The sequence below is a fragment of the Puntigrus tetrazona genome, chromosome 11 (genome assembly GCF_018831695.1).
Source record: "Puntigrus tetrazona isolate hp1 chromosome 11, ASM1883169v1, whole genome shotgun sequence".
In the NCBI taxonomy this organism is placed as follows: Eukaryota; Metazoa; Chordata; class Actinopteri; order Cypriniformes; family Cyprinidae; genus Puntigrus; species Puntigrus tetrazona.
This window is the reverse complement of record NC_056709.1, coordinates 8,991,387-9,063,475: the sequence shown is the minus strand read 5'-3', so window position 1 is coordinate 9,063,475 and position 72,089 is coordinate 8,991,387. Positions and strand designations below refer to the sequence as shown.

General features: G+C 37.8%; 2 protein-coding genes and 1 long non-coding RNA gene across 3 annotated transcripts; all 3 read right to left on the bottom strand.

Annotated features, from left to right (window-relative positions):
• Positions 1-12,619: 12,619 nt before the first annotated feature.
• LOC122354434 lies at positions 12,620-50,715 on the bottom strand. Its single transcript, XR_006252107.1, has 3 exons — positions 50,649-50,715; positions 50,493-50,566; positions 12,620-13,119 (listed from the first exon to the last, which is right to left on the bottom strand). It is a non-coding gene; the product is annotated as an uncharacterized LOC122354434 (long non-coding RNA).
• Positions 50,716-54,238: 3,523 nt separating this feature from the next.
• Positions 54,239-59,396, bottom strand: arl8bb (ADP-ribosylation factor-like 8Bb). Its single transcript, XM_043251547.1, has 7 exons — positions 59,192-59,396; positions 57,559-57,639; positions 57,383-57,456; positions 56,393-56,486; positions 55,887-55,954; positions 55,695-55,765; positions 54,239-54,641 (listed from the first exon to the last, which is right to left on the bottom strand). The coding sequence occupies exons 1-7, from the start codon at positions 59,312-59,314 to the stop codon at positions 54,592-54,594; spliced, it is 561 nt and encodes a 186-aa protein (XP_043107482.1). The 5' UTR covers positions 59,315-59,396; the 3' UTR covers positions 54,239-54,591.
• Positions 59,397-62,845: 3,449 nt separating this feature from the next.
• bhlhe40 (basic helix-loop-helix family, member e40) lies at positions 62,846-65,619 on the bottom strand. Its single transcript, XM_043252368.1, has 5 exons — positions 65,461-65,619; positions 65,304-65,367; positions 65,005-65,112; positions 64,481-64,604; positions 62,846-64,255 (listed from the first exon to the last, which is right to left on the bottom strand). The coding sequence occupies exons 1-5, from the start codon at positions 65,535-65,537 to the stop codon at positions 63,417-63,419; spliced, it is 1,212 nt and encodes a 403-aa protein (XP_043108303.1). The 5' UTR covers positions 65,538-65,619; the 3' UTR covers positions 62,846-63,416.
• Between the last annotated feature and the right edge of the window lie 6,470 nt (positions 65,620-72,089).

The following is a 72,089-nucleotide window of genomic DNA, read 5'->3' as shown; positions in this document are numbered from 1 at the left end:
TCTGTCACACATGACTTTACATTGAGAGCATTAGCTCCACAGCTAACAACTGGAAACAAACCATCAGGCCCGTGGAAACAGATTTACACTTTCACCTGTTTAACAATCATATTCACCTGTTAATCAGTCAATCAAGACTACCGGCTGAGATGATTCAGTTCGCATTTTTAAGTAAATCAAAACGCACGACGCCATATTGAGACCAACGATGCCAAACACTTTTTGGATCTCAGAATGCCATGTGAAAATGTAGCCAGAATCTAGCAACAGAAAGATAGATAATTCAGGTTAAGCTTATTAATTTTGCTGACATTTGTATTTGTTGTTGCTTTTATTGCATGTTAGTTTTATTGCAATGTTCCACAGAAGAAAAACAAATGTTGGATTTTTTTTTGTTAGTTGCCAAGGCCTGCAACGCTTTTCATTTAATAATGCGATTTTATTGCATGGAATTTTATTTTTCGTTTCATGAGAGATTTTTCCTCTCTTCTCAGTGTTTTCTCAGCATCTCATGCCGTTAGCATAATAAAACCACGCGTTGCGTTAAGTGTTCTATTGCGCTATTTTGAAATAAGCCTCTGCACAAAATCAGCACACTTAAATGGACAGCAAACAAAATATGAGTTCAATTCGAATTTTTTACGTTATCAAAATGCTTCCATTTGCAGCTGAGTTTGTTCAACCCCTCCTCTCTAACATCTTACATAATCTTTCTGAGCTACCTTAATCTAAAGCCCTAAATTGGGTCTTATTCCACTACTCAGGCTCAACTTGTTTTGGTGAAAAGCGTACCGCTGGGATGGTGTTTATGTGTTTAGTCTTTGAAGCTCCATCAAACCCTGATCTCCAAACCCCCTCAGACCAAACAAGTCAAGCAGACCTTATTAGCCGAGCGTCAGACTGGCTATGGCCGTGGCGTCAAACCACCAGAGAGGATATGACCTCTGACCCCAGCTTGTGCTTTTAATTAATGAATGGCACTTAACAATGGCCTTGAGCTGTCTACACAACCAGTGGCTGTATTTTACTCTCACAAGTCCAATCCATCACCCTCCCACCAGGTAGTAAATTATTAAGGGCTTGTGTCCAATGTATAGATCGATTACGATAATGTAAGCTTTTTAGTAACAGATAGCCTCTAATACACTATTCTCAAGTCTTAAGTCATTTAGTTAAGTAACTTACACATTCACTGACCCCCAAAAAGAGAAGAGGGTGTTGACAGCCTGCGAGTAATGACTGTGAGGGGTCACGTGTGTAAAAGCAATCATTTTCGACATAATGCCCTCTATGGGTCAGACTGAACCGATTTATAACGGAGAGGGCAAATATTTTTGAGACACATACACTCTTCCCTCTGGCTTCTTTCAGACCAGCTCCCTGTAATTACACAACTTCCACTCAATGACAATCCGGCCCCTCACACTTCAAAGTCCCGGACCCTTCACACATCAACACGGCTTCCAGTCAAAGCCGAGGTCCAGCTGGTGACAGCACAAACATGTAAATCCTGCAAAAAAAAGAGGCTTAACTTAACTTTTAACTTTTGAACATGCAATGTAAACTTTTACCTAAAGCGCCTGTAAATGATATTAAACACTAACTGGGCACAGTATTTGCATTCTGGAAGTAAAATTCCCATCAGTTTTCTCCAAAGAGAAACATTTTTTAATATAAACCAGACCTACTATTTGTTCCAAGGTTAAATTACATTGCAAGTAAAAAGCTATAATACCAATGAATCCTGATGAGAAAGATCCACTTATGGCACTTAGTCCAAACAACCTGTTCAAAAGTCTTTTAAGGCATCATTACTCCAGTTTTCTGTGATCCTTCAGAAATCATTTTAATATGATGATCTTAGTGCAAGAAACATTTCTTATTGATGTTTACATATTTTGTTTAAAAATAGAGATGCATTTTTTTCATGATTCTTTGAACAGAATCTATGAGTCTTCAGTATCTTTGTAATGGGTTCAAAAAAAATTGAAAAAATGAGTGGGCACTGCTGGGCATCATTCTGTGATGAGCCAATCAGAGGACATTCTCCTATCTTTTAGTATCTGTACTGTCTGCAATGACAAAGTGTTCAGAACAAAACAAATGGACAATCAATTAAATAAATTATTAAAAATGTGTGCTTTAGAAAACGTTTTCTACATTCTGTGGAAAAGTAATAAAAGTTTTGTGAAATATTGCATATTCTCATAGTCTGTGCGAGCTGGGATCTTTAAGTGGTGCATTCGAGTGCAGGCTCTGGTGAAGGGGCTTTAACAGGTAACAGATGTGTTCTGGCTCGGTTTCCTCCAGTACCGTGTGTTTATTTGACTGTGTGCGTGGTGTGTCAGGACCCCTGGGTCTCCGGCAAACTCCCAGTCCTAATAAATTTTCATTTATTAAAGTTTCAATGACATTACCCCAAATAGTCAGACTAGCTTGTACATCCGTTAGTATATTTAGAAATGTGCAGCGTGCACATTTACACACACACACACACACACACACACACACATCCCACAATACTGTGCAGTACTTCATATTGGCCGCTATAAAGCCTGATTTGCAATAACAAGGTAGAAAGAAATTAGGAGAGGTCACACCTAAAAACCACTGCCAAAAATTACCCTTTATACCATAAAAAATGATCATAACAATACCTTACTCTCTGAAAATCACAAGCTAGAGAATAAAACACATAATTGCAGGTCATTTTCATACACCATATTCCATATGTTCCATATTATTGTCCACATAGAAATAACAGATATTATCTATATAAACAGCCAAATCTGGTTTTTAGTCAAAAGTTAAGTATTAGAACTTTGATTTAATGCACCTGATCTACTGTACAATCTCTAAAATGTTTTTTTTTTACAGTAAAGCCATATAAGAACATTTAGGGTTTCTTTAAGAGCCTTATATTGAAAAGCTGTTTTAAAAAAAACATTCTTCGTTCTTCTATAAATAACCTTTTGTGCAATAGATTAAGTGGATGGCAAATTCTCTTCATGGAATCATAGACAAAGGTTTAGCATGTTTACATGAACCAAACATTTTAAATAACTTTTTAATCCCTGTTCTGAGAGCACGTTAAATGTGCAGGTTTAAGTTGGAGTTGACTGCTTTGTGCCTGAAAAACAATGAGAAAGAGAGAAGACAGCTTTAACGGTGATCACAGAAGTTGCTATTCAGACACTGACCATCTTATAATGGTTATAGAGTGGATTTGGGTATGAAACTGATCTGAGTACAAGGAAAGCTTTATCAGATCATGCTTTCCTTAGCAAAACCTAGTAGCAATAAAAATACCAAAAACCACAAAAAACCTTATGTTACAATCCCAATTGAGCTTCTTAAGATGTGTAGTTCAGTTCATAAAACAAGGGTAAAATAAGTGTGAAGGGAGAACTGTTATTGCCAAAGCTCTAAGTGGATATTAGAGAAGATGAATCAAAGAGAGAGAATGAGTTTTTGACCATACAAGTATCCAAGAAATTCCTCTGAGCTTTTAAAGAACTTAAATCCTGCAAAGAGAACCTAAATCCTGTTTTCTTTAGAGTATTGCAACAGTATATTGCTTTATATCACCATTCTGAGAATTGAAAAATATTAGAGTTTGCCCTAGAAAACTGTTTATCACAGCAATAAATTTAAGAGAGAGAGAGAGAAACGGGGAAAGGCACTATTTAGAGAACCTTTCCTTGTAGAAACAATACTAAAGCTAAAATGTTTCCTATATCAGTAGGGTAGAGACCATGATACTTTTAAAGGATTTATTTAACCCAAAATCTAAAAGCTTTTAATCTATAACCGAATATGAACATATGAGGGAACCAATGGGGTTAATTGGTGCTTTGGACATCAAATCTGGCACAAAAAGTCTGAATGTGCATGGGTACAAATGGGATTTGAGAGCTAGGTTTGAAAGCTAAGCAGATGATTTCAAGTCAATTGTGGCTTAAAGGGATAGTTCACCCAAAAATAAATGTATTACCTTCATGTTGCTCCAAACTCATGAGACTTTTATTTATTTTTCGGAACAGAAATTCAAGAGCTTGACTGACACGGAAGAAAGGAAATTGTTGAATAAGCATGGTTATTTTTGCTTTCTTTGTGCCTTAAAATTATTCTTATTCTTGTAGCTACGTAACATTACGGTTTGTAATGCAAATTGTATTATTTTAACAATGTCTTTACTACTTTTCTGGGTTGTGTTGGTGTCTATGCAAGGTCAGAAAGTTCTCAGATTCAAAAATATTATTTTCTGAAGATGAAAGAAACTATCCCTTTACATTTCTCAAACGAAGCACTAAAAATACCATGCATGTGTCATATGGGCTAATTCTGTGATATATTTATGCTGATTTTTATCCCTTTTGGACCCTGAAAGCCGCTGACGACTATGTGCTTGTATGCTAAGAACATAATTCAAAACATCTCCTTTGGCGTTCTACAGTAGAAATAAAGTCATAAATTTGAGTAAATGATGACAGGATTTTCATTGTGTTTAATTCCATGTGGAGTGTGACATATTACCCAAATGTTCCTAAACAACACAGTTAAAGAGTTAGTTTCAGTTTGTTGAAAGTTTCATCGTCTCTGGGCGTGTGTGTTATTCAGAAGACAGGAACACCATCCCAGTGTCTCGGTTCATTGCTGCTGCTATGAATATATTTTGATTCCGCCAAAAATATCTCCCTCCTCTTGCTATTTAAAAACAGAGAGGCTTCCAAAACTCTCGGAAACATTTAAGAGGGGGTTTTGAACGCGTCTTCCCTCCACCTGTGCTTGGCCTCCACTAAAACAAAGAATCATATAAAGACGTATTTATTATGCATTAGACCAAACATTTGTAAACACAAAAACTCCCATATCAGAATTAATCGCTCAACGGTGCGTTGGCAGGAAAGGTGGAACAACAATTTACAAGGAGAGATAAGAGAGAAAGAGGGCCTGGCAAAATGAAATAATGGCACAGGAATGAGTGAGAAGAAGAAACAATGGATTGTAGCGAATAGATCAGTATTTGTTTCTTCCATTACTGCAAAGGCCAATCCTGGTATGTCTTCCTATTTCAAGTTTAACTAATTGTTTTACTGGCGTAATTTGATATGGCTGGTAAAATAGTGCATTGCAATTAACCTTACCCTTTAAATCTGTCCAATAGAGGAACATTAGTGCTTCTACGGCCCAAGTGAATGAAAACCAGCTGGAAGGAAACAGGCTCACAGTCCAACAACAAAGCTTGAATCTGATTAGGATACAAGGACGAATGACAGAATTAAGCCTGAGGCATATAAATGAACGCTCAGCTCTTTTGGAAAGCATAACGCTTCATCTGAGGAGAGAGGAGGAAGGCACATTGTTTGATTTAGCGGAGCTCCTGTCCGAAACAGCGGCCAACAAAGACTCGGCTAAACTCCTCGTAGAGTCGTTTTGAACGGGAGCCAGGTCAGGATGAGGGTTTTGTGGAGTAGAAAAATTAAACGAGGGTGGCATGAAAGGTTTGGATGTGAATGCAGGGAACAGGAGAACTGAGTTTTATTATGAGACTAAACCACGAAGACAGGATGATCCTCTATTCAGTGCGGTGAGGACATGCTGATCCATAGAGATGAGCCAACACAGTCCCACGACCATTTCGTGTGCATTTTTACGAGGTGGCTAATTCGTACGTATTTGAATGAACTCATTTGTACAATTGTGCACGCTTTATCTAAACCCCAGTGATGCGCAGGGTTAGGGGCTGGGTTAGGTGTAAGGCCATTCATACAAAATTTGTATGGTGGTAAATTCGTATGAATATGCCATCATAGGATATATGAATAATAAGAATATATGATAAAATTAACCAAATTTCATAAAAGCACAATTGTACAATTTGATTTTGGTGTGCATATGACTTGTTAAAGAAAGGAAAAGCAAACAGATTTGACTGAATTAAATAAAGCATAAAACTAAATACAAAAGGAATGCACTCTATAATAAAATGCTAAATAACCATACAGGATAAACTATCAGACTAAAAAATCTTCAGCATTGAGTATTTTTCATATGCATTAGATTAGAATAGTTCTAATGAAAGCCCCAGTTTCATAATAAAGGGCATGACAAAAATACAGAGATGGCTATCAATCAGGAGGTGACATACCTGTGCAGCTGCAGCTACTAAAGATGAAGGCATGTGATATGAATGTTGTATATTCTGCAGAGAGAAAGTCTTTTACCTCACAACCTTGTTCACGCTAAACAGGAACACTGAACTAAATTCCACCACTTTGTGCAATGTAAAAACAAAGATATTTTAATGAAGAACACTGAAATATTGTCATTCTTCTACTTTAAAATTCCATGTTTAAAAATGAACGTGTTACTTGCAATTTCCTTGTAATAATTTATTACCAATTTCTGAGTTCAAATTTCAGTGTTTTCCAGTGTCAAACCTCACCCATCTCCGCTCACGTTTTTGTGTCTAGGCATTACGAAAACCAACGGCATCCAATATGGTACCACTTGGTTTAACAGCAGCTAGTTAATAGTTAGCTGTCATTCACTCCTCACAGATCTCCCACGAGGCTAAAACGCCCCCCTCGGAGTTCCCGTGATCATAGGGGGGATGTTCATTCTCTGTGCTTTTCCCTCCACGCTCCTGATCACCAACCAAAACAACAGGCCTTTGCGGTGGACCTATGCACGAATATTTTGGAACGCTCTGCATATGATGTGCGGAGTCCCAGATGGCTTGTGGTTGTGCAACTGCTTTTGGTTTGCATGTATTTACGTGTTTTTATACGCATGTATGTGTATTATGGGATTATTGGTGTAGAACGAGGGGCCCTGGGGTGGGTTTAAGAACCCAAATGCTATAGGAAAATAAATCTGAGCCATTTAAGGAAACTGCTTCGTTTCAAGAGCATGACTCCATCCAAAATGACAAATACGATAAGCTTTAATTAATGACCAGTAAGTGACCCCTCTGATTACGTGGTCATTTACTATAGGCTTATCTTGTTTTAGTTGTAATGTAGATAGGTGGGATTATTCGGTCGCTGATAAAAATGACAGTCGCTAAATTGCGTCTCAACTTGGAGTCATGTGAAGGGTCTCTGATGTAGTGCCATTGCATGTCAGTCACTGCTCAATTCAAATTCATTTGTAGTGGGTTAGAATTTAAGATCAAGCCGTCTGTTGCATCATCTTGTGTGGCCGAAACCAAAGCCAAGACATCCAACCATCAAGCCAAGACATCTGGCAAGAGTTCGTTTCCACTTTTAATATTAAACTCATAACAATGGGAACAGCTGTACATTAGAAGTCGCTGCGGACGGTTCCTTTGTCCTTTTTTCACATGCATGGAGATCCTTTAATTGGAGATGCTTTTTAGTGCTTGATAGCTTTTAAATAAAATGGAAATGTTTGTTTGGAAGAAACCCATTCGAACATTATTTTATATTTATTTCTTTTATCTTGGCTAGGAGTTAAAAATTAACCTAATAAATTTATTAAATATTAATTAAACAAATAGCATTGTTGAGTCTAAGAGACTAAAAGTTACCCTAGTCCAAGAATAACCCGCACGCATAGCTCATAAATAAATCAGGATAACCTTAAGCACTATATCTGCAGTGATTCAATTAAAGTCATCTCAATTTAAATTGAGATTGCATGGAGATCTGAGATTATTTCCAGGTTACGTCAACTCAGTCTTTCTTCCTTTAATCTGAATGCATTTATCTTATTTTGCTTTCTATGAAAACCATCTGCATCTGGCTCATAATATTACAGCACTGTCTGGTAGTCATAGACAATGATAGCCTGGAACTAGTTGTACAGCACTGTTATCAAAACATGCCACAACAGTTCCCATCATCACCTGTACAGATCATATAAAACCATTATCTAAAAAGTAAAGAAATAATCTCGGTACGCATTTTATCTTTCTGACCCAGTACAGATTTAGCTTGATTAACCAGAAATGATTTCTATTCCTCTTAAACTGAATCATTTGCCAGAACAGTTCATAGTTAAAAAGTATTTCTTCTTAGAATGGAATCATCAAAGTTCCACAGAAATCCTCAGAAGTGGTACACCTGCGATTCAAGTTCATATCAACCAGAACTTGATTACAAATATATTTCACAGTTTGATAACATGTGTTCAACTTTCAGCTCTTTCTAAAACCATTAGCATGGAATATGCCAAAAAACAACAACAACAAGGAATCTGGGCCTGCTTGTGAATGTTCTCGGCAGTGGTGTTAAATTAATATTTTAGGCTTACTATTACCTAGTTGCTTATAAGCATAACTATTATTAAAATATTGTCTCTGTAATAGTACTAATAGAGCCACGTATATCTGCATGAACGTATTCTACATCCCTGGTCCTACCAAATACCTAAACTTAACAACGAATTATTAACAAGCAGCAAATAAGGAGTTTAGAAGAAGTCACTTTTGCAGTGGATTCAGGCTTTTAAACTGTTCTAACATCTGAAGGTATATTGGATGCACTGCAGGCAATTAGACGATTAAACTCACGCAAGCAATCAGCAAAGCTATGTGTTTGTGTGTGTTTCTCAGCAGGTCTATAGGGGCCCGTGAGAGCACTTAACCTTACGTTATGTTTTGGTCTCTGCCTCGCGTGTGTGCGAGCTTCTCTCTGGGGTCATGCGTGTTTACGGATTGGCCGTTCTCCTAATTACCAGCATGTCTGAGGTAGACTCTGATTGTCTCCTCCCTCCCTCGAGATGAATCGCATTAGTCAGTGATATCCCTCAACCCTAATTTATCTTAATCTCACCCTTAATTTCTCCCTTTGGGTGCTACCCGCTTTTTCCTTTGTGCACCTTATCTTGCCGTCTTCCGAACCAAAGAAAATCCGCAAAGAAACAATGTGTCGGGAAAGGAGTGCAGGTTACCATTCGCTTTCTCTCAGGCACGGCACTCCGCTGTCTCTTGTTTTTCGCACGAGAAAGCAAAAGCCTTCTGGGAAGAGCCTTTGTAGTGGTTAAGAGGAGTATAGGGGTATTTGAGTAAGATGGGACGATTGTTTGTCGGCTGTGTCTACGGATGTCATGCAACTCTGCTTCACCCGGCTTTGGTGCTTAAGACAAGAAGGTATGAACAACAAATGATCAAGAATCACCATTACTACTGTTCATACACACACAAAAAAAACGTTGTTTCAACTTGAAATAACTTGTTACCCTGCTTCCTAAAAATCTTTAGTTCAGTCAACTAAAATATTTTAGCTGTCACCTAATTTAAAATTAAGAAACAAAAAAATTAAAGTATGTCAAATGAGTCTATTTTACTTGGCAGATAATAATTAAAAAAATCTATTGACATTAGTGCTGTCAAATGGTTCATCTCAATTAATCGCATACTAAATAATAGTTTTTATTTAATATTTTATTATATCTGTGTGCACTGTGTATATTTATTATGCATATAAAAATACAGTATATATGGGCAAAAATGCATGGGCGTGTATTTATATATATATGCACAGCACACACACATAGAATACAAAAACTTTTATTTTAGGTGTTTTAGTTGTTTGACAGCACTCATTTACATATCTAGTTACATATATTGAACAATATGTCCCATTTTAATGATTCAAATAATGATTCTTGTGGATCAGTTCATGGAGAGCATCTAGTGTATTCTGATTCACAAACAAATGATTCTTATGTTTTTTTTTTTTTTTTTTTTGTGAATCAAAAACATACAGAGCATCTATATTCTCATTTACATACAAATGATTTTTATGAACCGGTACATTTAAAAACAAAAAACAAAAAAAAAAACAGAGAACATCTAGTATATTATGATTCACAAACAAATGACATCAGATGCGAGCCAGAGTCGTTCTGAAAGTGAGTTTAGTGATTTGAGTCTAAGGCACTTCCCAGAGCTAATAATGGCATTTGCCAATTACTTAAATACAGTAAATAAATAAAATAACCCCAAAATTCTGATATAACGTAACTGCAATAGAGGCAAATTGAGTGCTTTTATCAAATCAAATCAAATCACTTCTGAAAGTCTGCACAAATACCTGGCTCTCTGCACAGCAACATGCTAAAAATCATTCAGAACATCTTAGGAACCACAGAACAATGCCATAGAAACATCCCACAACACAATATCAAAGTTTCTGCAGAACATGATTCATAGGTGATAAATGTGATGTCTGTGTTTGACACTGTAAAGCTAATCGATGTGAGTTATGCTTATTGGTCCATGGGAATTAGCTCCAGAGGGTCTGGCATGCGTCAGACCCTGATTTGTGTGTATTCCAGCCCACCTGATCCAGGTACAGGACTACTAGATTAACGGTCATCGAGCTAAAAACCTTCACCTTATCAGCAGCGTGGGAAAGTGAGGAGAAACAGACAGGATCCTCCTACAGATTTCAACAAGTTTTGTGTATAACAGTCTAGACTTTTATCTGAATGAAAGCAGATGCGCTTACCTTACACTTAACACAAACTATTAAAGTGCTGGAAATATATCTAGTTAACTCAAATCTAGCAGTCTGTCATAATTTATTCACACTCATGTCATTTAATGTCGTTGTGTGTCAATTTTTTTTCTGTGAAACTGATGATACACTACCAGACAGGCATTTCACAAATTGTGATTTATTTTTTTATATATATTTTAAAATGTAATTTTTTTTATGTGAGCTGAATTTTCAGCCACCATTATTCCAGCCTTCAGTGTTCAGTGTTTTAGTTTTAATTGCTTTTTTACTGTACTTTTAATTCGCTGGCTATTTTTACTATTAATATTCGCTTATATTTCTCAATATTACTGTTTTTAATGTACAATTTTTCAAATCAATGTAGCATTGACAGAACTCTTGTAAAAACATTAAATAAATCCTAATTACACATATCCTAATTATACATAATTATACATGTCCACAAAATAAAAGTCAACAGGATTCAATGCTATTTCTGACTCTGTCACTGACTTTCGCTTCATGATGAAAAACAATTGCATGCAGACCTGGCACAGCATGAATTAAACAAATGACTTGTAATTTTGACCTGAATTACCCCATTATGTCACACATACAATGTCTGAGTGTCGATACATTCCCAAAAATAAATTACAAACTAAATTAAAATGATGTGCATTCGAAGCCTTTCCACAAGAAAGCCGCATGACGTGGGGCGCCACGCACACCAAGACAAATCCTAGAAATGCTACACATGTCTGACTAACTCAAAGGCTTAAATGGCCCATTTTTGAACATAAACAGGATTGCCCTCCGCTCTCGGCCCATCATTACTGCACATATGAGGTCATCTGTGTTTAGATTCGCTGCATGTATGAGCCTATCCCATTGAAGCAACACAAAGAAATCATATCACACCACAGAGCACTGTCAAACCTCACCCTATCTAATCACTTGGCCCTCTGCTTGAAGCAACAACACTTATAGGACGCTGGTCTATTTAGGGGAAAGCACTCGGGGTCCCACCATTGCTCTTTTGTCCAATGGCAGGCAGAGAAGATAACCCTGACCTGATAAATCCGTGCAGTGATTGAATCCAGAAAGAAGCCCATGTCCGGATAGACGTTGTTTCTAGAGGGAGGGATGTATGTGGCCAGTTTCCCATTATTATTGAAGCTGTCCAGAAAACAACCCATTTATGCATTCGTCTGTAGTTAATTTATGCTTTAGACGGCAATAATCTTTTATCAGCGTCCGCTCAATCTTTCACCATTTCTTAACTCGAACCGGAATGGAAACATCAATGGAAATATCTGGCACTTTTATGAGGTAATGCTCTCGCAATAGTAAAATCCCTTTCATACCAATCTGAACTGTCATGCTGGTAAATGCAGTCGTGTTCTCGCCTCCTACTCAGTGTCAGACCCGCCGAAGCAGAGAGTCACGATGAATGAAGCCGGAGAAGACCCGAGTTTGGCTGCCAGTTTAAATGATGTTATAAAGAAACATGCCAGAAAAAGATCAGTGATCAGCTTTGGGAAAATGGGATACTTAGATCAGATTCTGATTTTAATCGTCCAGTGCTGCAATACCATCTGGCTGTGGGACCAGGATGTAACAGAGATTTAGAAAGATCAGAGGTCACCCTGCAGCCTTTCAATCTCTATGACCGTGCAGTTAAGAAGAAAGAAAACAGCGTACTCAGTCTCATCTTCATAATCAAATCAATCTGTTTTGGTGCAACATGTGTATTGGTTTGTTTAGCTATATTTTTGGGGGCAAATTTGGTCCCAGAAGCAAAATCTGTCTTTGTGGACATCTTTAAAAGGTAAAAAATTCATATCCATGAATGAAGTTTTTATTTTTTTTAATTATAAAAAGGGACTCTTTTTTTCCTTTTCTGTAGTATTACTGTTCACAATGCATCAATGGATAAACAAGTAATAGTTTTCTGTTTTAAGAAAATGTTATTTGCCACGTACAATCCATTTTTAACTGTTACATTTATTACATTAACAGGTTAAAATTAATATCCAACAAGTAAAATGTAGGGTTAAGATTGTACGCAAATTAAATCGTCCAATTGCCTGATTGTACTCAATGACAGTAGATTGGATGGCACTAAGTGGTTGTTACACACCAAAAAGAACTGAATCAGAGCTGAAGCTACTGTTATTGTCTCAAAAAAACTTAAAACGATTTAATAAGCACCTGTCAAATTTTCATATGGCTGTGAAATAATAAAAAAATTATATTTATTTACTTATTTATATTTAAACGTATTAGATTTCCAAAATTAACACATCTAGTTAATCCAAATATTTTTATTTAAAGATAAGAGTGGATTTTCAGACTTTTTTTTAAATTATATCATGCAAACATTTGCTGGTACATACTAATTTAGATATAGCCACAGTAGGTAAATGTTGGGCGAGTGGTGATTCCGAATGGGTGTCTGGCATAAGCGTCCTGCAGTGGTGGGATGCCCACGAGGACATGGATAAGGGTGGATCCTCGTCGGCTTGCTTATATTCAAGTCATTCCCAGAATGCCACGCTGGGAACGTGGTATAGGATCTCCTTTCTGGTTCACGCATCTGACCCCGGCCCGTCATCGCCCCAGAATCACGAGCTGCAGCATTTTGACACTGTAATAGAGGAATCAGAGAACACCCAGAATGCAAAAGAAAGAGAGAGAATGACAGAAATAGAGTGAGAGGTCAACAGAAAATAACCGCGCTCATGTCACTAGGCTGGACTGGATAGAGTTTGTGAGCGTCTGTATCTGTGTCTGTGTGTTGGATAAGCGGCGTTCTGTCTGTAACAGGATAGAGTTGCACTACAACTTGTTGCGTGATGCTAAATAAATGCTGGCATGTGTGCCCAGAAACATGACGCTTTGGCTGAAAAGGGTCAGTCACCTCATGTCCACAGTGCCTGCTGATGCACAAGTCTCTGCATTAATGACTACCCGTGGATCGCATACAACCTTCATATTCTTCGACTGTCAACCATCAACAGCATTATGTTAACAAGGACATCGGTGAGATAATAAAGGTGTTTAAACTCTCTCGCTTCTCTATGGCTCTGCTCCAAATTCTGTTGAGCTGCCATGCCATCTACAGTCTACATGATCAGCACTTAAAGCAGCATCCATGCTGAAATTATACCTTGCATGTGACTGCGCTGAAACATGGGAAACGACTCCCTGAAAAGCTATGTGCTTTTGAATTGTAATTACCCTTAAAAAATAATGTTTAAAATAAATGTATTTCATACCAAGTATAGTTATCCATTAACAAATTTATTAACACATTTACTAATATATATCGCTCGAGACTTACTGATATAAAATGTATAATTAAACTTCATTTGGAGCACTTGTGCACAATGGTCACTTTATTATAAAACCTGAAATTTGTTTTTAATGCCAGTACTAATGAAGATTTTTTTTAATAATATTGGTCTTTAAATGCAATATATTTAAAGTGAACCTGACGTATAATTGCACTAATCCTTTCAATATGCAGATTTGCTGATCTATATATATATATATAACTGTATAAAAATGCCTTTTCAATTTCAATTCAATTTATCCCAAAGGTGTTCAGTTGTAGCTTTGTGTAGACTTATCAAGGTCTTGACTGGATTTAAGGGGTCTAGCTGAACCACATAATTAAAAGAGGTTTCCAAATATGTTTGGCCATTCGTTGTACATTGCTCTGCCATTATTCTGCTAGATACATATTATCCAAATCCATTTCTCCATTCAGGCAGCTCTGTAATTCCAAATGGATATATTGACCCACCATCAGCCTATTAGCCCAGTAACACAAGGTCACAGAGATGCGCAATCATCCGTGTGTTTTCTGCTCTATAGCTTTGCTGGATCTCCCTCGTGTCATTAGACCAAGTTCATTAGCTCCTGTGTTGTCTGTGATCAATAGCTCCTCTGTACTGAATCTGTAGGCGCTGTTACTGACTAGAACAAAGTGAATATATTATACAAACACAACTATGATCAATGAGCCGCAGGAGGATACAAGCACTCTCAAAGCGGATCAAACCCTCCGTTGGACTTAATTAGTGAGAAATTTCAGAATGACATCCAGCACTGATAAGAAACATTGCTGAAGGTCTGTGATAATGATGGACAAATTCATTATCATTCAATACACAAGATCTCATATCAAAGTCAGTATCAAAGACGGATCAAACACTGGATTGACTGTGGCCAATTAAATATACATGATGAATAAGTGGTGGAAACATAAATGTTACATTAAAGTATAGTATTATAAGGCCGTGTCATATCAAAAAAGAAGATGAAGGTGATGACGAAGATGAAGACAAATGACAACAATGAAGGCAACGTCTCAGAAGATGAAGACGATGAAAAAGAAGTCAGCGAACATAACTAAGAGTGTGATGATGAAGAAGCTGATGTTGAAGAAGAAGTGATAATAGTAATGCTGCTGAAGACCCAGCTTCATCATGGCACGTCCGTTGACAAGTTCTATGTGTTCCTGGGTCTACAGTTTTTGTTTTGTATCGAAAAATGTAATTTTGCCCATGAGTAATGCCTAAAATATAGGATATAATACATGAATGACATCGAAATACAAGCACCAAACACAGATTGTAAGCCTAAATCCGACAAAGATGTTGATCCAGGAACACGCAAAATCAGGTTCTGCCTTCATCATGATCGTAATTACATTATAAATATATAACACTCACTTTAAATTATAAGCATAAGAAAATCAACATCAACAACTTAAGCCTAAGATACTGCCAAAGGGAATTAAAGATAATAGATAAAATGGACTACAACCAATACCAATACTTATATGACTTCTTCATGGAGATTAATCACATTAGGTCTTACAAATTCGAGATCTTTCTGACCCTCTATAGACAGCAAGAGAACTACCATGGTCAAGGCTCAGAAAGGTAGCAAGGACATGGTTAAAATAGTCCATGTGACATCAGTGGATCAACGGTAATTGTACAAATACGTTTTTAGGAAAGTACCGGAAGAAAAGAAATTGATGAATATTTATTTTTCTTTGTGCACAAAAACTGTTTTTGTAGCTTTATAACATTACAGCTGAACCACTGATGTCACATGACTATTTAATTTTAGCATCTATTGTAATGATTAATGGTTCTTACTATGTTTCTGGGCCTTGAATGTGTCAGTTGCTTTGCTGTCTATGCAGGGCCAGAAAGTATACCTCAATTTGTGTTCCTGGACAAAGGTCTTATGGGTTTGGAACGACATGAGGGAGAGTAAATAATGACAAAAAATTGCACATCCAAAGAAATTTTGCACGCTCAAAGTCTAGTATGACCGCTGCTTAATGCTGCAGTCTGTTCCAGCATCACAGAGGAAACACCGTCTTAATAGATTTTGTGGTTGTAATCATACTTGGTGGAAGGATGAGAAATATGTTCTCTGGCCTAAACAACCGAAACCACCTGCTGCCGTACTGTGAAGTCTGGCCTTCTAAATCACTTCTTAAACACATGTATTAGATACAGAACAATGCAAAAACGAGGTGGTCTCTCATAAGAAACCGCCATTGGCATGTAAGCAGGTGTGTATGCGTGTGTTTCTTTCCAGGGCCACACATCAAACACAGCTGTACAGTCACAGCTGATGATCCTGAGACTGCAACTGTTCCTGCTTCAGTCTACACCTCTGCTATCAATGTGTGTGTGTGTGTGTGTGTGTGTTTCTGTGGTTGAGCAATTCTGAAAAGTCAACATAGAAACGACTAACTTACATATATCACTTGTACATGACATGCAAATCCTTGTAATAACTTTGTGTTTTGTATGTGTTATGCCTACTTTAATCATGACACAATGGTGTTTTTCACTTTGTGATCAGCTTTTCCATGTTTCTGGCAAATATTAAATTTACTTTCCCATCATTAGTGAAGTATGAACTTTTAGCATACTTGCGACAGACTGGAAAATTAGCACGTGTACATTTTTAGCCAACATGGCTTAAAAAAGGCACATCTAAGAAAAAAGAAAAACACTGACAACAAGAATAGAGTCTGGAAAATAAGTATTCATCATTGCTGATGGAATTTCATGGAAGTCTTAACAGATCCACTCCCAAACGCTTTGAGAACTTATTTAGCGTTACAGCGACTTTTCTAATCTCACGGAGAGAAACCGTCATGCTAAGGACAACATTGTACAAAGAAACGCTTCATACAAGCTCAGAATGACATGTTAAAGTATCAGAAGAAGAACCAGTGAAATATGGGAACAATTAATTTTTCCCATCATGTGCTGCTTCAAACTGTCTATTCCAGCCAAACCAAATCATTATGTAGGAAAACTGTGGTTTTAAATTAGCCTCTTATGACTGGAGAAAATAGAGAGATTTTCAGTAGCATTGAGTCAGAGGATACATAATCCCCTTCTCCCCACCATTGAAAAATTACAGAACCCACATGATTGCTAACAAAATATTTGGTTAACTCGAGGTGAAGAGCTTTGTAATGGAATGGAGAGATAGTCTCTTGTTTTCAATCATCAGCTTAATTAAGGCTTCGTTTTTCCCTGGACAGCTGTAATTATTGATGGTTTCCATAGCGATGAACTTGTAAGACAATGCGGGGCAGCATTTATCATACTCAAGCTATCAAGCTAATTGTTCGTCTTTGTGTGAGCTTAAACCCAGTTGACATTAACCGAATGAAATAGTGCATGACTTTCTGAATTCTGTTCTACTAGAGACTGACCAGGCCCGGCTATTGTACAATTGTTTCCATTTTAGGCTTTTTCATCAATGCTAACTAGCTTAAACCAGTTTAAAGTGGTTTGCGAAGGAATGGTAAAACTATAGTTTTCTGGAAATGAATAGGTCACACATTACTGGAGTAACATGTACATGTGAACTGAAGCATGGTAATGCCACAGTATTTGTTTTACAAGGGAAAGTTTGCAAAAACGTATTATCCTTACAGAGTATTTAGCATTGAGGGACTGAACTAGTCCCAAACTAGCCATTATCTGTTTAAACCACCATAAGCCTAAGCTAATTTCTTGGACTGCCACCACAAGGTCACACCAGGGTAGGGTTGCACCAACCGTTTGTAAGTTCTTTCTTAAATTAGATTGAGTCCACACTAGAGGCTTAGTGACTACTAACTAGTTTGTAACTAAACTTGTACTTACTTCGGTTACACCAGTTGTTCGTAAGGCAGTAAGTAGCTAGTAGTTCATAAGCTTTCCTTAAAGTAATCCTTAGCCACATAATATGACGTTTACCCTAAATCATCTAGTAAAAAACTTAAAAAAAAAAAAAAAAACTGTTTAAATGCTATTAATTTTAATTTATCCCTTATCCTTTGCCTCGCATATGCTAATGGTACATACAATGTTCCATTAAAAACAATAAATTAATAACATTGGTGTATATGTAAGCTATTTTATATCTAAATAACATTAAGAAACTGTAATTGAAATAAACATGGATCAATCTGACATGTAGATGTGGTGTTGGAAACTTATACGTACGCATCTAGTCTGTTGTGGAGAATGCGGGCACATCCTGATTTTGAAGTATGTCAGGTAAAAAAAGCATTTCACTCAGTCTGCTGTTTTATAACCATTACTCCTGACCAGACGCTTTTGTAAATATTTAGTTTATACGTAGAGTTACACTTCAACTAAGTATAATGATGTAATGGAACAATATTTAGCAGTGCGCAAGTAGTAACTCAGTGCCCATTTACGCCAAAACTAGGCTATGTTGTAACTTACATTATAATTAATGGTTTAATTATAGGCAAGTACATAGATAGCATAATGAATTTATTGAAATTGTTCAACTTAAACACTGTAAAAACTATTTATTAAAAAATAGGACATTATGAAGTTTAGCTTTTTCCCAATTTTCCTATACTTTCATTTATTATTGCATTTTAATTAAATTTTAAACCACTGACCATCCCATTCCTTCACATAGAGATATACAGAACACACAGACTTCATATACAAATATTAGTCTTTTCGCAATTTAATATTCACAAACACGATTCTATATTGCAGTATGATTAATTGTATATTAATGATATGTTGCACATTCAAAATGTATTGTACACTCCCAAATTCTGCGACATTCCACATTATACAGTAAATTCCACTTTTTCATTACTGCATTAAAGGATTTTATCTACGTTTTACAAATTTGGGGAAATCACAGGGCCCTAACAAGTTTGAGAGATACTATAACTAAGCCAGGTTTAGACTGGGCCCACTTTAATGACCAAATCAACTCAGGTTACAAATGAGAAGGGGCCTCCTGGGCCCCAGTGCTCGCCACCTCATGCTCTCCTCAACAATGCACCGTTAAAAACCCCACCGCGGCCTGACGACCACTTTTCTTTCCCACGCTGAAGAGCGCCTGGCCCCGTGCCCCCCTCCCCAGCATATAAAACAGCCAAGCTTGAGAGGAGGCCAGCTCTGAAGAAAGATGGGGCGCCATGCCGCAACGTATATCATAAATTATGTGCTCCCCAACCTACACACAAAGTTACCAAAGTTACTTTAAGAAGTGTGCCCTCTTGTCACTGTCCTGACTGCCGTGCTTTTACAGGCGGTGGTCAACTTCTCGTGATAAATAATGGCCCAGGTAAGGGTGGAAACATTTAGTCTTAATTAGGAGACGGGAAAGCGTTAAGTTGCTGGTTTATTAAACTTATTAATGGTGATATATAGCTTTGTCTAAGCTCAGATGGATTATTAGGGCACCAGAGTTTATGCTGCGTCAGAGAACACTGCAAATGCATTGATTTCATTAGGGCTGCAAAGATAAAACACTAGAGTTTGAAAATGCGATACTCTGCCCACTCTATAAAAGCAATCAACGAAAAAATGTAAAATAAGCATTCTTACTCACACATAAATGCAAAACGGAATAGAATATACATATAAAATAAACTAAATTAAAACATTTTATAATTAAATGCACATTATCTTACTAAGAAATTCTTGCATTTATTGCATTGACTGTTGTACTGTCACACGGATATAAATATCACACAAATGGAACTGACAAGACAATTGTTTATTAGCCGTGGAATGTATAAAAGTCATTGTTAGCATGCACTGGTGTGTATCGTATATGCCCTTTGTGAGAGAACTGAGGAAATGCATATACTCAGCTGTCGGCCAACACAAACTTTAGCTTTATAGCTAGCTGGGACTTATACTGTGCCCTTCTTCTATAAAAACCACACAAGCATGGCAAATGTTCTCAGAAAACCGAATCATGTTACATGCCTCCAGTTGATTGTCGTCTTTCTTTAACCTATTACATATGTTTTAATTCCCAGTTTCACACACAAAAAACCTAACTACAATCTATATTGACTCTAATTGAAGACCATTAGTGATACTACAACAACAAATCACTTCAGACAAAGCTGACTCTTGCCAGCCTCAAATACAATTTAATAGACTTCTAATTACTCGACTTACTGTTTCAGCAAATACAGTATGTCGTTTGTAACTCACTTTTTTAACGAGTTAAACAAATCGGTGCCATGTTGTTTTGCTTCATTAATTATATAGTTAAAAATTTGCCTTTTGTAAAACTACTCAAAGCTGAAACACAGCAACTCAGAAGGTCCAGATGCTGTAGACGAAGAGCAGTAGGTTCAAAGATGATTTGTTTAACTTGCCTCAACTAAACTCTCCTGTACCACGAGTTGTTTACTTATACCTGAAGGCTGATTTGCTTGATTATGTATGTATATTTCTCATTCCTGCAGCCTGTATATCCTACAGCAATCTTGGTTCTGTCAATGTTGACTCTGTGAATGTGGGAAATCAGTCAATAGCGCGGTACACTGGGAATTTTCAGTGTCAAGCGTCAGGAAAACTTCTCAATGACAGACGCCAGCTCTCTGTGCTAAACCACATCACTCGACATCATTTCCAACGATTGTTGCTTTGTCAGCGGCCATAACTGGGACTTTTTTCGGCAGGTTAAGCGATCTTTAAACCAAACCTGCTTGGAGAATGTCAGAGGTAAAAGGGTGGAGGTCCCCGAAAGGGTTGTGCCCCTTTCCCTTGCTTATTTCCTGTCTGCTGATCTCTCTTGGCCTTTCATGCCTCCTACGTTAACTCCCTATGCAGCCTGACAGGGAACAGGGCTCGTTTGAGACCAAGAGCGTTGACATAGAATGGCATTGATCCATCATCATCCTTTCACTCATGCTCTATCTTCACATTCTGTTCTTCTTTTTTTTCTGTCTCTCTCATCATGGTGATTTGGGAACCTAAAGGTGAAAGGAGATCATTTGTACAAATGGACTGTCAAGGTTAAGAAAACTCTGATGTGTACTGAATAAAAGTGATAAATCAGAGGGGGGAAAAATGACATATATACACTTATGCTAAATTCTGTGATAATGGCCCTTGCAGTAACAGCAAGAATGAAACACTTTACGCTATAAATTAAGTTATTTTTGATTGAATCAGAGAGCTTTCCCACAAGTACACAACTGACATGAGGCCATCCTTAAACTAGTCTATGTGATTGTAGCTTCATAAAATGAAAGTTGAATGACTGATTTCACATGGATTATTACTGGGCCCTGGGTCTTGAACTTGTCAGTTACACTGCTGTCTATGCAGGGTCAGAAAGCTCTCAGGTTTCAACAAAAAATATCATAATTTGTGTTCCAATGATGAAAAAAGGTCCTGCAGATTTGGAATGACCATGAGGGAGTAATTAATGATAGAATGTTAATTTTTGCATGAATGATCCCTTTAACTAAAATTCTAATTCACACTAAAAGATGTTTTCAGTAACTGAAGTAAAGCTAAAGTATTGCAGCAATGATGCAATTTGTGCATACCTTGTTTCAAGCCTAACTATTCAACACAAGAACCTTAAGTATTGCTCTCATTTAAATAATTTGTGATTTCCTTTTTTTGTTCAGTAACTCTACTCTTCAGTTGGTATCTGCTTCCTGTAACAAGAGCTAGATTTGGTTGATTTTTATCATGGGAGACCAAGGATTTTCTGTCAACTTTTATACAAAGACGCTCTCTTTTCCTCCCTCATTCCCCCCCTTCACTCCCTGTCCTCCTATTTCTTCTTCTTTTGTAGCTCTTGTTCTCTGTCTACTGTTCTCTCATTGGACGCTTAGAGGAAAGATAGGATGCAGGTATTTGTTAGGGGGTCAAGGGGATGGGTTGACCAGGTGTTGAGACAGGTGGGTCTGGTTAAGGGAATCATTTGACCCATGGGAAAAAAACCAACCCACTGAGACTGTTAATTCAATATTACTTTATTTCATGGTATTAATTGCATAGTAGTCTCAGCTTTTAAGCTGTATAAACTGATACTTAAAATCCCGCTCTGGAAGAAAAGTTTGTGCATGCACTCTCCTTGCAAAACGTAAAAAAAAAAAGATAAAGACACGATTAAATACATACAAGCAAATACACCTCACGAGAATAAAGAACAAACTGATTGTTGGAAAATTCTACACAAAAATGGGGAATGAGAGATAGAAACTGTGACAATTAGCCCAGCTTCATTTCTGCTCTTCCCACAGGACACTAGTCACTCAGTCAAGCAGAAAACAAGCTGATCATCTGATGAAGACTGATAAAGAGAGCATCACTCTGCCCACCTGCTCTCATCTCACAAATAAATGCCCATCACTTCTGATGCCTGTCTCAGTCCAGTCGTTAACATTTAAAATCTTTACAAATGTATCAACTTTAGAATTGCCAAGCATCTTTAATCTTAACATTTAGAATGTTTAGTATTACTCTTTTAAATATTTTGTATGTAGACATTTCTAATCTTTAGCATTTGCAATCCAAAGCATACATGCATATTTCAAATATTTAGCATTATAATTATCTTGATATTTAACATCCTTTTTTTTTAGGACATTTTTTTTAGCATTAGCAAATCTTTAACATTCACCATTTTGGAACCTTCGGTATTAGAATCTTTACACTTTTGGCATTGTTTGGATGTTACATATTTCAAATGTATAGCATCTATAATATAATTTAATAAGTAGATTTTTTTACCTTTACATTTAGAATAGCATTCATAATCTTTAGAATCAATAGAATTAGAATCTTTTTAAACCTTCACATTTAAAATAAAGTATGCGTAATCTTTAGAATCTTTAGCATTAGTATCTACATTTCTTTGGAACATTTAGAACATTTAGAATATCTAGTTCTAGAACCTTTTGAATGTTTAACATAGAGAATCTAGTTCTAGTTCTAGCTTTCAGAATATGCTTTATATAATAACCTTTATAATAAAAGAATGTTCATTATAACAGAATGGAATCTTTGGCAGTATATAGAAAGCATGCACCGTATCTTCCTTTAATTAGTCTTGTGCACCCGCAGAAGCCTTCAGATGCTCATTTCATCCAAAGCCCCTGACTCTTCCTAGATCAGCTACAGTCCGCACCAAGAGCCACTCTGAGAATCCCTCCGGCATCACAGTCTAGTCTTTCTCCCACTGCTTCCTCTGCCTTCGAAGGCCAAACCCTGAAACGAACTCCCAGCAAGACAGAAATCAACAACCTCTGCTTTCTTCAAATGCATGACACGTGCTTGCATGCGCCCATGATGAAAGGCTGTACCATCCATAGATCTCCTCTCTCTGTAGTTTGCCTGTGATTTTTCTTTATTTTTATTTCTCTTTTTGATAGCAGGACAGAAAGAAAATCTGAAAGGCGAGATTCCCTGAGGGCTGTGTAAGAGATCAGAGGTGTGTTCTTAAGAGTCGAAAACCCTGAAGTGCATTCATGCTGCAAGACACATCCGACTTTTCTACAGAATGAGGATCTTGGGTAATAAGATCAAAACACTTGGTCCGGTGTGATGTGGAGAGTTTGAGAGGTTAGCTGTCTGGTTGCCCAAAATAAAGCGACTGTCAAAATTTCAAAAACTGTATAAGCTCAGAAGCTCTTCCTTTTACTTTCTTTAAATCTTTATTCCACAGTGAAGCATCTTCACTTATGTCACTGAGACATGGCTGTGTTGTAAAGCCTAGTGCACCGCCTCTTCAGCTATACTCATATGCAACCTCCTGACTAAATTGATTTTAAAGATTCTGAATCCAAAGATTCTCTGTTAATGATTCTAAATGCTCACGACGGTATGTTAAAGATTCAAAAAAGTATATATGCAGAAGATTTTAAATGCTGAACATTCTAAACGTGCATTCAGAATAACATGTTTTTATCATTCGGATTCTTTAACGTAGGCCTTGTTCAAACCAAATCCGATTTTTGTGCACTGAATACATTTGAAATTACCTAAAGCTTTAGCATTCGGAATATTTAACACAGAATCTGTGCATTGCGGAAATGCTGCTTCTGGTCAAGATGAGGGTAATCTTATAAAACAGCATAACTTTGCCACCGGTGTTTGGCATTTGTTCGCTGGAACAAAGCCTGTATATTTCCATCTAAAGTCAAACTGAAGGAACTGCCCCACAGCTGCCGTTCAGAGGGACATGACCACAAGCTCAACCACAGCCAGCCTGCTCATTCAAGGCACTACTCCGAACCAAGCAAGACAAGAGAACGTGGAAAACAATGACGCGAGGCTTCTGGCGCCAAACGCAAGTCTTAATTCAGAAAATGACGTTGCTTCATTTGGCAGAAGTAGTGAAGGAATAAGAAAGAGAGAGTGGAGAAATTATTGCTTAAGATTACTGGCAGATGAACATCCTCAAATACTTGGAAAGAAAGTGTCCTGCAGACTCAGTTTCAAAAGTCATCAAAAGCCCTGGCTCTATCTATTGACCTCGGTCAGCGTGAAGGAATGCTCAGAGCATTTAATGAGGGGTATTTGTTGTTGAGGATCTTCTTTCAGCAATTCCCAGCTGCGGTATACACGGAGGCTCAAGGAAAGGTGTTTTGAGGTATTCACCCTTGAGTACACACACGTGCCGGGCCACACCAGTCTTGCGCTGCTTCATCTGGAACCCACATGTGAAGCAGGGCGTGTCAGACATAACCACAGAAACCCGTCACTGAGCACTCTGGGAAAGTTTAAGTTAAACACGTCTGTGGCGCTTGACATATAACACATGCCTTGTGGAGTTATGATTTTTTGGGAGGAGACATCATTAGGATTAAATATGTTATTTAAAAAATCACTTGTGAAAAGAATAGAATGATAGTTCTTGGGATTTAGAGACAGATTTACTAACTGTCTTTTGCCGTTACTTTTAAAAATGACTAAAAACGCACAGTGAAGAATCAGCGCTGAAAAGGCGTAGACAGTTTTTTTTAATGTGCCTGACTTTATTGAACATGCATTTGTAAGAGTTTCCCTTTCAGATGCAAAATTAATGGAAGGACGGTATTCAAATAAATCACGCAATGTAAATTAATAATGCCATATTACTGGTATTGTTACTACGCACCATTACTTAACACCCGAAAAAAGCATGTTCTTGGTAGATTGCGCTGGTCATTATGGAAATGAGACGTTGTGTCTGTGGTATTTCATTTGCGTATTGTCAGAAAATCATTCGCAGAAACGCTATTTTCCCCCCTTTTAATAAATCTAGCCTTCTTCTCCAGACTTCTTTTGACTCAAGTCAGGATGAATTGGCATCCCCAATACATGAAAAAGGATATTCAACAAGAAAAAGACTTGATTTTATTCAACGGGAACTGATTGGATTGTAAAACGTGTCTGTTTCATATCAGAATAAATTATGCAGTCAAATTTGCAGTAAATTGTGAAAAACGGAAAATTTCTGAAAAATAATTTCATTATTGCATTGGTTTCTAGGTAATCTAGTGTAAGCATTGGAGGACGTTAAGACTATATTTTGGAAATAAATTATAACTTTTATTTAGTAAATACGCATTAAACTGCCGAAAAGTGCAAAAAAAATTTATTTATTTTAAATTAATACTGTCCACTTAATGGATTTTGGCCAGAAAAGTTCAAAGAACCCTACTTTAAAGAGCAAACTTCAGTCCACCTTTTTCAGTAAACAACTACGATACAATAACAGCAACACGAGATGATCTCTTAGTGACCTTCACACACCAAACATCTTTCATATACAGTACGTCTGGTTGAGCACATGACCCCTGAGAGGAAGCTCACAGTGATAGATGACCTCTGTGAATTGTGTGGCGACACCACCCAAAAAACTGATAATGGCCTTACTTCTCCAACAAGCTGTAAAGACTTAAACGGCTCGCTACAGTATTTTACTATGACATAAGTCCCTTTGTGTACGAGCCACGGTGAGGTAACTAGATAATTTCACGGCACCTTCGGGATGCAGCTGCTCCTGCCAACCCTGGAATTACAATTCTCTCCTTTTTTCTGTCGTTCTCTCTTCTTTGTCTAAGGATGTCCCACAGCGACATTTTTCTGACATGTTCCTGGAACATTTGGGTTTTTAAAATCAGCCATGAACATGTGAATGAACCACCTTTAGAGTATTACAATTAAATATTAGTGCTGTCAAACGATTAATCGTGCATCCGAAATAAAAGTTATTTTCGTTATATATCTGTGTATACTGTGATTATTTATTATGTATATATATATATATATATATATATATATATATATATATATATATATATATATATATAAATACACACACACATACATATATATATTTACGGATATATTTATATTCGTATAATTTATAAATAATAATATACTGTATATAAATGTAACTGTCACGTTCCCCGGACTTTGTTATTGTTTTCGTCTCGTGCCATGTGTTCCCTGTGCCCTGCCTTTCCTCCATGTTAATTGTATGATTGTCTGCAGCCGTGTCTCGTCAGTGTTGTCAATTACCTCGTGTATTTAAGTCCTGTGTTTTGAGTTCTGTTTGTCCGAGCGTCAAGGTCCCTACCCGATGTCTACACCCGTGTTTATCCTGCCTGCCTGTTCTACCTGCCTGCCTTTATATCTTTATTTTGTCATTCTTGAGATTAAATCCATTTAAGTTTATTTTGAGCCTCGTCTCCTCAGTCTCTCGAAAGCGCAACTGTGACAGAACGCTCGGACCACATAAAGAAGTAAATAGCGGCGTATTTTCCCCCTTATTTTTTTTTTGTTTTTGTTTGCCATGTTTGCCCAGTTTAAAGACCCAAACTTCCTCATCCGCCTGCTGGAGCAGGGGGATTGCTCTCTCGAGGACTACACCGAACTGTTCCTCGAACTGGCCAACGACTCCCGCTACCCGGACTGCTCTCTGCTCGAACTCTATTTCCGTGGACTTAACACCTCCAGCCAAGCGCAGCTGTCCGGGAGCGGTCCTCGAGAGAGCCTCGCCGCATACGTCGAGTGGGTGCTGGTGTCGTGCAAATCAACAATGATGGTTGCGCCTGAGGACAACGACACCAGCCCCACTCCAGATCCAGAGCCCAACTCATCCCTTCACCGCATGGTCGAGCCCCAGCCTGAGCCCACTGCTGACACGGGGGCGGAGTCGAGCGTGACCACGGACCCATCGTCACAGAGAGCGACAGAGCCGTGGGCGTAACAGGACCCGAGCCGTGATACGTCAGACCAGGTGCGCGCGAGCCAGCAACGGAGCTCCCGCGGTGGAGACAGCCGACTGCGAGGAGAGCGCGGAGTGGAGCTCCGCCACTACACATCGGCTGAGGATGAGCTGATCATCCACCTGGGGCTGCTGGATCTGCAAAGGAGCTGGATGATGTAGACTTGGACTTGGACTTAGACTGGGCACCTCCCTGTATCCTGAGTTCCTGTTCCCGTTCAGCTACCCAGTAAGCCCGCTGGTTCCGCCCAGCCGTCCCGTTAGCCCGCTGGTTCCGCCCAGCCGTCCCGTTCCTGTGCCCGCGCCACGTCGCTCCTCCAGTGCCCGCGCCACGTGGCGCTCCCTCCAGTGCCCGCGCCACGTGCGCTCCCTCCAGTGCCCGCGCCACGTGGCGCCCTCTCCAGTGCCCGCGCCGCGTCGCTCCCTCCAGTGCCCGCGCCACGTGCGCGCCTCCGTCCGTTCCTGTGCCCGCGCCCGTGCGCTCCGTCCCGCTCCTGTGCCCGCGCCCGTGCGCTCCGTCCCGTTCCTGTGCCCGCGCCCGTGCGCTCCGTCCCGTTCCTGTGCCCGCGCCCGCGCGCTCCGTCCCGTTCCTGTGCCCGCGCCCTGTGCGCTTCCTCCAGTGCCGCCTCAAGTTTTCCCACCCTCCACCCTTGCCACACCACGTCGATGGATCCCAGCAGCCCCTGCGCTCATCCTCAGCTCACCATCCGGAGCTCGCCACGGGTCTGCCGGTCTCCATCGCCGCCGAGGTGAAGGATCCTCGCCTCGCCGTCCTGCCTCCGAGACCCAGACTCCTCCTCGGCTCGTGACCCGCCTCCCCCTGGGCTCCTAGCTCCCTCCTCTACACCGTGGTCCGTCAGTCCACCAGCTCCACCAGGCTCCATCGTCCCTCCGGCTCCGCCTTGGTCTGTCGTCGACCATCCGTCGCCTCGGGATTCCTCTCCTCCGCCGCCTCGTCCCTCCATCCCACCGGCTCTGTCAGGCTCCTCCTTCCTCTCGGCTTCACCTCAGTCCTCAGTCGCTCTGGCTCCGCCGCGTCCTTCCCGTCCCCCGTCTCTCGTGTCGGTCGCGAAGCCTGCGGCGCCGCCTTGACCCTCCAGCGCCTCGACGCCACCCTGGCTCTTGGCTCTCCGCCTCTGCCTCAGTCTCTCCACCACCTGCTCCGCCGCCGTCGGTCGGCCCCATGGAGTCGATGGCTGCTCCTCCTCCATGGCTCCTCCCTCCGTCGGCTCCACCTTGGACCACCATAGCTGGGCTCTGGATCTCCTCCTGCTCCGGACTCCTCCTGTCTCCTTCCTGGCTCCTCCCTCCGTCGGCCCCACCGTGGACCACCATAGCTGGGCTCTGGATCTCCTCCTGCTCCGGACTCCTCCTGTCTCCTCCCTGGCTCCTCCCTCCATCTACACCTCCTTGGACCCTTCTGCCTTCTGCCTGCCCCATCCTGGCGATCCGTCCTCCACCAGAACCTCCTCCCAAGACCCGGTATCCCCAAATCCTAGTCATCTTGGTTTTTGTTTGTGTTTGTTTGTTACCCTTTAGGTGCGAGGACGCACCTTCCGGGAGGGGGGGGTAATGTCACGTTCCCCGGACTTTGTTATTGTTTTCGTCTCGTGCCATGTGTTCCCTGTGCCCTGCCTTTCCTCCATGTTAATTGTATGATTGTCTGCAGCCGTGTCTCGACAGTGTTGTCAATTACCTCGTGTATTTAAGTCCTGTGTTTTGAGTTCTGTTTGTCCGAGCGTCAAGGTCCCTACCCGATGTCTACACCCGTGTTTATCCTGCCTGCCTGTTCTACCTGCCTGCCTTTATATCTTTATTTTGTCATTCTTGAGATTAAATCCATTTAAGTTTATTTTGAGCCTCGTCTCCTCAGTCTCTCGAAAGCGCAACTGTGACAGTAACATTTTTCTTAAATATGTACATGCATGGGTGTGTATTTAGATATACATAATAAACAGTACATGCACACATACTATGTAAACCAAAACCTTTTGATCTGATTAATCATGATTAATTGTTTTTTTATAATTTATTTACAAGGAAATGCATTTGAGAATTACAAAAACTGTGTGATTTTTTTTTTGGTACAATCTCATTCTATAATAAACAGTGCGGTAATTTACTATTTTAGCAACGTGAATTATCATTCACTTTAGATATGACAAATTTAGACTATGAACTTTTTACTCAATCAGTCGATATTCTGTAAACAAAGTAATTTATTTTTTTATACAATAAATAACAGCAGTACCACAAGATTTGATTGCAAAATTAAAGTCTTGGCCATGGATATACTGTAATCTGTCTATTTACTGTCTATTTATTTCATTGGTTTCTATGAGTATGCATGCATTAAACCGATCAAATAGAAACAGTACAGACTTCTACTTTGTTAAAAAAAAAGATTTCTATTTCAAACAAATGCTGCTCTTTTAAACTTATAATTTATAAACTAATCCTGAAACCCACTGAAAGTATGAAGATGCTCAACTCTTTGCAACAGAATAAATGACACTTTTTAAGACAATTAAAACAAAAAAAAATTTTTTTTTTAAATTGTAATAATATTTCGCAATATTACAGTATTTTACTGTATTTGTGTTTGGAAAAAAAAGGCAGCTTTGGTGAGAAAAACCTTTCAAAACTTCCTAGCACTAAGCTTTTGTACAGTATTATATAGTCAGTATACTTGATGCAAATACTTTGTCTGAGAACAATGACTGCTTTCAACAAAAAGAGCTCTAAATAGGTGGAGACAAATACACTGAAATCTGGAGAATTTTGCAGGAGGTCTGTAGTATGACAGAAGACTTTTAGATTACTGTCAGAAGGACACATGGAACAACTTACCGCTGACCTCAACGGCCAAAACCTGTGAGCGCTGGAAGCTAACTGACGAGTTTGGAGATAAAATCTATAACAAATCAGAATATGGAGCATTTTGTTTTTACGGCATATTTCCAGACATCTCTGATATTATATGTGAGCTGTACTGTCATAGAGGACAGTATATTTACAGTAGCGCTCAAATTTACCGCCTCTCTCACATTTTTCTGTGTATGTGTCAGCACAACCATGGGATCTCTTTACAAGCTCATTTGACTCATGTCTGGCACAAATTGTTCAGAAAAGGAGATATGTGATACTTTTGCTTTTCCCAAGTCTTAATAAAGGAAAATTGCAGTACTCTTGAAGGAAAAAGGCCTTTAAAGTCTTTACTTTAAAAACACCAATTTGAAGATTGTCAAGTCATATCAAATACTACACAGATGTAGGTTTGTGGTCTTAGAGTAAGACTGGAAGTGGAATCCTTGTGAAAGAGGGAGAGCAGTTGTACACAAGTCATGAAACCTGAACTCTTGAGGTGATTCACGAATGACCAAAGTTCTACTGCACTTGACCTGCGGAGACTGTAAGAAACACTGAACAAACAGCAGGAAGACACAGAGCTTTATTATTTGCTCTCTCTTACACACACACACACACGTACAGTTTACACAATGTTCAATTGTGAAAAACAGCCTAAAACTAACCATTTTGTTTTTTTAAAAATCATTTTTGAAGAAAATCTATTATTTATATAAAATCTATATGAAATATTTTTTCAATTAATCACATTAGATTTTATAGAAAAAAAAAAATATTTTATATATATATATATATATATATATATATATATATATATATATATATATATATATATATATGTATGTATATATATATATATATATATATATATATATTTTTTTTTTTTTTAATTAAATTACATTTATTTTATTAAAAGATTTTAAAAATAATAACTGTAGTAGTAGTGCAATTAATACATTACGTAATATATTTCTGTCACAGTGTTTTAATTTTTTTTTTGACAGGTTGTTGTGAAGACACTAAGTATTAGTACAGTATATGATATATTATGAACTAATAAGTATTAGTTTATAATATATGACAATATATTTTCTTAAAAAAAGTGTGTTAAAATGCTTAATGAATACAGGAATTGCATCAAAAGTAGCGGTAATTAAATTACAATACAATTATAGGTAAACCCTTACTTGACTTTTTCAAAGGAAAATCAATTAAATACCAATAATTAATTACTCAGTAATACACCCAATGCTTTGACGACTTTATAAGATCGTTTACAACACATCTATCTTTCATAAGAAACCATTTGATGTATGATTACGTGAAAAATTTAGGTGCTGCAGTTTGATAAGTAGAGTTAAGGTTTGTTCAAACCTCCGATGCTAATTAATCGTGATCGTTCTCTACAGAATGCTTGCATTTGGTGCTTGCATAAATAGCATACTAGCATACACATAATGCGGGTGGGCTTTCAAAATGCCTGGAGATTTTTAGACACGTGAACATGAATGCGATGTGGTGAGAACATGAATTTGCATTGAATTTGCCCAATGCATAAAGAGAGAGAACGAAAGACAGAAAGAATCAGTCACTGACACGCTCAGGATATGAACATCAATGAGGAAAAGCCGATCGTGTTACTGAGTTTGATTTATGAACGGGCAGCTGCAGTAGAGCATGAGACCACAAACAAAGAGTAACTCACACACAGACGCTAAACTGTAACACTACTCACTGCAAAACTAATTACCTGATACCTTCTCTTCTGTATCTGTATCTTTACACTGTAAATCAACGCGGGCCGGTATGTGACTCAAAACACAGGGATGTCTGAGGCTGGAAATAAACTCATCTTTGGTATTAAAGGGATCTGATCTGTCTCATACAAACACAGACTGCAATGAATACGGTATGTCCTGTGTCCGGGGTTCAGAGAACTTCATTATTAACCGTGACTGCTTTCTTGCGTCTCTACTTCATTACATCATCGTACTTGTATATGAAGAGACATTTACTAAATCATCTTACACGCACCTAGCTACATCACATCCTGTTTTGGCAGATTATGTGGGTGGAAGGAAATATCAAAGGTGATGGGTATATTTTCCAAGGGACAATTAAATCAATAAATAAGTGGATAAATGCTAAATGTAATAAATGTAAAATGTAGTTACATTTTAAAAGTTTTAATATTTCAGTGGGAAAATGGTCAAAAGCAAATTAGTTAAAATGATTCCCTGAATAAAAATAAATTAAATTAATTCAATTAGAAATATTTTTGGGGTGCTGCTAAGATGTTCTTAGACTAAGTGCACGTAGTATTATATATAGGGCCCTATATGAAATCTTTTTTTCCCAAGTCACATTTTATTTTATTTTTTTATTTTTATTTAAATCTTTCATGGCTCAATTAAACTGAAATGAAATAAAGTTAAATCCTGAAAGAGTTTAACCACAATTTAATCATATGTTAAACAAAAATCACATTTTTAAGATCCTGTAAAATAGTTTCTTACTTTCTTTCTTTACTTTTTTTCACACAAATTCAGTTTTTCTGGAAATCTAATTAATTATTTTTATGCAAGAATAATGTATTATGTATATATTTTATATTATATTATATATATATATATATATATATATATATATATATATATATATATATATGTGTGTGTGTGTGTGTGTGTGTGTGTGTGTGTGTGTGTGTGTGTGTGTGTGGAATTACTTTATTAAATTAATTTTACATTTGTGCGTATGTATGTATATAAATTATGCACATTATTCAGTGCTACAGAACAACTTATAGTTGTAAATTACTTTTAAATCACTTTGAATTAATTAAATTAAATTAATTAGGAATAAGAAAAATAAACAAATAAATAAATAATAAATGAACAGTTCTTGTTATCATTGTTACTGTGAGAGGCACGGAGCTGTGTAAAACTTCTCATCATGTTTGTCTGCGTCGTTCCCGCTGGCTCCTTTCCAACTGGAGCTCAAACTGTCCGTGCAAAATCTCTATTGTCTGAAACTACTTAACTAGATTTACTAAGCTGCTCGATGCAAACTGTTTTACAACGGCTAAATAAAGTCAAAGGAGCACGCCATGAGATATGTAATGCGTTACAGTAACCGATCATGTCGCTGTAAAGGCCTGTGCAAAAATGCACTAAAGACTTTGATTAATCTACACATAAACCCCGGTCTCATGTTCACGAGATCCCTCTAATGACACACATCACACATTCCACATCCCACACAAACGGCAAAGGGCGAGCAACTGCACTACTTAACATTATAAATACCCCCCTCGGCCCCCAGGAGGGCACTTACTCTCGCTTCTGCTCGGCTCTGGTTTCACACAACCCCGCTGAGAGCTCCACAGCTCTGGGTCTATTGTTGCCTGAGCTTCCCGTTGCCTGCGTCTCAAACAGGCCTCGGTGGACTTCTTCGTCTATCCGTGACGGCCTCAACGGAAAGCCAGGCTGGAGCTGTGAGCGTAGGCAGCGCTGGGACACTGGTGTTGACCTCTGGGTAATTTACGGCTAGCAGTGATGGGAGAACGTGTGGCTGTTTGCTGCTGACCGCAGACGAGGCCAGGAGGGTTTTGTGGGACTATAAAGCACGCTGGACATCATGGTGGCAAAACCATTCATAAAATATTCCTCTGTCTCTGTATCTCCGTAGCTGATCCAAGAAAGGCAGTGGGTGAAAATGCATTGAAGATCTTTTTAGACTTTAAGTATAATCGATTTAAAGGTATCTAGATCATTTTACTGAATAAACTAAATAGAAGATAATGGAAAAATTAATAAAGGGTGCAATTAATAAAGGATGCATATTATCATTATCCACCGATGATATTATAGGAGGGAAAATGGATATCTCAAGGTATGTCTAAAACTATTATTCCAAGTCAAGACAAATATGATATTCACATTCATTATATTGTCTATGTGTATTTGAACAAATCCTCAATTACTTTTCAAAACAATTAGGAGAAACATCCCAGACTGAGTCTTTTTAAGCCATTTAAGAGAAACCCGAGTGCTACGTGGCGTGCGGTTTTGTTTAAAACCGTTAGCTTAGTAAACGCTAACGTCAAACTCTATGAAGATCGTTTGCGAGCCGCTGAACTTCATGAGGTTCCACATCGTCCTTTCACCTTTCGTCTTCATGAGACCCAGTAGAGCTTATTTTGGAGAACCGCTAATTCAAGGGAGTGTGGGACAGCTGAGAATAACTGCTGTTCTAACACCATTATCACAGTGCAGACAGAAGGCTGCTCCACCACAGAAACACCTCCCTCTCTCCTATAATAGCAATAATGTTTAATAATGAATTTATTATTGGAAGTTAATATCATTATTAGTAAAATAATTATTTATTACTATTTATTATATTATTGGTGTGTTTTTTGTTTGCTATTTAATTAAATATTTTTACATTTTCTGAAAAGAAAGAAAGAACAATTGCACTTGTTCAGTGTTTGTGAATCGAATCAAATTTGTTCAAAGCCTCGGTTTAAACAGCGAGAATCTTTTTGCCAACGTTATGAGATTTAGCAGTTTTTAATAACTAAATCGGAATATGTGCCGCATAAAAAAGTAGGTTTCCAACAAGCTCAAAAAGGCAACTTCTACACGGATGCTTGATTTAGCCTCTTCGTCCACCATATGGGCAGGCATAAACAGACCTGATATTTTCATAACCCGGCGTCCGTGAGGTAAGGAGCTATAAGCGACAGACACTAACATAGAGATACAAGTTCTCGACAGCTGCCTCTGATATGACATCTTTCCTGGACCTTGATCTTGTAACAGCAGGACGGTTCCCAAAATAGAGCCAGCAGACTTCCAACACCGGCGTTCAAACCGAAGAAGAGCGCCAACTCGCGAATGTTCAAGGCTTTTTTGTTTATATTGAGCAAATCCTGAGCTGGGAACTCCGGTGTTGTAATTGCAGTTCTGCATCATTAGGTTTTAGCGGCAGATGGTCAGTCGAGGTATTAGACTGTCCACACAATCGATCAGGTGACCAGCGGTCACTATATAAATGGTGTGTGGTAATGCCAGACGTTTCTCAACAAAGCAGCAAATTCTTTGCTGATTAAATATCAACCTCTGCCATCACATCAATTACTCATTAAGACAGCAAATCGCTATAAATTTGCTATAAAGTCTTAAGCAAAGTAGCGAAAGCGCTTATCATTAGTTCAAATGTTAAAAAAGTATTAAACTTGAATGATGTTTCAAATCATGCGGCGAACGTGCCTTTACCTTTTTTTTGGCAATCGCATTTAAAATGAATATCCCGCTGAAGGAGGGACTCGAGCCAAATTCGCACAGACTCATAAACGGGCTCTTTTTGACTTGAGCCAGCAAGAAGCGCTAGAGGAAAAAAAATGCTCATTTGCTATAATATCACAAAGGCGGCGTGTCCGTCGCCGTAAGAATGGAATGCAGGGATAGTGCCCATCCACAGCAGAAACAGGTGCTCATGCCAGTATTCTGCTGGGACACCGCGGCTCTGCCAGTCTGCCCAGCGGGCAAGGTGCAAACACATTTACCACTCCCCTGGGCAACGTTAGCCCTGCTAGAGGGAGACATGTCAAAGCCTGTGGTGACAGTTAACCTTGGCAGAGACAGGGCACCGTGCCAGTCGGCGCACAGCAGAGCCGCAGACAGACACAAGAGGACTTAATGAGGTCTGTCTCAAAGCCAGCAGGGAACAGAGTCAGGTGTCTGCCGTACTGAAAACACGCCGCATTTACTGGACACACGGCTCCCAAATGCAAAATAATACATCTATGGCACCAAGAATATCAGTCAGGTAAGTGAATGCATTATGAAATTTGTATTTATTACCAATATTACATCTTCATTTGTGTTCTGAAGATGAACAAAGGTCTTACAGGTTGGGATCAACATGAAGGTAAGTCTTTATAGATTTTTTATTTTTGGGTGAACTATCTTGTGAAGCATATAACATCACTTAAAAGTTTTAAAAGTCTGTGTTACTGCGGAAAAAAAAAAGAAATATAGCCCCACCACACAGTACAGAACAACAGAGCTGATCAGATTTCCCTTTCTCTGTCAGTGTAAATGACGTGCTCACAATGATGCTGAAACACTTATTCACTGCTGAAGCAGGAATATGACACCAGTATTCTTCAAAGACCTACTTTAGAGATCTAACTTTAATACACCCCGTATAAGATATCAAAATCCATTTCGTGGTGGGTATGGAGGTGTTCCAGTTTTGCTAATCAACTTCCCAACTGAAGATTTTTTCCCCATTTGAAAACAACTAACACTTTTGAGCTTATACATATATTTTTTTCTTTTGCTATCTCTTGCAAATGCAGATGGGCCGCACTCAGTGAAGTCAGTGAGACGGAAAGAAAAAAAAAAAACTTGATGTGTCAAAATTGCACTTAGCATACACTGATGACAGGTATAAAGGTGATGATCCCTCATTTTTTGTCAGTTTTGTGAGGTAGGGTGATGATATTTCTCTACCGTCAGCTCAGGAAGTCGGTATTATCTCTTCTAGTTATAGAAAAGTGGGATGTGCTCTCATCTGCACATAGCTAGAGGACTGTGTACTTTAGATGGGTGAGAGTGCAGCATTTTGCCCACCTGGGATGAGTGAAAAAGTAGAGAAAAGCTTTTACCATAGTCAAGGGGAACGAGGTCACAATGGTTACTAAAAATGTGATTAACTGCAGCATAAATGATGCGTAGAACATCAAATGCCTTAAAAGACAAATACAATTTATTTTTTAGTTTTAGTAAAAGTAGTGCTTCAATTCAAACTCATTGTCAGTTATTATTTATATTTTCTTTTATTCCAGCTTTATTTCAATGAAAAAATAGCATTGTTTAACAAAATAGTTTTGTTTTCTCAAAAAGCACTCCAAAATCAACTATCACTAAATCCTTTTAAAGTGCTGGCGATAACCCATAACCCTAAACCTATATATATATATATATATATATATATATATATATATATATATATATATATATATATATATATATATATATATATATATATATATTTGTATATATATGTATGTATGATGTATCACTGACTAGGTCACATTAATTACAACTAATTACAAAAGAAGTGCTCTAGCGATCAACACGTCAGATATTCAAAGTCGCAAGTTAAGATATCTAATCACATCAACCTGACAACTTTCACCCCAGAATTGCTTCCTATTGAGTGAAACCTGGATTCTTTAAAAACCTATCATAATCCGCATTGCACCTACACCACGTTAGTAGAAAAACTCGATGATAGACACATATATCAGCAGTGTGTATTAGCTATTAATAAAGCTCACACGCGTGTGCGGTTGCCAAGTTTCATTTAGCGCAGTGTTCCGTTCCACTTAATCCGTACGGTAATGATATCATATTCACATCAGCACAATACCCCTATTGAGCGCCTTGCCAAGCCGTCCACATCTGCTCTCTGTTTTCACCTGTGGAGGCATATCTGAGCCCAGCCCAGGCCCCATATGTTGACAATGACTCAAGGGACGAGTGTTGATTTTGGACAGGCTTCCCTATCTTCGTATTGTCTTCATCAACGAGGACACCGGAGGTGTACTGGCCCTTTTGCGCATGCTGTTGTAGTGTCATGTGACCTCTGAGTGGATTAGAGGGATGATGGCTGGCTCAGATTTGTGGCAACACTCACACACACAGCAGAGAAAAGGGTTGTGGGACCGATGAAGTGAGCGGTGAAGAGGAAGAAAATAAGAGAAAATGCTGAAAAAAAAGAATTCTGAGCTAAAACCCTTAACATCCTAGAACAAAAAAAAAACCTGATATTATAATATTAAAGTATTAATTAACATGAACAAACAATGAACACTAAATTTATTACACTCTTTATTAACTAATGTTAGCAAATTCAATTTATTGTAAAGTATATAATGTATAATAATATAATATAATAATAGCTAAAGGATGCAGAAGGATGCAGAAGAAAGATAAACTGTTAAAAGAAAAAATATATTCAGAGCTTTCTGAAAATAAAAAAACATTATATATACATTATATTTATTATATTATATACTATAAACAAAATCAATGGATAAAAGATGTTAAATAAAAAGAAAGTCAAAAGAAAAAAAGGACAAATATTAATAGAACATTTAATAACAAATAAACCAATATTTTTTATGATAATAATTGATAATTTTCATAATTGCATACAATATAAAAGTCAATAATTGCTCAATACTTTATTAGAAGAGTCTTGTACCCTAACAAAGAGTCAACACAAAATATGTTAGACCTCATTTCAGCTAGTCAACAATATTGTTGCATTTAAGGTCCCTTGGGATCAAAACGAAAAGAGAACAAAAAATAACTACAAGTTTAAGATTGCATATATGAAACATGAACAAAAAGCGAAGATGAGAAATCAGATTTCAAACAGCAATAGGTGGAAAGGATAGGAGGGTTGAGTACAGAGACCCCCAAGGGATGCCCCGTGTGCATATCTCAAACTAAACCGCCACAAATTAATTTGGGACTTTGGGAATAAACCGCTATGGGTCTACAGAAGAAATATGAACAACCAAGTTTTTCTTTAGTCACACAATATTAGTTTTATACTAATATAGAGAGCTGTTGAAAATGAGTGCTGGGTAAGTCTATTAAAAATTCCTCTGTTGTAATAGAGTATGTTTTGGCAGAGGTTTCCATTGACCAGAGCCAATACAGAGAGCTGGCCACCACAGCATCCCAAAAAGAACACAGAAGTCAACAGCACTGGCCAAGCTGCAGGGCCATAAACATTTACTGCTGGAGCTAATCCCTAGACCTCCTTACAACAACAGCATTTCTCACATTATGGGATTAAAGCGTTTGTTTTTACTGATGCTTTTCATTATTATCAATGCTGTAAGTCATGAAAGATAAAAAAAAATGACATATTGTAGTCCATTCTTGATTACAAATGACAAAAGGTATAATCTGGATTGCACGTATTAGTCAGGCTGCTTCATGTATTTACTTTTAGATTGCTATATTTGGGTGAATCTGTAAATTATGAATTAATATACCGTCGTTGTGTGAATCCATAATGTAATGTAAATGTATAATGTAATATAAAGTAATTACAAGCACTTGGTATCAGCTTTATGTTGTCAATATACCTTCATATCCGTTTAGGGAAGAAAAAAAAAACGCACTTCTTATGCAACCAATTTTAACGGCTATTAAAGCCACTACAAATTCTGATCTGAAAAGCTGAGTAATAACAAAGGGTTCAATGCTGAAACGACTAGGTCAGAATGCAGGGTGTTCCCCGATGTTTGTCAGAGACTCTAAAGGAAACTGCATTCCTCTTTCAGCATTTATTGATTTAAGGACAAAGCACATTCCATGACAACTGCAAATAACAGATGCAATTATTTCTTGCCTGATCCGGATGCAACGCTCCACAAAAGTATGCTTTGGCAAACACAAACACTTTCCCCCTTCTTCACCTTAAAGGAAGTTCAATAAATTAACTGCCACTTTAGGTGCGGTTGTGAATAATTATATCGGGAAAATTTATTAGCAATGTTTCAAGGGAAAAAAAGTAGAAAGGAATGTCTATAACTAACAAGAACGAGAGCTTCCCTCGGGCAACTTCCCATCCGTAGCGCTGCTCGAAATCATCGGATAAAAGAGAGCGTTTATTAATCCTTTGCATTATACAAAATGTCAGTCAATCTAAACAAAAGATACATGATGCAAACATCCTCTGCATGAGCAGGTTTCTATGGTGTTGTACAAATATTGTCATATGAAATCAACACTGACCTGTACTGTACTGATAAGATTTGTATTATTTGATTGGATTGACTGCAGAATTTATTTGCATTGGATCCGCAAATTAGCTGCAGATGTAAACTACACGTACGTTGTTTCCAACATATCAACAATACATCAAATTCAATCAGTTAATCAAAACACTCGCATATATTCTAAGGAAATCTAAGCATTTATACGACTTATGCTTATCCTAAACTGCGCATTGTCGTGTGAAAAACCAGCTAACCTAAAAAGGCCAAGGTCTGTGTGCTGGGAACTCTAGACTTGACAAATGACAGCTCAATGAGACCAACTGTGATAAAACCAGAAGATGGGACACTGCGTGAAAAACCAGAATAGACTATCCTGTCCAGATTACTACGACAGGCCATCCATCAGGGCCGAGGGACTTGTCTGAATGCACGGCCACTTCAAGAATGCAGCGACTGAAGAACCAGTTAGTGAGGAGACAGAGGGACCGGGGTGAGGGGTCGACAGGGGGCATGAGAGGGTGAAGAGGGGGGACAGGACACCAACAATGGGGGGAAAAGGAGGTCTTGAGAGTGAAGGACAAGGATGAGGAGAGACAATGAAGGAGAGGAGGGATATTTGGGCCACCGAGGACGTGGTTATCATACTGACATTCCACAGTGACACCCACCATGATGAGCGGAGGTCTCGGCTCTGCGCGTTTTTTGATGCATTTTCATTCGCATCTTTGCCATTGCCCGTGTTAGAATTCTTCGAATATTTTCAACAAAAGCGACTGAAAACTTCTATTCAGTTAGAGACGTCAGATTATGACAAAGAGCAAGGATTTTTACACGTGCTTGAAAGATATTTATTCATTTATTGCGACCATAAATAACTTAAACATAAATTAAATATTTAATTAGCATATAAAACTAATATATATATATACATAATAAAAATAATTACATTCATTTTTTTTTTCAGTCAAATGTCATGCTGATTGTTTAATCCATGGTACACGCTCCAACATTGAGTAGCAGTGTTTAAATGGGTGATAAAAGTCATTTGTTAAAAGTAGTTCAAAAGAAATAAAGACAGATTTAAATATACAAGATTTGGGGCAACAGAATTAATTCGATTTTTTTTTTCTTTTGCTTCACCTTTCCAAGCAATGTATTAAAAAGGATGAAAAAAAGTATGTACAAAGCTCAGCCCTTAACTGATCGCTCAGTTGCTGACGGCAGAGTGAGGTTTTACAAATTCACACAAATTTGCACAGAATAAAATAGCATAGAATTATAGGTTATGATATTAAAGGGGCCATGAACTGAGAAATCTAAATTCCCTTGATATTTATGAGGTCACAGAACATCACTATTCAGTTAGTCTAAAACAGCTTATATTGAAGTCAGTCTGCCAAAATGATAGATTGTGGAATGTGCCGCTTTATGATGTAATAGAGTGGCTAAACACGCCCACTTCTACGTTGCCTTTTTAGCCCCACCCACAGATTCGACATCATTGCCTGTTAAGCCCTGCCCACCAATTTCTGCATATAGTGGGTAAATAATGAGAGAGAGGCCAATGAAGTTCTACACAGAAATCAAACAATAAAGATGTTTCTGAACACAACAGGTGCCAAGCTGTGGAAAAACACTATATTTTCCTTGCCTTCCTTTTGATCCTACTGTACCGAAAAAGTGGATGAATTTAATGAAGTTTAATAAATTTCCAGACTATGTCAGTACGTCCTTTGCTCAATTCATTTTACTGCAGATTCATTTACAAACAAGACACAATTCAGCACAGGATTAGCTGTTTTCATTACGTGATCACTACTCAGCGTTGTCAAGTCTGTGTTTTTCCTGTGGAGTTGGGGTACATTAACACTGATATTCAGCCCCTGGAACCAGGGGAGCCCTGTCAAAAAAAATGCGTAGGTGACAACCCCTAAAACTGAGTAGCAATTAGTAGGGACTTGTTGTGAAAACCTGGCAACCCTGTCACTATTGCTTTGTCTGTTTTTATAAATCGTTTGATATGTACTGTGTACTTATGTATTTTTAACCTAAATCTCAGCAGCATCCATCTATGAAGGATGTGGGCTCTCAATCATACGCAACTATTAGCCAATCATAGCAGTGGACGTTTACAGTCTACAATCTGCCGTGTGTATTCAAACAAGTATATAAAGAATAAAAACAAGACAGAAAATAACCTATTACTTCTAAATTATGATTTTTTATTATGTAAAAATGTTGATAACATTATAAGGGGGCCTAAGAGAACAGAACAGGGTTCATGACCCCTTTAACAGAATCATTTTGATCTTGTTTTACAATTTTTGTGAACAGACATGCACACCACAAAAACGAAAATATTTTTTTCTGCCTTTACATGCCCGATATTACGTTGGGATGACTACAGCCACATTTCCCTGCATCAGTCATCACAATCTCATATCCTAAATACCTCATGGAAAGCTTCAGGGAAGCATTTAAATGACATTTAAATGACTCCATTGAACTATGAACTATTTTTAACTAGACCCAAACACTTTCTGCAGCTTTAATTGCTATCCTTTCCTTTATAAATGATTTTATTTTCCATTTATGGTCAAATTCTTTGCTAATTATAAAGCAAACAAGGCGATCTTTCATCCAGCACTCTTTGACAGAAATGACAGCATAAAGGTGTAATTTGGAAAAAAAGTTCAACTTCCAAATTGAATTGGCTGGGTGGAAACCTGCTGAAACTAATGAACGGCCCGTTAAACATTTGACGTGGGAACCAGGAATATTAACACAGGAGCAAAAAGTGCATCGTGCATTATTAAATCTGATAGCGATGAATACGGCTATGCATTTCACGCGTATAAGTTTCCCTCCCTCTCCTTCTCTTGTCTGTCAAAACAGTGCGTCATTTCGAACGGTAAATGTTCAACAGCAGTCAGGTGGCCCGCAATGCGGGGCAAATGTATATTTTCTTTCTTCACTGTGGTCTCGAGAACCAGGGACGCTGCGGTGACCGCTGCATCTGTTACCAATCCAGATAATTAACCATTATTTCAATTTGCAAAAAGCGCTTTTATGCCACACGGCTGCAGAAAAGCAGCAGAAGCGGAACAACGCAGAGGTGTTTTCAGAAAAAGCAGAAAGCTGTGCTGGGTAATGTTTGATCAACATAGCGCAGCGCTTTTGGGGGAAAGTTTGCCAACTGTAACAACAGCCGAACGAGCCCTTGATCACCATTTAATTGTTTAACAGGCGCTAAGCAAACAACTTGTGTTTCAGTGTTGATAATTATGGGAGAACGTCATACAGAACATACCTTAACACAGATAATGAGTTTTCAATTATTCATTAATTAGAAACAAGGATTTTGTTGATTATTTAAAAAATAAGCACAGTTGTAGTTGATCGAGTTAATTTGATATTTATCTTCCACAAATATACCATGGTTAAAGTAGTACCTTATTTAACCTTGAGACCAAACTATTTTAAAAAAGGAAATTAATTAATTAATTTAAAAATAAAATAATCCAGTTATTTTACTGTAAAAAATTAATGAGATTATAGTAAAAATAAAAATAAAAATTACCATCACTATAACAGGATCTACCATCACCCTATACTATATTATAGCTACTTTAATTTATGCAGTTTTTATTATGTAATTATAGTAATTTTGCTGTAATTTTACTGTAGTTTATAAAAATGACACCAGATACACTGTGTAAATAGAATATGTAAATAAACTTGGAGAGAGTGTTTTATTGTTATTTAAAAATAATATTAATGTTGAAATGACGCCTGAAATTGTTTGAAGGCCACAGTTCTTCTTGCTTCACTTTTCCAATCAACAGAAGAAACTGCAGCTATTGTCATTTTCTAGCGACCGCAACATGACATAAAAACTTCAAATTCTTCAGATGCTTCCAACACCTGACAAATGACCAAAACAAAGACTCAAGAATTCCAGAACAGAGCCACAGGCTGTCCTATTGTCCTTTTTTTCAAAAACTCAGCAAACATGGGGGTCATCTATTCACAAATATGGTGTCTAAAACCACTCCCTATGACCCAGTATCAATGCAATCAACTGATGGGGGAAAGATGACTATGCAGAATTGAAGGCAAAAACCGAAAAGAACTCGTCCTGCTAATGGCTTTGCTGCTAAATGGTTAACTGATTTTGTCATGGACCAACTCAAAACAAACGAATAGCTAATGAATACATGCTTATAACGATGATTCCTCCATCTTTACGATTGACATACAAGTTCAGACTCCCATAACCTTACGCTTTGTTACGATTTCAAATAATATAGACATCCCGTTCAAATAATTACAGCCGTTCAACCTACATATTGAGCACATATAAAAATACGTAAATCCAACAAGGCCTTAGAAAATGAGCTACAAGAGAACCTGTCCTCACCGCTGCTTTCCTGATAAATACTCAATCTATATGTAAATATAAGGTACTTTCGAAATATCTGGAAGGAAAGAAAATGTATTTCCTTTTCCCATTTGTTCAGTGCCCCCAGAGCCAAACCTATGACTTTTAATGAAAAGTGTTGGGCAGATAGAAAGAGTGAAGCAGCGATAGACAGGCATGAACGCACACACTACAGAACGAGCGGAAACGGCTAAAGGTCGCTAAACGACCTTGAGAAAGTTATCAGTTCTAAACCCAAAGTGGTTTGTTGTATGTGAAAGACTCGGGAGCTTTCCTACAAAAGTTGGAACAAAAAATTAAATGCTTGGCGCACACTGTTGCCTTCGAAGGTAAGAAATGGCGAAGTGTTAAGTAAACATCACAGGTAGATGCTAGCTCACTGACTCCAAACGTTTGGAGATTTCACATCTACGGGGACATATCTAAAGGCCTGCACGATATTTCATACACATGACTTTCAAGTAAGTCTTAAAGCGGCACAATCTGAATTTAGGGTCTAAAAATTCATCTATATATGCATATTTTTTCTTAGTTGTCACATTCACACCATGTTGTAAGTTGGGCCTCAGCTGGAAGGCAAGTTTTCCCGTTGCTTTTGCTTCAAACCAGATGTTTCGTAATTGCATTCACAGCAGCAAGATGAACACTGACACGCTATCAGGTCCCAAATCAACTCCTAGCTCCAGACCTAACAATTATTTACTGAGGCCTTGTCAGGGATGAAAATCAAAGCCTGTATACCTAAAACTATACTGTCACAATGCGGCAACTTACGTCCCTTCTTTGAAGCAGGTATGGTATGGTATGGTATGCATAAACAAATTAGCGTGGAATTAAGCTTCTAATATGGTGTTCCCCGATCTCAGATGGGGCCAGATGCTTAAACAGCTGGTAAAACTCGCAGGTTCAAATCACAGGTTCAATGAGGCCAAAGATTTAGAATTAAATTGCATTAACACAATAAATAGGAAAATTTCGGTTTTTATGCCAGCAGCGTTCTTGGCCTGACCACTGACGTGACACCATCCGTTTCCCCATTAACTCCTTCCTTATGTAACTTCCCTATAAAAATAACATCTTTAATTTGTAATTTATGGAAAAGTACACAATGTCACTGCCTTAATGTTCTTAGTACAAAGTTTTGAGATGCAAAACAACAGTGGAAAAAGCCCATCCTAATGCTTTCACGACATTCCGTGCAGTGACGTTACGGTGCCGAATCATACAATAAAGTTATTGTTTTTGTTTTATTTCCATACAAAAAGTATTCTCTTCGCTTCATAACGTTACGGTTGAACCACTGATGACAGTCGGAGTATTCAGCAATGTTTTTCATACTTTTTTAGACCTTTACAGTGTATTTTACTTCAATTGGCAGTCACAAGCCTCCCAGTTCAAAGTGTCCAAAATGTCCAAAATGTCTTTAATTACGTTTTTACGGGTTTGGAACGACATGGGGGTAAGTGACTTATGATGAAATTTTTCATTTTGAAACATTAGGATGAGGTTACTCACCTCAGTCTGATCTGACAGGAATAATGCAGGTTTACTTAGAAAACGCCCCTAGCTATTTTCTAGTAATGCAAGGATGGATGGATGGATAATAATGTTAACAATTTATCACAAATGTTGATTATTTACCTCAAATATCATGATTTAAAGGGATAGCTGACCTAAAAAAAAAATTTAGTCATTAATTGCTTCCTCATGTCTTTCTAAATCTTCAGAACACACAAATCTTTTTGATGAAATCTGAGAGCTCTTAGACCCAAAAGCAACGCGACTAACACATTCAAGGCCCGGAAAGGTAGTAAGAACATCATTTAAAGTCCATGTGACGTCAGTGGTTCGACCATAATGTTCGAGAATTACGCTGAATTGGCTAGTTTTAATTATTAATAAACGTTTTCTATTTTCTCTCTCGGTAGAAAGAAGTCAAAGTTATAATGGAATATGAATAGATGCGTGAGAGGTCAAAACAAGCAGCAGCCGTGAATGTCAGTGAAGCGTCAGAGGACTCTCTCTCTCAGCTCCTGTCGGATGAACGTATCACAGCTCCATTTGGAGTGCTCTGAAGAGGAACATCGTGTCCGTGTTAACAGGCGACGAGAGATATGGGGGCTTTTCTCCCCAAGCAGATAAACGAGAGGATGAGAGACAATTTGCAGGGACTCTGAGCACTTCAAGTTCTGGCAGCAGAGGTGAGAGCTTTCAGCTCCGCCGCGCCGCTCAAGCAAAGAGTGAGAAATCACAGCGCCGAATAAAAAAAAAGTGTGATTCATTCGCTCATTACGTTGTCTGGAGGTTAAAGTGAAATCATTTTTCTCAAAGAGATGGGGAGAGGGATGAGCACGCAGAGATAAAATAACGCTCTGAATAAACTTTCGTGTGGCGCCGGTATAAACCGCACCACTTTTAATTCAGAACATGACGACCCAAAACAACAACCGTTTGAGACGAACAAATGCCTAAACTGCTCGATAAACAAAGCTTTTGACATTGTTTGAAGGAAATTAAGGTGTGTGTTAAGAAACCTTTTTCTTCCCGGTCCCTATAAGGCTTTGATTCTGTATTCCAGCAATTAAACTTTGCCAAACTCTCAGATAAGACTTTTGAAAAGACCTGCAGCACTGATGTGTCTAATTGCGTAGGCCACGTTCTCTCTCCATAGTTCCCTTCCAGGGGAAACGCTCCATAATCTGACACCCTGAGAGGGCAGCGCTGTCTTATTATCACAGGCCTCAGGCATGGTGACAAGCCTGGGGCGTGAGAGCACCTCTCCCATTTATTCCTATCACCGTCAGCTTCCTGTCAGAGAGCTGTCAGTCTTCCTGCAGACTTCTGCTCTAGTACTGATAAACTCCACTTAAATGTTTAAGTGTGTGTGTGATTAAGCGAGTGTGTTGCTTGCTGTATGCGAGTCGGGACACAAATAACTGCTAATATTTTAACAGTCGTGAGGCCAATCAGAGACTATTCTCTGCCAGTATTAAAATCGCTCATCTGTGTTTTTTTGTATATCAAAGTTGCGGTTGATTACAAATTAATTAAATGGCTATATTTAGAAAAGAATTGTCAAATATAGCATACTGTGCGGTGAACAGCTTTTACAGGACCTCGTTACACTGTAAACTCATCAAAAATCCCACTGGCAAAGGTCCTGGATTGCATTATTTACATACTAAAATGGAAAATTTATGTAGGCATAAGCAGCAGGCATAGGAATAAATATGGTGTAAAAGCATACCTTTCACTTTTTTTTTTTTTTAAGTGTAAATAATTTGGCATATTTATTGGAAATCAAAATAAAAAGACATAATAGTATTAAAAGGATATGAAAATGACTAGACAAAATAAAGACAAAAGACATTAAATACAAGCATAACATTTAAATGAATGAAAACTGGATTATTAATATAAAAAAAAAACTTTTAAGAACAAAATACAAAGTCCATAAAACAAATGTAAAACATTAATGAATACTACTAAGAATATTAAATAATTAAACTAAAAAGTACAAAAAGAACAAAAAGTCTACCAAAAAAATATTATTAACAATACTAGAATATAATAATTAAAGAAAGAACAATATGAACACATTATATATTAGAGCACAGTCATTGTGGGAGTTTCAGTGTGCTGAATGTTAGACATTTCAAATATAGTGTGATATCTTCTTATTAACAGAATTATCCTACTCTACGCATTTCACAAATGTATATTACGGAAAAACTATTCAACGGCGACTGAATAAACAGACATCCGCTGCATCAAATCTGGGATGAATCAATTGAATTCAAAAACTTTAGCATTAAAAAAACAGCAATTACCGCAATGCTAGCCGATAACGGTCATAATAACCTGTGTGCATCTGTTTCTGACTAAAGGCCAAACACATGACCCTGAATAAACTCATACAGGACTGAGCCTGTAATCATTCCACTTACTACAACATGCAGAGTCCACACACACACACACACACACCTCATCAACAAACACCTGGACCCATCCACAGCTTTACTACCTCACCACCACAACACAAATCCCACCAGCTGTTCATTAGTACTCAACTAAATGGGATTAATTAGTGCGAGTTTTATTTTAATGTTCCTTGTTGCTCTCCGGGGGTTGGTAAAAGTCCAGATGTGTGCAAAAAAACGTGCTTGTCTTTAAAGTAAGTCTGCTTTACCTGTATAAGGTAAAGAGCATTTACCCCTGCACTTATCCTCTACAATTCAGCGCAGAGGTCAAAACCATAAAAATGTTGTTATGTCAACATAAAGGAAGCCATAATTTGCTCTCAAAACATTACTGTGCACGCCCCCCAAGATATTTCTTTACCGAAATATTCAATATCGTCCAAATCTAGTACTTCATTTTAAAAAACCTCAGGGGGTTGCGATGTAGAACGCGGTCCAAAGTAGGTGTTTGTTTTAGACATTTATAAGTTTTGACATAATGAATGGATACGAAGTCCTGTTTGGTGTCAGGAGGCCGCAGAACTGCAGCCAGGTACTTGCCTCCGGACCGAAAACAACCTCGCAAAACCCCTTCTTGATTTATAAGACTTAATGCATGAAATTCGAATGTTCCTTCGAATGTTTTATTGTGTTGAATGAAAGGCAGGGCTCGATTTGGCTGGGGTCATGTGAAAGCCTGTTGTTTTATATCCCTACACTAAAGTCTGGCATGATACAGTGAGTCGGTTTTTAAATAAGACCAGCTGTAGTTTTGATTTGAGCCACAAATGTCAATGCGACACGTGAACGTTACATGCAGAGCTCGTTGCTCACGCTGACGGCTGGTCCGGAGTGTTTGGGAACCGTCCAGAGCAAGGGGTCAACGTTTCGCTTGGTTGAAGCAACCGATACATGCCATAACCACACATAGATACAAGGCTGTAACCATGTCTTGAATATTGGCAGGAAAGCTCTTATATAGTTCTTATGTATACAGGGTTTAAATTGGCACTTAGACGCCAGGCCTCGACATGCGCGCTTCATTAATACCAGACAAGTAACGTGAATGAAATATTATTAACCAAAAATAACTATGCAAACATCAAAACACAAGTATTATTCTGATTTTATTACATTTAGAGTAAGTGGCGAATAGTGGATATAACTAGTATTTTAGAGTCTCATACATATATATATATATATATATATATATATATATATATATATATATATATATATATATATATATATATATATATATATGTACGTTATATGGAGACTCTAAAATACTAGTTAAAAATCAGAATAAAAATCAGAATACTTGTTTTTTGATATATATATATATATATATATATATATATATATATATATATATATATATATATATATATATATATATGAGAGACTTTTAAAATACTTGGTATCCAGTGGCTATAAAAACAAACCAAAATCAGCAGCACGTGTGACTTCTTTGTGCTGATGTGTTCTTTAAGTTGTCACCAAACTTCTTGCTGTGCATTACGACCAAACATCTCCACTGTGGTCTCATCTGTTCAAAGGACATTGTTCTAGAAGACTTGCGGTTTGTTCAGATGCCACTTTGCAATTTTAAAATGTGCTGGCATGTTTTTTAGCTAGAAGAAGATGTCCTCTGGCAAGCTTTCCAAGCATGAGATATTTTTCTAATATCACTGTCACGAATTTAATCATTTAAGATGTTAACGGAGGCCTGTGGAGCCTGAGGTGAAGTTACATGGTCTGATCTGGTCTGAATTTGGGGTGGCAACAGCATTTGCTTCTCTAAGGTCATTGCTGACGTTTTACCTCCTCGTCATTGTGCTAACGCACACCTAAAGGCTCCAGACCTCCTGCTTTTATAGAGGTGCTCAGGCTTGCTGATGATCAGTTAATCGAAGGTGTCTGCAGTGCCTGACTGTTAATTACCCTCTTAACTCCTATCCTAACAGGTGGGTAACATAGTCACACATAGCTTTTCTATTTTGGCTTTATTTTTGTTAAAAAAAAATATTATTACACGGTGCAATACGTCTTGTGTTTTTGCTCATCTGGGGATTTATTTTCCAAATTTTAAGACCTGCCAAAGACAAGATGCTGTAGCCAAGGCCTACAGAAAATCATGGAATTGAATAGTGTGTGTGTTCTAGCTTTTCCACATGAAAAGTAATTCATTTCAATCAGTCATAATTATATATATATATATATATATATATATATATATATATATATATATATATATATATATATATATATATATATTCAGATAACAATATATTCTGGCTAGAAATTGCTCAAAATGCATAATTACTGACACATTTTAATGGCGTTTTTTTCTTGAGTGAACTTACCAGTGTAAGAGGCGTGAAGTCGTTACACAAAACGGTGCTGTAAAGATCCTTCAAGCATCACAACAGTTAGCTAGCTGATATAAAAACTATATTATCAGATACCAGATAAAAGATCAGGTTTTAGGATGTGAATTACGTTTCAAAACTGACACGCACCTGGTTTGAAACGCACTCAAACGTAAATGCAGCTCTGCGGCTCGCTGCTGCTATCACGTGGTCTCTCGACAGACTGCAAGAACCCCCTGGAGACCAGGAAATAAACTACTCGGAGTTTTTTTTGTTTTGTTTTGTATTAATTTTTTTGAGTAAATGTTATGGTATGTTCTAAAAAAAATACTAAATAAATAAATTTGCATGATATTAATTAATTATTATAGTCAATAAATATCACCTGTGTTTACCGCTTTGCAGCTACACTAGCAGTCTAAGGTTTTTTATTCGCATTAATTTAGGTTTTTGTGGTGTCTACCTGTTCCGAAAAGCTGAAAAAATACAGACAGTCCGTTTTATTATTTTTGTTATTAACATTAAAGGTTGAATAATTAATATAAAACCAAATATTGCCAGGGGATTACCCACAAACCCATATTATAAAAATAATGTATATATATTAAACACAAACAGCAAAGGTAAACTGCTGCACACGTACACATCATATAAATGAATCTAACAGGTTACCAAAAAAAAAGTCATCCAGTTTCAAAGTGGATAGCTAGCTATTTGAATAAGACCACCTACTACCATATATGGATATTTTAGGTGCCTTGTGACACGCCCCCGAGTGGGGCGGAGTAAACAGTAGCTCATTATCATTTAAAGAGACATGCAATGCCATGTTAAAAAAAAAAAAAAACGTGTATTTTACAGGGCCTTGGAGGAATTTTAACCAAAGCGTTTCAGACATTGTATTAAGCTCTTAAAGAATAATAACAACTTATATATATGATATATACTATGAAATTAGTTTTGCTATAATATGCACATTATATATGGCAAGTATTAATTGTCACTTATTTTTATACTTCCATTTGTGTACATTTTTTCTTCACAATTGTAAACATGCGAGGGAGAAATTGAGTAAATAATAGGCATTTTGTGACATACATTTCTAAGTACATTATTTTAGAAAAAGTGCCAAATAGCAACGCATAAACCGAGCCACTCTAAAAAAAACAATTTATTGAGCGATCACAAAACAAAATAATGCAAGAGACACAAATAAGAGCACTCTGCAAAACAAACAAAGTTTCACATTTACTTATATACAAAGTCAGCAACAGATCCATTGATTTTTCATGTGTGCATAGTCACATGAAGTAGAGACGTCATCCTGTATAGTGTTTGAAGGCGGCACAGAGATTATCACATGAGGAAACAAGCTTTGGCCACAGACCTGCTGCATTTAGGTGAGCGGAACCAACAACACACATCACGTCTGAAATAATGAGTGAAGAAATGCATGGAGGAAGGGAGAAATGAGAAATTCTTCTGTTACAAGGCTGCAGTAATGTCTCAGCAATGTCAAGACGATCATAAATCACGATACTGTAACAAGGCCATTAATATGTCCTGTAAAAATTAATAACAAAGTGAGATTTTGGGCAACCATTTGAGAGAGGTGATTTGAATACAGAGGAAGGAAAGCTAAAGAAAAAAAAAATAAAAAATACTATGTAGCATATATTAAAACCCTTTATATAAAGAGGTTAAACAAATCAATCTTGATAAAATACATAAAATTATCAATTTTTGTTATGAGGTTTTTGACTCTTCTAAAGCAAAAAAAAAATCAAATAACATTATCAGTTTCACAGACAAGGCTTAAGCCTAGTACTAGGCTAAATGTAAGTGTGAGCCGTTTGGAAGAAACTTGCACTGAACATGTCAGCACCTTTGTTTTGTCTCAAGATAAACACCAGTAATGCCTTTTTTCTAAGGCAAGTTCATAAAGTTTCTACTTCAATGTCTTAACTGAACTATGACCTAATCCTGGCTTAAGCTAAGCCCTGTCTACCGGGCTACGTTTGTAGATATTTATGAAACGTGTTATGTTTACATAGCCGTTTCTCCGAAAAACAATGCTATAGCCAGTCATTTTTGGATGCCTTTGACATCTACGTACTGTCAATATTACATACTGCGCCTTTAATGCTGAACCAACCAACGCACCTAGGAGGCCTTTAAAAGTCAGAACAGCTAATATGTCATTTTCTCATACATTTTAGATTTTTTTACACATTCACAGTCAAACAAAAACCTTTGTTCTCAGGGTTAAGCCTTAGATTTTTTTTTTTTTCGTCAGATTCGCCAAATATAGTACACAAGTAGCAACACAGACATGAAGAAATCTTTAGGACCGCTTCATAAAACAACATAAGCACATGTTGGATTGGATTATTCAATTTTAAGATCTCTCTCAGTACGGTGCGCAACTCTCTGTTAGCTCACGACACCCGCCGAGGTAGATTAAAGACGCAAGAACAGAAAGTCCATTCATCTCGGTCTTAAAGCAATGATTTGTGGGAAAACCGCTGACGTGTGCAGCCAATGGCGAGTCGGTGATGATACAGCATAAATAGCAGGTGTCTGCAATGTTGTTTTAGACGTAAAACTAATCTTTACAAGACGGGAAGAAGAACTTTGCAGCATTTAGGGGCTTGGTCAAAAAAAAGAAAGAAAGAAAAAAAAAAAAAAGTCAACAGGTTAATTATGTAATTATAGTGGTCCTAGCATATGCATAATTAATGAATGTGTGATTAACCCATCAATGCAATAATTAGTGATGATGTAATAATGGCACCTACGGAAAGTTTAGATTAGCTATATGCGTTTGCATAAAACAGCATATCTATTCTGGGCTTTGAACATGCGAGTGTCTTCAAAAGGCACTTGACTCAATGCTCACTAATTCCTGTAAACGCCATGACCTCCATCAACGGCATGCAGTCCACACTCACATACACGGGATCTCCTTCAGAGTTGAGATGTTTCGTGCTCAAGGAGCTGCGGGGTCATGAATATTAACAAACCGGGCTTTGTTATTGTAAGGAGACCCGAGAGCCGTGAAGGGGATCTCAAACAGGACGCTTTTTAAAAATCATCTCGACTCGTGAACATTAATAATAGGAGCGTCAGCTAGGAGAACGTCCAGATGCACTGAAAGGCAGATATCGGTAAATGTCTAGTCATCCAGCTGCATTTCAACAAATAATATAAAATATTATTTCACAAACAGTTGAGGTTTGGAGAGGGGGTACTGAGTTTACGTCGATAAAGGAAAAGCATCAATGCACGCTACTGTTCAAACGTTTGGGGTCTTGACTTTTTGAAAAGAGTCTTATGCTCAGCAAATATTATTTGAGCAAAAAAAATACAGTAATATTGTTAAATATTGTTACAGTTTCAATTACATTTTTTAGCATCATTAATCTAGTCTTCTGTCTCACATGATCCTTCGGAAATCTTTTTAATATGCTGATTTACTGCATTTCTTATTTTAAACGTTACTTATTTGTAGATATTATATTCTTATGACATATTGTATTTTATTCTTTGCAGAACAGAAGGTTCAAGTTACGAGCATTTAATTTCTTTACTGTCACTTTTAATCAATTTAATGCATGGGTTTTTTTTTTTTTAAATAAGTATTATTAAAAAAAAACTGATAAATAAATAAAAATATTTCTGACCTCAAACTTTTGAAAATTTGTGTACATTTAAAAAATGTAAAATACTAGATATTCAAATGTTCTAAAAAAAATTATTTACCGCAATAAATTATACAAAATTATACAAAAAAAAAAAAACAAGCAAACGATAAACTAAGCAGAACAAAAGAAAACCCCAAACAATAACACAAACTTATTTCACAGGACAGGAAGGCAAATTCCCGATACAAGGTTTACCATAAAAAAAAAATAATAAATTCAGCCAAAAAACTGCCTAAATGAGAGCAACCATAAAGAAGCTTTACTGTGTGTAATGAGACAGACAGATGCGTCTTCGAGGGACTGCGTCACTGCTCACAGGAAGGGCCGGCCGGTTTGAAGAGCGCTGAGCTGAGCTGGGAGCTGGAACAGAGGCAGGACGGGGTCTGCTTTCAGCTTCTCCGAGACTTTGAATGCTGGATCAACCACTGCAGTGTGATGTCTGAAGAAGCAAGAGAAGAACAATCAGGTTTCGATTCACTTCAGAGCTTCTCTAAAGCACACATACGTGGATTTCTTTTACTCTGTGGTGCTTTCAAAACATCGGGCCGTATGAAAGCAGTTCGAAAGTGATTAAAATATTATACACTGTAGCTTAAAGTACAAATAGGACAAAACACTGCTCAACAGATTACGGATCAACCAAGCAATTAAAAAAAAAAAAGTGACCTACAAAAAAATGTGGTTCTTCCGTATTTTGTTCAAAATCATCTTCAAATTTAATATAAAATAAAAAAAATCATGCCACAGGTAAAATGTTAGGCTGAAAATAAACTCCACCACATTTAAGATTCCAAGAACTCTTTCAATCTTTATTAAAAAGTAGACTTTGAGTTAGAATAGCCTGTATGATAAGGTATAAACACAATGAGGCTGATTTCATGAGGATTAGATCATAATTATTAGTCAGACCTTTGGCGCCCTCTGCAGGCATTTTATATAATTCATAAAGTATATAAGTTATGATAATATTATTGTATTACGTATTTAACCTGATTTTTTCAATGATTTTTCAAATATTTGTCATTGTTTGGGAACAGCTGCTTCCCAGGAAAGCATATTGGCTTTTCTTTCTTAATCCGACGCTTATAAAGCTTCTAAACTGAATAAATGCAAACGGACAGGTTCTCCGGCGAGATGAACTCAAGATGAAATCTCAGACGCTGTACCGTGAGAGGAGGCTCATGAGCGATTCGATTCAGTATTAGCCACTGAAGTAAATAAACCTTTCTTCTTTTTAAACACAATGTTGTCTTACTTTTTACAAGAAATCCCAGCACCGGCTTTTCAAGTCTTCAAAAATTAAGATGATACCCAATAAAAAGGATTTCAACACCAATTAAAATAATTCGCTTGTGACATTCAATACCATAAAACCAGATTTCAACCCTTTCTGAAAGTGAGCAGTGTTTACCGCCACAATGCTAGGGGTCTACGCTACGCGACTGCTAGCAGGTTTTAACCGACCGAACGTCACGGTTTTATATACTCTCACCTATGTTGTCTTTCTCTTTGCATGAAATGGAGTAGCAGCAGATCTCTCGGTCTTGAATGGCGGACAGGTTCCTGGGGGAAAAGAAAAAAAAAATTATTTTGGTTTTTTTTCCAGAGTGGCCTCACATGAACTCTTTTAAAGATCTGGGTGTGGTCATCCAACTGCATTAAAAAAGAAAAAGAAAAGTCTTACATCTTTTCGATCAATTGTTTCTCGTCTAGGGCGCTGGGGAGGTCTCTTTTGTTGCCAAGCACAAGTACCTGTAGACGATGAAGAGCAATTCTTGAACGCTCTTAAACCTTTTTATGTTTAAACAGCACGTTTCACACTTTTGCTTCCAAGATCTACGTCATTGGGTGTTGCTTTTACATTAGACAGTACTAAAGCTGTCTTTTCAAATTGTTCGCTTATTGGACGCCCCTAGCCAAATGTCCCATCACTCTCTACAGACAGACAATCAATGAGCGATCCGTTTCCTCTGTGCTGATTTCTCTGCTGAAGATAAGACCTATAATGCCCCCGGTGAGGACAACTCGGACCACAGGAGCTTAGTCATGCTCGGTAAATACAACACAGCAGTGGGGAAGGATCTGGAAAAGGCTAGGCTTGATTTTATATTGTAATAAAACAACACGTAGTATTAATAAAAGACAGGCCTCTATTAACAGCACGGAGGATATAATAAGGTCTCTTCTTACAGGAATGCCTTGCAGCTGTGGTTTGTCTAATAAGTTGTGTAGCTCGTTTCTCGAGGCTTCGACCTTTTCACGATCTGCAGCGTCAACCATATACCTGAAAACACCAACAGAGTCCTTAATGCAGTCGTCCATCATGTAAAAAAATGTAAAGAAAAATAATATATTACAAAGCAACAGAACGGAGACTGTCTGAAACCAGGTCTCTTTATTTATTTATTATGGGCTATAATTTAATAGACTGAAGATAAAAAAATAAATAAATGAAAAAATTATTTAATCATTTTATTCAGCAAAGATGGATTAAATGATATGAAAGTGACAGTTTTTGTTTAACTATATATATATATATATATATATGAGAAAATTATATTTTATGATTTATGAATTATATTTATATATGAATTATATATGTAAATATTTTCAATATATATACTGTGTATTTATATATACATAATACACAGTACACACACATATATTATGTACATGAAAACCTTTATTTTGGATGCAATTAATCATGATTAATCATTTGACAACACTACTTTAAAAAAAAAAAAAAAATGTATTACATTTTCCGATACTTCAGTAATGATACTGAAAATTCTACTTCGATCACAGGAATAAATAATTTAAATGTTTATTTAAATTGTAATAATAGTACAAAATATACTTTTTTTTTTTTTTTTTTTAACAGTTTTTTTGATCAAATAAATACAGTCTTGATTATATAAAATCTTACCAACCTCAAACTTTTGAACAGTAGTGAATATTCATTTATTATTGCTATACAATCATAATAACCTTATTTCAACAGACTTACTAGCAAACAATATTTAGCTAAAATGCAATACATCCAATTATAAATTCTCTCTCTTATCTAGCTTCTAGGTGCACTTAAAATGGTCATTGTGCAAATATATCTAACCGCTGGCACTGACTGATCAGAATCAAGTATTCCAGAGGGTAATGAAATAAAGCAGACGCTGTACTCACACGATGGCATTGACACCCCGGCAGTATCGCTCCCACATGCTTCTGAACCGTGGCTGCCCTCCTATATCCCAAATCTATGCAAAAACATGACAAGTGGACACGATGGCAGGCACTGGCAATGAAACCTATAGTACTTTCCTTGTGGCAGAAGAATGATCTGCGTAGATGAGACTTACTTTTATCGTAACATTGCCTTTAGTGACTTTCCTCATGTTGAAGCCGACCGTAGGAATCATGTCTTCATTGAACTGACCGGACTACGGCAAAAGAAACATGCAGATCATTTCACTCACACAAATAAAACAAACCCACGCGTCGTTGCAAAAGTTAACAAAAAGTCTAGTCTCATGTCTCGCAGAGGAAGTCAAAGTTAAAATGCTGTTTTTTAATCCAAACAACTTTTAATAACATTTTAATTTAAATTGAAATTTTAACAACAACAACAACAATAATAATAATAATAATAATAATAATAATAATAATAATAATAATAATAATAATGAGAGTTTTTGGTAAAACAAGACTGAAAGTTTCAAATTATGCAACAGATTAAATTACAATTGATCCTTTCAACAGTGCGGATTTCAAAAATGAAAAAATAAAAAAAATAAAAAAAAAATGAATACTTTTTACATAGTTCCTTTTAAAAACATGATTATAACTAAGCCAAACCATTAAATGAGATCTCTCCTTATGTTGAGGATAAAAATCCAACTTCATGGCTGTATCACAAAACAATTGCAACTATGTAACTGCATGTTGATCTGCTTCTTCAAAGCACTGAATCACATTAAAGCGTTAATTTTTTGCTGCATCTCTTGTAATAGACTACTTCTCCATTTCATGCGGTTTGCGGTTCAAAAATCATAATAAAACACGCTTTCTACATGCATGTATTAGCTGTGCAAACGTAACCAGTTTGCATTTATGAGTGGAAAAAATAGAGAGTAACAGTTCTTAAGCAAGTCACAAATGCAGAACGAATCAAATGATGTTTTAACGTGACCCACAAATCATTCGCCCGAAACTAGAATAACACCTGCAAAGAGTTTCACTTTTCCCCTTTTGAATTCAATTTCAAATCCTGACGTAGAGTAGTCAGAAGCCCTGGGTTGGTAAAGTCTTCGTGCTGCATTGCAGGAGCAACTACGAGAGGCAACTCTCATGATTCGAGAACCCCCACTGGGACAGTCGCTTGCACTCGGGCACTTTGCCTAATAACAGATCCAGGCTGCTGTACTCTGAGACCTATGGGTATATGGGTCACACTGAGGTTTATTTTAAGGCTAATCTGTGGATTTCACAACTCTATTGGCGCTCCAAGCATAGAACCCAGAAACTTTAGATACTAAAAAAGGCGCAACGAACCCGCACTGACATGTAGATAATACTCATAAGTGACAAGTGCATGGCACATCCATAAAGGGGAGGTTATCATGTCATCATTTCTGAAAACAATCTATGAAGGCAGACAGAAAACACACCCGCCACTAAATTATCAATTTTGTATTTGATGATCATTATATTACATTGGTTTTATGTATTAAACTAAATACATTTGACTTAAGAGCTAAAACACACCAGTGGCATCTCCACCCCTAAAAGTCATTAAAGTCATCAAACCCGGTAATTCATTGCACTTCATATTTCACATATAAGCTAAAACCTCAAGCAATCCATGGGAAACATCACGCCCAGACTAATAAGAGCACGTTACTGGCATAAACAGGTTTTAAAGCATCTGTTCTCCACCCCAGCAGGCAATGACATGACAAGTGTTCAAACTGTGAGGAATGAAAGCAGACTTACAGCAATTACGTTGACAAAAGTGGTTTTTCCAGAGTACTGTAGTCCCACCAGCGTTAGCTCCATCTCCTCTTTCCAGAAGAGGGACCTGAACCAGTCCAGGAGCCGGTGGATGAGGGCCAACATCTCTGCGCTGCCGAATGAGTGAACTCTGATGGGGCAGATCTGTTCCTGCTGGAGGAGTCGAGGAGAAAGAGGAAGCGGCTGAGGTCAGGTGACAACAAATGACGCGCAATAAACGCGCCGCGCAGTAAAGGATCATGGCGCGGACCGGCGCGCGCATATTTCAGAATAAAAGTCCGCCAGCGCTCGATTCAAATTGCTGGGCTACATATACGATTGCATGCATACGACATACATACGTGGTCGGTAAACATTGTATTGGTTGCATAACAAGAAAGTCTACATTTATAATCAAATTAATAAATACGGCAAATTTCGAGTTGGAATGTTTGCCTTGAACTTAAAGAAAAAAAAAACATGTACAATGGCTGGGGGAGGGAAAAAAACTGTTAGCTAATAAAAATAAAGCATATACACGAAGCTAAATAAGAAATAAAACAGTTATCCAATAATGTGTCTATTCTGTGTAGGCTACTTAAAAGAATAGTTCAGAAAAAAAATAAAGTAGTTCTAAATTTCTGTTTTGCAGAACACAAAGAAAGATATTTTGTTATGTTTGTGTTTGTGTGTGTGTGTGTGTGTGTGTGTGTGTGTGTGTGTGTGTGTGTGTGTGTGTGTGTGTGTGTCTGTGTGTGTGTGTGTGCGTGTCCACATCAATCTACACCCAAATAACGTGCTTTTAACATATTTGAAAATGTATTAAAGATAAAATAAACAAATAAATTATTTCATTGCATAAGTATAAGTTAGGACAAACATTTATCTCAGGAACATTGATTTTTCTTATAAATGTTAACGCACAAAAATTCTGATGCACTGAAGGTTCACAGAAGCATGTATCCTCAATTCCAAGCATCATGTTTAAAGGAAACAGATTACCATCCCAACAGTAAAGTATGGTGGTAATAGCCTCATGCTGTGGGGATGTTTTTCAGCGACAGGGACCGAGGTACAGAGTGCACTAAAATATAGAGATAACTTTAAAGAAAGCCTAGTTCGGAGCATTCAGAACCACAGACTGGGCAATCTATGACCCTAAACAGACAGCAAGAGTGGCTTATAGACTATTTGAATGTCATTAAGTGGGCCACCCACAGCCTGAGCTAGAAATTAACCAAATATTTCTGGAGAAACCTAAAAAATGCTCCCCTTACTAAGCCTGCTCCCATCCAACCTGACAGAGGTGAAGAACGGTGCTTGTGCAAATGCTAGATGTGCAAGACTTTGCTTGAGGCTGTAAAGGTGCTTCTTCTGAGGTACTCAGGTGAGGGATTGTGTATTTATGCAATTTAATAATTTCAGTTTTTTATTACTTAAAAATGTACAAAGCTCTGACAGTTGAATATTAAAATATTGGAAAAACATTCGAGTATACAAATATGAAGGAAGAAAGAAAAAAAGATGACACAAAGCGTCTTTCGGACAATACAAATTTTGAGCTTTATCAACGCGTTTGACATTAATTGCAGTTCACCGATGGTCCACACGAGAGCGCTAAAAGCTTTGAAATAGAAAGACGAGTCCTCGTACTTGTTGCTGCAAGCAGATCTGTAATTCACATCACGCGTTTTGGGTTATGCTTTATTTTGATAGTCCACTTAAGACATTTCCCTAACTGTAAGTAACTTTGCAACTACATGTCAGCTATCTAGCAACTAAAAGACGAGATTGTCAGGGTAAGTTCAGTTTTAGTGGAATAAGTGGACTGATAGTATGTTGTGGACCCATCAAAACAAAGTGTATTTAGCAGATATTAAGCAGGCAGCCTACTAGCGCTCCAATGGCTAGTTGACATGCAGTTGCAAAATTGTCCACTTTATATATATATATATATATATATATATATATATATATATATATATATATATATATATATATATATATATATATATATATATATATATATATATATATATATATATATATATATATATATATATATACATATATAATGTTATATTTATACAGCATTACAGTTGCACTGCCTGTTTTTATAGAGTTGTTTTTGTTTGTTTGTAATGCGGCCACTTCCTTTTACTTAATTAAATAATTAATGAATTCGTTCATTCACGAGCTCCGCACATCGGCGAAGAAACAAAAAACTTTTCTATTTAACTGTTCTCGTCCTGCTTTGGTGCAATACATAGTTAATAGCTCATTTTACAGCCTGCTGATAAGAATGCATAACGTCCCCAAATATACATATATATTTTTTTTTTTTATTTTTATTTTTTAAATGACAGTAACTAATTATATTTCTAGATATTAATCATTTACGACCAACGTATAATACCGCTGTTGTGCGCTGGAGGTGCGGCATGTGCCTGGCCATGCGGCCTACCGTGTGTCTCTACATGTGAGAAGCCTGCTCTGGATCGAGCACACAGCCAGACACGCGGGGAGTCTTAGCCTAATTCAGCAGCTAGCGAGCATTAGAAGGGGGGGACGTGATTCATCTAGGAAACGTAACTCGGTTGCAAATCCTGTAATGATAATCAACCGTGCTCTCTGCTTTGGGTTCTACAAGTCTTTTGTAGAAAAAAAGTGCGCCAAAAGCCTTATCGCAAATGCGCGGACTTTAGTTACGAGGTGTGAGTCTGGAATATTTGTAACCCGACTCTTATCATAGTGTTTGTCTAAAGGATTTGCATAGACAGCAAGTTTATGGGTTATGTAAGTGTTACATAAGGACGAACTGTGATGGGAAAAACAGTGAGTTTGTTTTTTCAGCTAAACATGTTCGAGCTCTCAAACACAGACTCAGACAGGCATGATTTCCACAGGAAAAAAAAACTTTATTAATACTTTTTTTTTAATGTGTATGTCAACAATACTTTTTTAGACAAAATATATACATCAAGCAACCTTCTCTTAGGTCCCAAAATAAAAAGTAAGTACCTCTTCCTATACAAAACTAATATATTGTTTTTAACGTTACATTCACTTTCTCTTGCTTCTATTTAGGATCCAGGATTAAAAATGTAGATATCTGCCATCATGTTTACTGCTTTAAACAAGTAAAGGCAACAGCATGAACCAAGATCTGTCCTAATATGACCAGAAATGAACACAGAACATGATGCAGATCGAGTCTAGGTCCAAAGCTATGTACACAATCTCATGGCATACAGCTCTCGGCTGTCTAAAAGTCATGAACATATATGTGTGGGTCACGTATCAAAAATACAGATGTACAAGTAGTATAAACAAAAATAATTACACAACGCAGTTACCGCACAACAACTTCACCTACGTGCACGAATGGATGACAAACTCAAAAGCTACAGTGGAGCCACGGTTACATCACTCCCGTATTTACACGAGCGTCACGTCTCGGGAGTCGATGGCGTCCTCTTTTATGCAGGGGAACTCGGGGCCTGAGACTCAGGTCATCCAAAGCAAAGACGTTTATTTGGTAGCATTCTAGTCTAAACGGACGGTTCTTATCGGTTAAAGCAGTCACAGAAGCAGAAGAGAGTGGAGCTTCCTGAGCAAGCATCCACGGCACAGAGAAATGTCCGAAAAAGCAGCATCTACAGGGGTGATGTTTTATTAGAAAAAATGACTTTTTCATTTACATTCAACAAATGAAAAGGTGCTTGTGCAAAGGGCAAGGTCTTTGTCGTTGGGGGACCGTCTGCACGTCACATTCTGGGTTATTGTTTTCGACAAACATTCGGCGTTAAGTGCAGAGAGCAGCCTCTTCGCCCACCCCAGGTCCTTTTTTCTCCAAGGACAGAGCTCACTGTCCTCGTTTTGACCTTCTTCACAGTGTCTCACAGTGCTGTGCACGAGGCCTCCTTTACCCGTCTGTGTCCAAGCGGACCGTTCCATCTCTGGGTGTTTGCCTGCTGGTTGTGGAGGGAGTTGATAAGAGTGTTGTGAGAGTCTATGAGTGTGTCTCCGCATTTGGAGGGAGGCCGTCGTACGTACGTCTGAGAGGAATCAGAACAGCTGTTTGCCAAGCTTGAGGGGCGTGTCTTTGAACTTTGCCTTCGCGCCCCCCTTTCAACCGAACCCTCTTCGGGAGCTTATTCAGCAGGAAGTCCACTCTCAAGACCAAGACATTCGGAGAGCGGGCTATCGCAGAACCCAAAGTGGGTCCTCAGTCTTTGGTTTCCAGGTTTAATGGGGGAACTTGTTTCAGGGCCTGCAGGAGCGCAGGAGAGTCCATGGAGGTCGGGGTGGTGACGGGGGAACCCACTCTTGACGACATGACCAGGGATGAGGGGAGTTTCTCGGGGGACATGCCTGCCGGGGAGCCACTGAGGCCTTGGTACAATACGGGCATGCCTCCGGGGTACCAACACTTCTCCAACATGGGCAAGTATGCGGCGGCTGCTCCATGTGGAAAGAGGTAGAAGGGCATGCAAAGGGGCTGGTGTGGAGAAAAGCTCATATAGGGGCTGTGGCCGCCCACTATTTCGGGCCCTGACAGAGATTCATCTTCCGAAGAGTCGGACCTCTGCCGCTTGGCCTGTGGCTCGTCCAGCTCCTCTTTAATGTTGCTGCTGTGCTTGAGATCTCCCGCATCTTTGCCGTAGTAGACCGACCGTTGGGCTTTCAGTTCGCGCTTCTCGAGCTCGCCCCCGTAGCCGCTGTCGGTATCCGTATCGCTCCCGCTTTGCTCACTGCTGTGGGGATAAGTCCTTTGAATGACGGGCACGCAGTTTTTGGCGTGACCCTCTGCCGCTTTAGGCTGTGGGCTTGCAGGTTTCTCCCTGCTTTCTGGAGCTTTGGGAGTGGGCTCCTCTAGACGAGGACTTGGTGGGCTTTGAATGAACTCAGACGCCACTTTTTGAAGGTGGTTGATTATGTGGGCAGGTGTCAGGTCATGCACGGTCTCCTGATTGGCCAAGAATTGAAGAACCTCCTTGGCACACAAGTGGAACCCGGAACGGAACATCTCCTCGCTGTTTTCTGAGTGCCCATTGCCCTGTTCACCTGCAAGAAAGCCGTAAGTGTTAGAAACCACGCCAACATTTTCCTTCACAACAGTCCCACAGAGGATTCAATGCATTGCGCAAGTGTGTCTCAATTTCTTTATTTTGTAATGCACTCGAAAAACAAACAAATGGGGAGGGGAGGTGAAAAGTTCAGCAAGGCCAGCTTCCTGCAGCGCAGTCACACTTTACGTGCGCCGCTCCTTTTGTATGATCGAAAACTCACCGATTTGCATTCCATTCTGCAAGGAAATGATCTTCTGCTGCTGCTGCTCCAGCAGGTTGTTAAGAGCTTTCACATGCTTGAGCGTGAGCTCCAACACAACGGCCTTCTCCAAGTGTCCCAGAGTCTAAAACAGGAAGAACCCAGATAAGCATGTTGATCTTTCTTATGTAACGCTCTCTGCAGCGGCTCAGAGAGGACAAACCTGCAGCAGAAAAGGAGCGGAGACACTCCTCCCGCTCACCAGTTCGTGCACGTGTGCGTGCGAGTAATATTCAGATATTCCAACAACAGATAGACAATCTAACACGCTTTGTTGATGCGTGAATAATTAAACTAAAGTCAGATTCGCTATATGGAGTGCCGAAAGTTTACAGGTTGTATGTATTAAAAATGTATATCAGGCACATTACGGGAGGTGACTAATCCAAATGCAGGACAAACATGATTTATTCATGATCAACAAGCAGGTGGCGCTTTATACTACAACAAAGTGAGGTGAGCCGATCCACTCCCATATTACTTACAGTGAGTTTAAGGTGTTCGGGCAGCAAATCCTTCAACTGCGCGATGCACTCGTTTATTCTGTCTCTCCTTTTCTTCTCGATCAATCGGTGAGGCAATTTGTATGTATCCTGGGGGTTAGTTATAAAAAATGTTGTATTAATTTTAATGCGAAAAAAACAACAGTAACAGACCAAAACTACAGAAATTAAAGGAGTGCATTATAAATCTCGTTCAAAACGCTAAAAGAGACTTGTACCGAACAGAAGTGCCAAGTAAAAGTGTGCGCAATCATATTTGCGCGTAATTGCGCATTTCGTACCTTGCTGTCCTCACTGCGCTTCATTCCCCGCCGGGGCTTGTACACATACATGGGAAAGTCCATTCTATAAAATATCATAAAATACAGCCTGTAAGAGATCTAGCTCCCCGGAAATCTTTCGGAGGCATTAATACGCAACAACTAGAGACCGACTTACCCTTGCATGTCAGAGATATCCAGCGAGGCGTGTTTGGCCATACACGGAGGAGGCTGAGCACTGGTAATCCTTTCCATTTTACCCTATTAATATATCTTACTGATGTATGAATAGGGTAGATTTATTTTTCCAAAAAAAAAAAAATTATATATACGTATATATAAAAATAAAAGCAGATCCGTTACTCTCTCATAAAAGTCCACGTGTATTTTCCTCGAATAAAGTAGTTTTGGTTCCAGATAGGTGTCTCAAAACTAGGACGCAGAAGTGATGTTGTTGTGAGGTGGAGATGCAGGAGGCGTTCGTCGGCTCCGGTGCTGGTTAAATGAGTGTATGTGGGTGGATTTGAAGTACGTGTTAAATAAACCCTGTGACTGCAGACACGTCTCGAGCTCCAGTCACATGAGCCTCACGTGTGTGACGGCGCTTTCAGAGCTCAACCCATTTACAGCAGACCGCCCGCCTTCCCGTGTCCCGTGTACCACCATGCTGCCTCCTCTCCTCCCTCTCTCTCTCTCTCTCTCTCTCTCTCTCTCTCTCTCGGCGCACGATAACAGCTCGTCTCAGGGACGTGTGTTATGAGCGCCTTATCCTGGATTGACTTCAAAGCATATGATATAGATGCAGACAAAGCGTTCAGAGTATTTTATGTAGACTACCCAACCTTCAAAAATAAAAACAGCACCAAAAGATTTATTCGCCGACGAAAATTCCGACTTATTCATCTATAGTAATGATGACATAACAACGCCATTAAAAGAAATGTCTGTGAAATATAAATACATTTATGTACGTATAATTAAAATGGCATACAACCAATTGCTTTAAGTGAAATACATACTTAAAATATATTTGTATAAATAATAAATATTTTGGTTTATATATATATATATATATATATATATATATATATATATATATATATATATATATATATATATACTCCTCTCAACGTAAACCGTGTTCGCATAAAGGATCGTGTCGCTTTATGTTGCTCTGGATGTGCGCGTGCAGCGAATAGAAGCTTCTAGAAAGAAACGGACGTCAAACGAATAACGTCCAGAGCACCTGTCGCTCCACCGATATAATGCAAGCGTTCATTAACAAAATTCCCCCGACATGACGCCGGCACACGAGCGAGCGCGGCATCGTTGTCATAGTTACACAATAGTAACAGATGCGCGGGAACCGTCGCGCCGTTACTTCACACCGCGCTCCACGTGCAGCCGCTCATGGCTCTCTCGTGCTGCGGCTCGGTTTGTTGTGGCCGGTTGTACTCGGCGGCGGTCACGTTGAACTCCTCATGGCGGCGCAGGAAAGGGCGGAGGCGGAGGACCGACTGAATACCCGGGACTGACGTCACCCGTTTATTTTAGCACCGAGCGCGAGAGGAGAAAGGCGCCAATGGCGGCAGCGGTGCTTTCACGCCCCGTTTGACTGTAAATAACGCGCAGAATGGCCGTCATAAATAAAACGTGACTTTTTTTTAGTTTGTTCTAAAGATTCCAAAATGCTGCCACGCGCACAGAATTTAGCCTTCAAATTCACGCGCCGCTAAAAATTAATTATTCAAGCACATCAGCAGGAAAGTCATTTCAGTTCGTTGTTTTCTCTCACTGAAATAACTTAATAAATTCGTTAATTAATGTGTATTCGGTTGGTTTATTTACAATAATATAATTCATTCGAATTAACAAAGTGAACACACTGAGTCATGCTATGCAAAGAAAACGTGACCCTGCACTGCTTGCAGCCGCATTAAGGTTTTGGGGTCTGCTCATAAAATATAGTTAATAATTAAAATTTTAATAGAACTGGTGGAAAGTAGCTGGAGTTTTTTTTTTTTTTTTATCTCTCTAAGTGCAGCAACAGGATGACAAAGCATCCTTCAGCACAGGCAGAGGACAGAGCCAGCGCATGAGACACTTCCTTCAGTCACTTAATACAAAAATGCATTGCCTATTTTGGTTGCATATGAAATGGAGTTACAAAAGCAGATTTGTGATGCATCCTAAGGCTTTGGGTGTAACATAGGCTTACTGCGGTCACACTTTGGTGTAATATACATATAGTATTTGGAACTGACAGTCATACAGAAGAAAAACACATAATAGTACGCACAGCATTCATGGCCCTAAAAGGCTAATGCAATGAATTACAAATGCAACGTGTTTTAAGTGGTTAATTTCACAGTTGGACCTTATATTAGTCATTTTTATTACATAACAAGTGGAACAAGAATTTTAATAGATCATGTGATAACCGAATGGTTTGGTTGGTTTAGTGAACTGTCCCAATGCCAATTCAGTTTCACACCGTGTTATATCTTTTCCTGAGCTCTTTTCTTCATTCGAGGAAAGTCCCCTTGTTCGACTGCAAATACGTTAACCTAATATAAAATTTAGGTCTGTTATTATCGCTTTAGAAAAGGAATGCTGTAAAGACGCCATCGGGGCATTTCAGAAACACTTGTGCATTTCAGGAACACTTCACATTAATGCCCATCATTTGCATTCTATCAATGCGTAGTTAAAATGGCAACAGTATTAAAAATGTTTCTGCAAGTAGTATATATAAAGTTCATATTGCACAAAAAAAAAAAAAAAAAAAAAAAAAAAATATATATATATATATATATATATATATATATATATATACACACACACACACACACACATTTTATTTTAGAAATGCACAAAAACATGTACATTTAAAATGTGAAAAATATATGTGAAAAACATTTCAAATATTGTCTAATTAATATTTAAACTTCATCATTTTTTTTTTAGTTTGAAGTTTGTTTTTTTTGCCTGTAAATGTGATTTTTAGTGAATTGCATTATATCCAATTAGGGTAATTCTGACACAGTGCGATAATAACAGCCAGGATTTGGGTCTAATTTAGCTTTTAATTGTTCTTTATAAATGAGCCTGGTTAGAACATTTGAACAAAATGTTATGAACATGAAGTACCGCTCATACTCTCGCTCTCTTTAAGTCTCAAAATGACTAATAGATCACCGTGCTCATACCTTGCCGATTAAATAAGAAGCGTGCACAGTGTCCTGAGGCTCACTGTGGAAATATTTTTATAATGAGCTTACTAAAAGCTAAGAGAGAAAGTGACACCACCCTGGACATATTAAAGCTTCAACAATTTTCTTATTTTTCACTAAACTGATGGTTCCCAGTCATATTTTCCTTCCTCTGCCTTTGCACCGGTTCATTTAATTTCACAAATGTCATTTAACTGGTGGAAGGTTTCAGTCTGATGTTGTACTCCGCGCAGGGGGATTTTAGAGCCATACTTCTGACGATGTTGCCAAGTATCAATAATTTAGCACTTAAGGTGCGTCTGACACTTCAGTCACACTTCTGCTCTTTTTTACAGTCAACGGTGAAATTATAACGCAGTGTTTTACCTTGAAATCGAGGTTGGGACTCTCCAGTCTGACATCTGTTGCAATACAAAGCTTCTCTGTCTACGACTGACAAACACGTAAATACAGGCTTTTTTTTTTTTTTATTTTTTTTTTTTTTTTTACCTTTTTTGCAGATCGACATGAAAGGTCACAGAAAGTGCATTTCCTTAGAGAAGCATGAATTCTTAATAAGCTTAGCTTCCTTCGCATTGACCAGGTAAATACGATGTCAACTCATGAGAAAGCTGTGAAATGATGCAGTCGACAATTGAAACGCTCTGTGTGTGGGTACTTAATATAATGCAGAACACCAGCTAATCAACAAAATAATATTTATAATGTAAATCAAGAAGTAGGATTATGGGTATTTAATGCTGATGTCAATGTTGAACCACAAAAAGAGACACACAAAGACTATACATCAGCTCTGGTCCTTTGAACAAGAAATACATATTTTATTAAATATCACTAAAGTAATTTACAGTCTCATAGAATTATATATATATATATATATATATATATATATATATATATATATATATATATATATATATATATATATATATATGTGTGTTGATAGATAGATATTTACCTATTAAATCAGTAGTAGTCTTATTTTTCAGTAACAGTGCTGTTAATTATTAGGATGCTATGAAACCATATCTCTCTATATAAAAGCAAAGACCTGCAGACATATATACACGTATTCAAGAAAAAATTAAATAAAGAAACAAATAACAGTATTAAGAAAATGGCCTGCTTTGCTCAGCTAAAAGATGAAACTAGAAAAATATGACCGACTACAGAAGAAAACTTGACGAAGATTGCTTTTGTCAGCAAATATTCATCCTGCGCTTCACCTTCCGAGTTGCAGGAGAGCACAACAGGCACAGTAAACATGGCTCTATAACGACAAAGAATGATATGAGTTCAATTATTTTAGTGCATTAACTTTAAGACCCAAAAAAAAAAAAAAAAAAGTCTTAACTGCCTAAACAGTTAATCTATTATTACTCCGTATATGACTTCTGAGGTCATAAATCTGACAGCACAAACAAAAAGCCATAAACCAATAGTAAACCGCTCCTAAATACCAAACAGAACCTGATATTATTCATGAGAATTAAAGAACTCTAAATTGGCAGCATAAGCATAATCTCCTTTAAGCGTAATATAAATAAATTAACTTAAATACGAAAAAAAGGCATTTTTTTTTAAACCGTATCATATCTGATATCAAACTTGACTTTGCAAACAGTACTCCTACAATACCTGTTCTCTAATGGGTTTCATTTATAACCAAAGCAAAAGAACAAAAGAAAAAGAAATGACTGCACCGTCCCTTTAAGACATAATATACAGATGTTGCATATTAAAGTATTAATATTGCACAAAATACAAAAATAAGACATCAAATACTGACTGCTATGGGTCAATACAAAAAGGACGTGTGTCCAAGCAGCATCTACAGGCTGCAGCACATGTTCGTGAGTCGTGCAGTATCTAGTGTAGCTCGTTGTCACTCTGTGGAAGGCGAGTGATGCTAATTCATTTCCTCTTTAACACGCAGAAACATTTGGCACTCGGATGGATGCGAGCCTTTTAGGCTTTCTTGGTGGCCTTTTGTTTTGCAGGCTGTGGTGATGATGTGTCTGTGATGTCCTGACACACACGCACGCGCACACACACACACACACACACACACACACACACACACGGAAAGGCTGATGCGATCGATGCCTGCTGCAGGAGACAGCTGTAGGACACTTGGCCGGTGAGAGGAGGGGGGTTCAGGCGGGCTGCTGGGGGTTCACGTTCATGTGTTGGGGTGTCCCAATAGTCCGATCCTCTGTTTCTGTTTCCTCTGCTCTGTCATCTGTCAAAACAAACACAAGCATGTGTTTTAAATGAGTGTTTGTCGTTTATTTGCCTCTCCCGCACGCCCAGGCGCGCATATACCGTTTATTACCAAAATATTTGTGATAGAATTAGATATTTATGAATCATATATTATTGTATAATTATATTAGGTAAGGGAGGCTTCTCGAAGTACCTGTATGTGACAACAACTACTATTACATTACCCTGAAAAAGTGCACAAATGGCTCGTTTTTTCTAATAGAAACTAGCAGCGACAACAGCAGGCAAATTACAACATGAGTTACAACACTGAGTTTTGATTGGATACGATTGGATATGACTGGTTATGATCGGATGTGATTGGTTAATGTGATAATTCCGCCTTTTGTGTTCTTGCGCATGCAGTGTTCGCAAATCAGTTTAAATTAACAATACAAAATTATAATAATAATAATAATAATAATAATAATAAGACTAATTTTAAAAAAGTAAACAACTCACACACTTGATCTAAAAACTTAGTGATACGAAAGCATGATTTTTGGGAGTTTTTAGTGAGTAATAAGCTTTGCAAATCTAAACATCAGTGACCAATATTTCCCGAGCTTTGATGACTTCTGGGTTAAAAGTTATCGATTAAAATGAACAGCTGTACATAAGTTAATGAATAATGTATATTGTTTAAACTGTCATTATGCGTGAGTTATTATTTTAGAATAAATGTAAAATGCTTAAAAACATCAATTTGATTAGATTAATACTTGGCTTTAATAGACAAAATATTGATTACAATGTAAAAATTATATATATTTTTTCTTATAGTGATTAAGTAATGTTTATTTAGGTAAAGTGACTGGGACATGAATTTACATTGTATTCTGAAAAAATGTGTGTGTGTGTGTGTATATGTATATATGTATATATATATATATATATATATATATATATATATATATATATATATATATATATATATATACATACATACATACATACATACATATATACACACACACAGACATATTTATGAATGTGTATGTTTGTGTGTGTGTGGATAAACAGAAACACATTTTTATAGTAAATAAAAAGAAATATGAAAAGTTGAATAAGTAAAATTAGCTCTGCTTCTTTATTCAAAAATACATCAGAGTTTTTGTCCATTTTGAATCTCCTGTCTCTCCCACAGATCAGGCATGTCATGCAGTGATGCATTCTGTGTGTCCGTTCATGTTGCCTTGGACATGACCTCATAACACAAGAGCGTCTGTGTATCGTAGGTGTGTGTGTGTGTGTGTGTGCTGCCTTATAAAAAAAAAAAAAGCTTCTGGGAAAATAAAATGGAGCAATT

What these genes read in the sequence shown, in the direction of transcription:
- arl8bb (XM_043251547.1), bottom strand. Translation starts at nt 59,314, where the DNA reads ATGTTGGCCCTCATCCACCGGCTCCTGGACTGGTTCAGGTCCCTCTTC. An exon ending in CACAGCTGCAAGGCATTCCT is followed by an intron (nt 55,955 to 56,392) that starts GTAAGAAGAGAC and finishes CATCGTCTACAG; the next exon opens with GTACTTGTGCTTGGCAACAA. An exon ending in CAAAGAGAAAGACAACATAG is followed by an intron (nt 54,642 to 55,694) that starts GTGAGAGTATAT and finishes TTGCTTCTTCAG; the next exon opens with ACATCACACTGCAGTGGTTG.
- bhlhe40 (XM_043252368.1), bottom strand. Translation starts at nt 65,537, where the DNA reads ATGGAAAGGATTACCAGTGCTCAGCCTCCTCCGTGTATGGCCAAACAC. An exon ending in GATATCTCTGACATGCAAGG is followed by an intron (nt 65,368 to 65,460) that starts GTAAGTCGGTCT and finishes GATATTTTATAG; the next exon opens with AATGGACTTTCCCATGTATG. An exon ending in GCAGAATGGAATGCAAATCG is followed by an intron (nt 64,256 to 64,480) that starts GTGAGTTTTCGA and finishes GCTTTCTTGCAG; the next exon opens with GTGAACAGGGCAATGGGCAC.